The 72,089-nt window shown below is 38.8% G+C and overlaps 2 protein-coding genes and 1 non-coding gene across 7 annotated transcripts; 2 read left to right on the top strand and 1 right to left on the bottom strand.

The window, feature by feature from the left end:
- The first annotated feature begins 24,433 nt into the window (after positions 1 to 24,433).
- On the top strand, positions 24,434 to 24,931 carry LOC107627343 (uncharacterized). Its single transcript, XM_016330186.1, has one exon. It carries the CDS (start codon positions 24,434 to 24,436, stop codon positions 24,929 to 24,931), a length of 498 nt encoding a protein of 165 aa, XP_016185672.1.
- Positions 24,932 to 29,307: 4,376 nt separating this feature from the next.
- On the bottom strand, positions 29,308 to 29,415 carry LOC148574595 (small nucleolar RNA R71). The gene has a single exon (XR_015906704.1). It is a non-coding gene; the product is annotated as a small nucleolar RNA R71 (small nucleolar RNA).
- Positions 29,416 to 49,409: 19,994 nt separating this feature from the next.
- Positions 49,410 to 65,361, top strand: LOC107625421 (chromatin-remodeling ATPase INO80). Of its 5 annotated transcripts, none has more exons than XM_088503409.1 (25): positions 49,410 to 49,846; positions 50,070 to 50,160; positions 50,393 to 50,792; positions 50,893 to 51,325; positions 51,423 to 51,623; positions 51,756 to 51,866; positions 52,074 to 52,495; positions 52,670 to 52,778; positions 52,865 to 52,945; positions 53,022 to 53,194; positions 55,037 to 55,162; positions 55,393 to 55,554; positions 55,636 to 55,693; positions 56,442 to 56,672; positions 56,890 to 57,036; positions 57,737 to 58,282; positions 58,548 to 58,808; positions 58,935 to 59,042; positions 59,352 to 59,446; positions 59,545 to 59,687; positions 60,063 to 60,260; positions 60,417 to 60,575; positions 61,730 to 62,022; positions 63,206 to 63,280; positions 65,082 to 65,361. In XM_088503409.1, the coding sequence occupies exons 1-21, from the start codon at positions 49,787 to 49,789 to the stop codon at positions 60,086 to 60,088; spliced, it is 3,984 nt and encodes a 1,327-aa protein (XP_088359535.1). In that variant the 5' UTR covers positions 49,410 to 49,786; the 3' UTR covers positions 60,089 to 60,260; positions 60,417 to 60,575; positions 61,730 to 62,022; positions 63,206 to 63,280; positions 65,082 to 65,361. The 5 variants fall into 5 exon arrangements, with proteins under 5 accessions (XP_088359535.1, XP_020971574.1, XP_020971579.1 ...); XM_021115915.2 differs by having other exon boundaries at positions 59,545 to 59,701; XM_021115920.2 differs by lacking the exon at positions 63,206 to 63,280.
- The last annotated feature ends 6,728 nt before the right edge of the window (positions 65,362 to 72,089 follow it).

Here is a 72,089-nt window from a genome sequence, read left to right as displayed (position 1 = left end):
CCAAACAGGATTCTAAACCAAGATTAATCAGATGTGTGTTGCTCCTTCAGGAGTTTGATATTGAGAAAAAAGACAGAAAATGGTCAAAAAATCAAGTGGCTGACTATCTTTCCAGAATTGAGCCTGATGCAGGAGTACAACCACCCACAGCTATGACTGAAACATTTCCTGATGAGCAATTGTTCCTCATTCAGCAGGCTCCATGGTTTGCAGACATTGCAAATTACAAAGCCATGAATTTTATTCCAAAGGAGTACAGTAGGCAACAAGTAAAAAAGCTATTGACTGATGCCAAGTACTATATTCGGGAGGAACCATACCTTTTTAAAAGGTGTTCAGATGGTATAATTCGGAGATGTGTCCCGGATGAGGAAAAACAGCAGATTCTTTGGCACTATCATGGTTCTGATTATGGCGGCCACTTTGGTGGTGAAAGGACAGCTACAAAGGTCCTTCAGAGCGGGTTCTACTGGCCGACTCTCTTTAGGGACTCAAGAGCATTTGTGAAGCACTGTGACAAATGTGAAAAAGTCACGAATCTCCCTGCCAACCATGAAATGCCACAGCAGGGGATTCTTGAGGTTGAGTTGTTTGATGTGTGGGGTATTGATTTCATGGGACCTTTTCCACCCTCACATTCAAACAACTATATTCTGGTGGTGGTTGATTATGTGTCAAAGTGGGTGGAAGTTGTGGCTCTACCCACCAATGATGTCAAGGTGGTAATGAGCTTTCTTCAGAGATATATCTTTATCCAGTTTGGTGTCCCAAGGACACTCATTAGTGATGGAGGAAGTCACTTCTGTAACAGACAACTGGACTCTTTTCTGCAGAGATATGGAGTCCGTCATAAAGTGGCAACCCCCTATCACCCTCAGACAAGTGGATAGGTTAAAGTTTCCAACAGGGAACTTAAGAGGATTCTAGAGAAGACCGTCAGTGCTTCAAGAAAGGACTGGTCTAGGAAGCTTGATGATGCTCTCTAGGCATACCAGACAGCGTACAAGACTCCCATTGGCATGTCCCCTTATCAGTTGGTCTATGGCAAAGCCTGTCACTTGCCAGTTGAGCTAGAGCATAAAGCATACTGGGCAATCAGGTATCTGAATCTTGATTCAGAAGCTACAGGAATTAAGCGAATGCTTCAGTTGAATGAGCTTGATGAATTCAGATATTCAGCTTATGAGAATGCCAAGCTCTACAAAGAGAGAACCAAGTTATTGCATGACAAGAAGATTGCCATCAGAGTCTTTGAGCCAGGACAGAGAGTGCTTCTGTATAATTCAAGGCTCAAACTCTTTTCAGGGAAGCTGAAATCCCGGTGGTCAGCACCGTTTGTGGTTACCAGAGCTTCACCATATAGTTATGTGGAAATACAGGAAGAGAATTTTGACAGGAAATTTACAGTGAATGGCCAGAGGTTGAAGCACTATCTTGGAGGCGAGATTGATCGCCAGAGGTTTGCTCATCTGCTAAATTAGTAGAACTGACCATCAAGCTAGTGACGTTAAAGAAGCGCTTGTCGGGAGGCAACCCAATAATTTCGTATCCTTAGTTATTTTCCGTAGTAGTGATTTTCTTATTTATTTGATTTTTATTGAGTTTTTACTATTTTTCTTCGTTTTACGTGTGTTTTGATCATGCAGCTATTTTAGAACAGGAACCGAATACTTCGAAAAATTTTTCAAAAAAAAAAGAGAAAAAGGTATTCGACGCGCGAGCATCGCTGGCGCGTACGCGTCATGCCTGAGTACGCAACACTAAAGAAGTGAACAGATAGTTGAGCAGGAGTGGCGCTGGAACTATGTTTGGAGCACAAACAAGCCCACGCGTACGCGTACCTCACGAGTGCGCGTCGTTTGCGCTTTTAGCCATCCACGCGTATGCGTGACCCTGAATATCGGCGTCATTGCGTGTTTGGGCAGAGAATTGTGATGGCTTGGGGCTGAAACTATGCTAGAGGCACAAACTTGATCACGCGTACGCATCCCTGACGCGTGCGTGTCCTTTCCACAAATGGCCATCCACGCGTGCGCGTGCATGACGCGCATGCATCATATGAGAATTTTGGTTCCCAACCCATGCGAACAGAGAGTTGCGCATGCACGCGGCTGCCTTCGCGTGATTCGCACAAACCAAGGGCACGCGTACGCGTGCCTGACGCTCACGCGTCACTATGAAAATCGCGCGCCCCACGCGTACGCGTGCTGTACGCATACGCGTCGCATGCGACGCACCACTCCACTAAGTGTGCCGCCCAGTTTTGCTTTTCATTCTCTCTCCCTCCCAAATCCTCAGTCTCTCTTGTTCTTTTATCCTTATATTCTTCTTTCCTCATACTATTTGTTTTTTTTCAGTTCTTCTTTGCTTGAGGACAAGAAAACCTTTAAGTTTGGTGTTGACGCTTCACTTATGGCTTTTCTGTCTAATTTTATGGTACCAAAGGGAGACGAATCATCTTCGCGGAGGAACACAACCTGAAGAGTAAAACGACCGCTAGGATAATTGAGGTGGTTGAGTTCCTTTCATTCTATATTCCTTCCCGCTCTTACTATGTTATGTTCCGGTTTTCTGCTAGTTTACTTTGTTTAATGCATGATCCTTTATTAGTTAGATTTCTAGGTTCTAGTTTAGTTCTGTTATTTTCAAAATTTCTGTTAGTTGCTTTAATTCTAAAAGGTGTCTCATGTATTGTCCACTGAGCTTGAAATAAAAAAGAAAGAAGAAAAAGGGGATGTAATGCATGAGAAATTTATTTTATTTTGAGTAGTCTCTCTTAATCAAATGGGGTGGTGTTCTCTGTGATTCTGAATGCATGACACAAACCGTGCATGTTTGAATTTGAATCAAGAAATGTTGACGTATAATGAAAAGGAATTTAGAGAAGTATTATGAATTTTCTGAAAATTGTGTCAGTTAATCCTTGAAGCAAAAGAAACAGCAAAAAAAAAAGCAAGGTCCAAAGCTCTGAGCATCAATGACTAGGGAGGTCAGACATGATTAAAAGCTCAAAGAGTTGTTTCCCTAGTCATATGCTTGTGGTGTTCTTGTGTCAAGTAATCCTTGTGACAGAACATTTAGAGTCGAGATCAACTACAATTAGTAGAGTATGCCAAAGGCTTTGAGCACCACTGTCTAGGAATAGCTGAAAGAAAAATTAGAACTTTAAAAGAGTTCCCCAGTTAAGTACTTGTGGTGTTCTTGTATCAATTAACCCTTGAGATAGAACATTTAAAGTCACGGCTAGGCTCAAAGTGCAAAGCACCAGTTAATTTAAGGGATATCTGCTGTGTTCAAGGATTTAACTGAGGAATAAAGACCAGAGAACTCATAATATGATCCAGATTCTAATTCTGCGTGACATTGACATTCCTCTGATTCAAAGGAGAGTGAGATGCCAAAATTGTTTAGAATTGCAATAGATAAATCCCACTTTAAGAAGAGACACAAGCATAACTGAACTCTCATTTCTCATGCAAATTCACATCTTAATCTTGTATTAGTTTTGGTTGCTTGAGGACAAGCAGCAATTCAAGTTTGGTGTTGTGATGTGTGAGTATCTTTCCTATCTTTTTCTAGTGAATTTGCATTTAATTTGTTGAGTTTAATCAAGAATTAATCATCTTTTAGCCACTATGGATGCTACTTTGAGTTGTGTACAATTCTGTTTATTTTAGGTAGCATTCGGCTGGATTTGATAGAGTTTCTGCAGAACAAGAATTAAAGGAGATAACCAGCGAGGAGCGACGCGTACGCGTACCTGACACGTGCGCGTCATTTAGAGATTTGCACGGCAACGCGTGTGCGTACTTGACGCGTACGCGTGACACGCGAAAAAGACCATCGACGCGTACGCGTGACTGACGCGTACGCATGACATGCGCCACGTGCAGAAAATGCTGGGGGCGATTTCTGGACTATTTTTGACCCAGTTTTCGGCCCAGAAAACACAGATTAGAGTCTGCAGAATGGAGGAATCAGGGGAACACTTCTTGTTATTTCTCAAGTTAGGCATGGACCCTACGAAGCAAGTGGTCCCCATCCATCAATTGAAGACATGCTGATTGCTATAATTAATTCTGATTTAAACTTTATTTTTATCTTTTAAAATAGGAAAAGATATTATTTTAGTTTTAGAAATTAGATTTTTAAATTAATTATGATTAGATATAAAAGAGAAAAGATACTTTTCTTCTGGGGGGGATTATTCCATTCCAATGTACAGTTTACCAGAATCCTAGTTTTCCACTCTGAACCATGAGTAACTAAACCTCCACTGTTAAGGTTAGGATCTCTGTCTATTGTATGGATTGATTCTATTATTTTTCTATTTTAATTCATGTCCTGATTTACAATTCAAGAATTGTTTTCGTTCTTTATCTTATGAATTTGGGTGGAACGGAAGTATGACCCTCTTTCTAATTGAGTTCTTGTATAACATGGAAAAGCTCTTTACTTGAACAACAGCTTGAAAATAATTTCTCCTAAATTCTAATTATCTGGACTTAACGGGATACGTGACATATAATCCTCTTATATTTGGATAATTAGGATTTTTGTAGCATAATAACTAGAATTAAACTTCACCCTCTGATTGGAATTAATTGACCAAGAAATTGGCGGTTGATGAAAGTTAGAGGAGACTAGAAAGGTCTAAGGAATTAGGGTCTAGTCACATATAGTTTGCCATGAATTAAATCTTGCATAATTAAAATAAATTAATAACAAAAGTCAATCCGGAAAATAGATAACTCTGAAGGCTTAACTGCTTTCTCCATATTTTATTCCCAACTTATTTACTTGCCTGTCTTTGAACTCTGAATTTACTGTTTAATGCTTTTTGAATACCAAAATACTCTTTTCTGTTTGTCTGACTAAGCCAATCACTCAATCATTATTGCTTGATCCATCAATCCTCATGGGATCGACCCTCACTCACCTGAGGTATTACTTGGTACGACCCGGTGCACTTGCCGGTTAGTTTGTGGATTTAAATTCTGCACCAAGTTTTCAAGATCTAGGTGCAAATGGTGGCGTAGTTCTCAGTTGAGAAGGTCTAGGAGGAGAGTTTAGTGCTTACATGAGAAGTTTGAGTGCTATTCACCTAGATGGAATAATGATAATCAATTAGACGACGGGTGCAAAAATATGATTTGGGATCCTAGTATACATGAGGATCAATTTTGGGAGCTCCGAGCTTGTGGAGAACTTCACCAAGGTTTGGTGCACTTGGCTGGAAATTCGGGCAACCACTTGAAGTCCAAGTATTGGTGGAAGTTTAAGGATGAATTCAAGCACAAGCCTCCTTGATTAGAGCTCTCCAAAATGTCTAACTTAAGGACAATAAATAAAAGTGTTAGGTGGGAGACACCCCACCATGGTAAACTCTTTCCACTTTTCCTTTTGTATATAGTTGTTGAACAAATTGAGTTGCCATTCTTAGGTAATTTCTTGCTTTAATATCACTCTTGTATATAGTGCCTTGGTTGTTAGTTTGTTTGGTTAGATTTATGCCTTGAGTATTAGGTTAGTTGTTTTGAATTTAATCTTTGTTTGGATTGAAAGTTTTGTTTGAATTGCCTTTGAAATTTTTTTTCAAAAACTTAAAGATTTTATTAAATTTGAATTTTGGTTAGTTTAGAGCTGTATATAGTGTTAGGAGAGTTTTACTTTCTGTCTTTATGCTTCTCTGAAAAAAAAAAGAAGAAACCATGCGTACGCATGCTTCATGATGCGTGCGCATACCACTGAAATTTGTCCAAGCCGCGTACGCATTCCTTGTATGCGTACGCATTGAGGCCAGGCAGTGAGTAACATATGCGTCCCCATGGTTTGCGTACGCGAATGCTAGTCCCCAGCTCTCATCTATACGTACGCGATCCTTTCCTATGCGTACGCATACCATCTTGTTTTCTCTTTTTCTCTTTTTCTCCCTTCTTTTCACTTCTTTTTCTCATTTAACCACCATCCATCATCATCATTCACCATTCACCACCTATCACCATCTCTAATTGTTAGTAGTTAGTTTCATTTTCTATTTTAGGTTATCTTTTGGTGATAAGTGTTGGATTATTTATTTGATTCATTGATTGTGCTGAGATATTGCTGCTGATTACTAACATGATGCTATTTTAGCATCCTTGTTGTGAATGTTTATTATTAGATTTCTTTATTGGGGTTATAATTTATTGCTTGGTATTGAACTTTCCATGCTTAATAATTGTGCATACCAAGTACTTTTTCATTGCCTTCAAAGCATCCTATATATTTTGAATTGCATGATTTAGCTACTATGTAATTTGAACTCTTTGCTTTGACTAGGCAATCTTTGATGTTGGATGTTGTGCATTTATCTTAATGTATTGTGTTGCTTGATCATATGCATCCGTATGCTATGCTTATGCTTTAATGACATGTTAACCATTAATTGTTTAACTATGTGCTCTACACATATTTGAAACTAGTCATTTTGGCATAATGCTTCTTTTGTGAAATTGGATTAGAAGCTCACCTAGGGACAATTTTTTTTGAAATTCTCAAGTCATATGGACCATGCTTGCTATGTGATTGATTTTCACTTCTATCTCTCTTTTCCTAAGTGCATAGCTACCATGTGTCTCACTTTATGTCAATTAGGTGATGCAAGCAAAATTCAATGTGTGTCATTATTTGATGTGTGAGCTCTATATTTCATTTGGTTCATTAAGTTTTCTTGCACATTAATCAATGTCCATTCATCATCCATTTCACAATCACTTGATTCTTGCTTGAGTACTTTCATGCTACTTTACTACTTGTTGGTTTATCTTAACAAACAAGTTTTCTTTAAAGCATCTCAAGCACACTATAATGAGTGAAGTGCATACTTTTTCTTGTGTAATTGTTACATAGCTTTTCATGCTAGTGTGTGAGTTCTAAACCGCGCGCAACGAAAGATTCACACACTTGTTTTTTGATGCCAAGGCATCTTAGCCTAGTTTTACTAATCTTTTGCCTTTGTTTTTCATAGGTTTTATACACTTTCTTGAGTTACAAGTAAGTCATTTGAGTAGAAATTCATGTGTATTTAGATTCAATCAACCATGAGTAAATTGATGCATTTTCATGAGGTTTTGTGCTATAATTGCTTATATGTCAAGGATAAGAAGAAGTCTCATGATTTTAGCGTAGCTTTGATGAATTTGTTGATTGATGATAGGTGACTAAAAGGCTTGGAGGAAGGTTGAAGAAAGAGGCAACAAGAAGGCCATGAAAGGAAACAAAGGGAAGCAACGTTGGAGCCAAAGTTGGTACTCCAACGTTGCTGGGAACGTTGCTCCCCACAGCCTGAAGGGGTATACTTCCAACAAAAATAACTTGAGCTATAGAGCTCCAAATGAGGTGATTCCAAAAGTATTGGAAAGTAGGAATCGAGAGCTTTCCAAGCATATATAGCACTACATGGTGGACACAAAAATTGAGGGAGAAAACTGCCCTGAAAAGTGCATAAATGAACATGACACCAACCTGTAGTAAGGCCAGCTGACCTCTGCACCTTCGACGGAGCATAACTCGAGCTGTGGAGCTCCAAATGATGCGCTTTCAACGGCATTGGAAAGTAGACATTCAGGGCTTTCCAACAATATATAATAGTATGGGGTGGACAGCACGTTTGAGCTTCTGAAATTGGCAATGTTCCCAACATTTGCGCCCAAGTTTGCCGCAAACTTGGAGGCAAACGTTGGTGCAACAACTAGCCCTGGAGGAAACCAACGTTTGCGTCCAAGTTTGCCTCAAACTTGGAGGCAAACGTTGGCATAGCATATGAACCAGGGGAGGCCAACGTTTGTGACCAAGTTTCCTTCAAACTTGAAGGCAAACGTTGGCATAGCATATGCATCCAGGGAGGCCAACGTTTGTGACCAAGTTTGCCTCAAACATGGAGGCAAATGTTGGTAAAACGTATACAACCAGGGAAGCCAACATTTGTGACCAAGTTTGCCGCAAACTTGGAGGCAAACGTTTGTGAAAAATGTACAACCAGGGAAGCCAACGTTTGCGACCAATTTTGCCGCAAACTTGGAGGCAAACGTTGGTGAAAAATGTACACCTAGGGGAGGCCACGTTTGCGTCCAAGTTTGCCTCAAACTTGGAGGCAAACGTTGGCACATAAGCATAGGCACCAGGGAAGCCAACGTTTGTGACCAAGTTTGCCGCAAGCTTGGAGGCAAACGTTGATGAAAAGTGTACACCTAGAAGAGGCCATGTTTGCGTCCAAGTTTGCCTCAAACTTGGAGGCAAACGTTGGCGCCAAATGAGATCTTGGAAGGAGCACGTTTGAGTTCAAGTTTGACCCCAAACTTGAACTCAAACGTGAATGACAGATGAAAAACCTTTCTGCATAATTTCAAAAACCAACGTTTGAGTGAAAGTTTACCTCAAACTTCAACTCAAACTTAAAGGGTCAGAGCCCAAATTGCAAAAGGGTTTTTCTCTCAAGTCCAAGAGAGCAACCAACCAAGGCTATCTTCAATCTGATCCCATCAAGGCCAAGGCCCAAATTCAAGGCTCCAAGACCATTAGAAGAAAGTGTATAAATAGAAGTTAGTTTGATTTAAGAGGGAGATCAATTTCTACTTTTGAATTTTCACTTCTGTGAGAGTTTGGAATTGTAATTCGGAGAGCTTGTATTCGGATCCTGGAGAATTGGGAGGGGAATTGAGTTCTCCTCTCCTCTGGGTTTTCTTGTTTTCATTTCTTGCAAAGTTTACTTGAGTCTTGGGTGTTGAGAATTGAGGAAATTCTGTCTCAATCTCACCTTGAGATCTCTTTGTTTCTTTCTCTGCATAATTCAGATTTAGCAATTTAAATTCAAGTTCTTCTACTGTTAGATTTTAAATTCACTTGCAATTAATTTCTGAATTGGATCAAGAAAGGTAGTGAGATCTAGACTTAGTTTTCTAGTCTCTTGACCCCTGAGATCTGGAATTTCCTTTCTGTTCCTCTGCTAAGGCTTCTTCAAGCCAATTTATATTTTCTGTTTGAGATTTACTTCAATTCAAGTTACCTTTTACTTATCTGCTTGTTGCAATTTACTTTTCCCTGTTAAATTTCTGAAATCCCAATTCCCAATTCCTTTTACAATTCAAGCAATTTACATTTCTTGCACTTTAAGTTTCAGTCATTTACATTTCTTGCAATTTAAGTTTCTGCAATTTACATTACTTGCTCTTTAAGATTCAGCTTCTTTACTTTCTGTTCTCTTTAATTTACTGCAATTATCTTTATCCCTTTAAATTTCACGCAATTTAGCTTCTGTTGGATACAAATCACTCAAATCAACTCTTGTTCGCTTGACTAAATCAACCACTAAACCAAAATTGCTCAATCCTTCAATCCCTGTGGGATCGACCTCACTCATGTGAGTTATTATTACTTGATGTGACCCGGTACACTTGCCGGTGAGTTTTGTGTTGGATCATTTTCCACACATCAAGTTTTTGGCGCTGTTGCCGGGGATTGATCAGATTAACAATGATCAAGTGAAGTGGAGGTCTAGATCAAGCACTTTTTCTTTTCTGTTTCTTTACTTTTCAATTAACCCGCTAACTGTTTGAATTTTTGCTTAAGCTAACTAAAACCTCACTTTAGCAATAGAGTGGAGTTTTCCTGGTTTTTCTGGTTTTATGTGATTCTTATGCTTTGGTTGTATGTCAGGTACAAGGAGAGCTATACCTACCTTTTGTGAAGAAGACGAAAGGACTCTCAGAAGGATAAGAAGAGAAGCTAGAGGGAAGGCTGTTGTCAGGGAAGAAGATTCTGAGGAGGAATATCACGAAATGGAAGGGGATACCTCTAATCCCAATCACCCAGAAGGAGGAGCAGCTAACAACAACAACAATCCACCACAGAGAAGAGTTTTGGCTTTCTACACATTTGTAAATCCTAGACATTGTGGGAGTAGCATTCTCACCCCAAATGTTAATGCAAATAACTTTGAACTAAAGCCACAACTCATCACCTTGGTTCAGAACAATTGCTCCTATGGAGGAGGACCACTTGAAGACCTAAACCAACACTTATCCACTTTTCTGAGGATCTGTGACACTGTCAAAACCAATGGTGTACATCCTGATATCTACAAGCTATTGTTATTTCCATTTTCTCTCAGAGACAAAGCTACTCAATGGTTGGAATCCTTCCCAAGAGACAGCATCAACAATTGGGATGATCTAGTGAGCAAGTTCCTTGCCAAGTTTTACCCACCTCAAAGAGTTATTAGATTGAAGACTGAAGTACAAACATTCACACAAATGGATGCTGAACCTTTGTATGAGGCATGGGAACGATACAAGGCTCTAATCAGGAAATGTCCTCCTGAAATGTTCAATGAGTGGGACAGATTGCAGAATTTTTATGAAGGCTTGATGCTGAAATCTCAAGAGGCTTTGGATCATTCAGCAGGAGGCTCTGTTCAACTCATGAAAACTGCAGAGGAGGCCCAAAATCTCATTGATATGGTGTCTAACAACCAGTATTTCTTTGCTCACCAAAGGCAACGCCAACCGTCACAAAGGAAAGGAGTGATGGAGTTGGAAGGAGTGGATTCAATCTTAGCTCAAAACAAAATGATGCAGCAGCAAATTCAACAACAATTTGAGCAAATGGCCAAAAGGATTGATAGCCTCCAAGTTGCAGCAGTAAGCACCAACCAACCATTAACCACATGGGGGACAAATGAAGAAACTCAAGAGGACCAGCAGCAGGAACAAGTCCAATACATGCACAACCAAAATTCTGGATCAAATGAAGTTTATGGTGACACTTACAACCCCTGCTGGAAGAACCACCCCAACCTCAAATGAAGAGACAACCACACTCAGACTCAACAGCCATGGCAAAGGAATTCAAACCAAAACAGTTGGAAAAACACAAACTATAACAACCAACAGAATAACAACCAAAATACATACAGAAAACCCCAAAACACTTACCCCAACTCTAACCATCATCCATCCAATAATCAAACCACCAACCAAAACACTTACCATCAACCATCAACACCCCACAACCAACCAATCTCACAAGACTCTCAAAGAATCACCAATTTGGAGCTCTTAATGCAGAAAATAATGAAGCACCAAGAGATGACCACAAAGAACCAGGAAGCATCCATGAAGAATATGGAGAGGCAAATTGGACAGCTTTCCAAGCAAATTGCTATTGAGAGACCATCAAGGTCATTACCAAGCGACACCATCCCTAATCCAAAAGAGGAGTGCAAAGCTATTGAGTTGAGGAGTGGGAAGATATTGGTGGACAACAAAGAAGCAACTAAGAAGCCTATGGACAGCAACAAAGAGCCAATAGAGAAAGAGGAAGCCAGCAACAAGGACATGGCAACAAGCAAAAATGTCTCAGAGAAGCTCGAAAAAAAGGACAGCCAGCCACACAATTCAAGGGGAGAAAAGGAGGAACAAACCCAAGGACAACAGCAAGTAGAGAAGAGCTTTACACCTCCACTGCCATATCCCCAAAGGTTCAACAAAGAAGCAAAGAATCAGCACTTTCATAAGTTCCTTGAGACTTTCAAGAAGTTGGAGATAAACATTCCATTGGCGGAGGCACTAGAGCAGATGCCTCTATATGCCAAATTTCTGAAAGAGCTTATTAACAAAAAGAGGAGTTGGCATGAGAACGAAACTATAATGCTCACTGAAGAATGCAGGGCATTAATTCAAAAAGGACTTCCACCCAAACTTGAAGATCCTGGAAGTTTCTTTCTGCCTTGTACCATTGGAAGATTAAGCATCAACAAAGTAATGTGTGATTTAGGGGCAAGTATCAACCTAATGCCTTCCTCTTTGGTGAAAAAGCTTTGTATCGAGAAAGTGAAGCCAATACAAATGTCTCTAGAACTAGTGGACAAATCAGTGATATGTCCCAGGGGTGTGATTGAAAACCTTCTAGTTAAGGTGGACAAATTTATATTCCCTGCAGACTTTGTGGTCATAGACTCAGATGAGGATGAAGGTGATTCCATCATACTTGGAAGACCATTCTTGGCCACAGCTAGGGCCATTATAGATGTGGAGCAAGGAGAGCTAACCCTCAGAATGCATGATGAAAGCATCACTCTGAATGTATTTCAAGAAACACAACTCATTGATGAAAAGAAGAATTACATGAAAACTGACAAGGAAGACTTGCAATGGAAGGGAGGAAGTAACAAGACAACCAATAATCACCCTCCAAAGCAAGAAATAGACAACACAGCAAGAAGAAGAGGGAATGAGACAATACAGAGTGATGAAGGAACTCAAGAAGAAATTGAAGCGTTGACCACTAAGAAGGAGAAGCCCAAAACAAAGTCCACTGTCAATGAAGAAGGATCAACAAAAAGAAGAAAGAAAAGCAAGAAAAAGACTCAAATGGGATGGAAGGACAAGAAGATCCCAACTGAGGGATTCTCCAAGGGTGATGAAGTACAGTTGATCTATCAACAATTAGGAACAGGCTAACAAGCCAATGACTACTACACAGTTTGCAAAATACTCTCACTTGAGCATGCTAAAATTGAGCACCAAGGAACAAAAAGGAAGCTCACAGTGAGGGGGGGACAAGCTGAGACACTGCAGTCGTCAACCACCCTAAAGGGGGCCAATGTCAAGCTAGTGACAATAAAGAAGCGCTTGTTGGGAGGCAACCCAACCTGAGGTAGTTCACTTTTCATAGCTATTTCAATAAAAGGGTTAATTAGACTTATCTATATTGCAAGGAGCTAAGTTTGGTGTTGCACACCAAAATAAATTAAGGGAGAATGAAGGATTCTAAGTTTGGTGTTCCACCAAAATCTCATTTAAAAGCACATTCTCACCTTCTGCATACATGGGTGCTAGCTCCAAGCAATCAGATAAACCAATTAACCAATTGTTTACTTTTTAGTTTTTCTAGTTTTTATTGTCTTTAACAAAGATAGGAGGATTTCACATATAGTTATTTTGATGCATGAGAAAGGTGGCAAGGAACTAAGTTTGGTGTTCACACACCAAAGTAAGTTCAAAAGCCTACAAGAAAATCCTGCACACTAACCAGTTACCTAAGGGCTTGAGAGCCAAGCAACTTCCTTAAACTTTGCAGGAATTCAATCACTCTCTTGGAAGGGCTACATACCATCAGCTGAGAGTAAGAAGAAGAAGCCACCAAGAGGTTGTATTGTCACTTAATTCTATCAGCATTGAACTGTTCTAATTTGAAAATTTGAGTGTTACCATCGCAACAGTAACTGTTAGTTCAGTCATTTTGCATCTTGATTGTTCTAGTTGAAATAAGTATGCTAGCTTAAGTGTGTGCTTGTGTGTTCACTTTTACTTAATTAAATGCATGCTTTGTCCCCTGTGCCTTTTTAATTCAATAAAAGAGAAATGCTTGAACTAGGAAGTAAATATCCAATTTTGCATAAGTAAGAATGAAAGTTAGTGGTGGTATTTGTTGATTTAATGCATGGCTCATAAAATAAATGCTGCATAATGATATGTTCTTTGAAGTGTGAACTAGTTTGCTGTTATAAAGGCTTGTACCATTTAAGATCCCTTCAGAATGAAATAAAATAGAACGAAAAAGAAAGAGAAAAAGCCAAACGTGGAAAAGAAAATAAACAATAAGGCTAGGCACCAATAGCTTGGACCCTAGGACACATGCCTGTGGTGTTTTTGTGCTAGGATATGCTTGGACAAGTAAGTTCTAAGGAGTATTTCAAAACTTGACCACTTAGATCAACTAATTTGGGATGGCCAACTGAAAGTCCACAATAAAGAGCAACTTAGTTACAAAACACTTAGTTATCCAAAGAGATGCTGGACATCAATGATCCTAGGAAGAAAAGGGTGAGCCATGTGTCTGTGGTGAAGGAATGTTGAGCAAAATAAAGTCAAAGGCTGCTGCAACATTTGCCACTAAGCCTTCAAAGAACAATAAGCTCTCTGAGCAAAACAAGGAAGGAAAAGTTAGCAAGGGAACAAGCTAAAGTAAAGCCTTGTAGCAGCAAATTTAGTAAACCATTGGAGAAACATCTCTTATGTAACAGCAAGCAATAAATAAACCACCATTGTCTGCATATAAACCCCATGAACTAAATTCGACTATATGCTCAATAAGGATATGCACACTTCTCTGCTTCATGTCATTCTCTCTTATGTTTGATGCTTGCTTGGGGACAAGCAAGATTTAAGTTTGGTGTTGTGATGCCAAGGCATCTTAGCCTAGTTTTACTAATCTTTTGCCTTTGTTTTTCATAGGTTTTATACACTTTCTTGAGTTACAAGTAAGCCATTTGAGTAGAAATTCATGTGTATTTAGATTCAATCAACCATGAGTAAATTGATGCATTTTCATGAGGTTTTGTGCTATAATTACTTATATGTCAAGGATAAGAAGAAGTCTCATGATTTTAGCGTAGCTTTGATGAATTTGTTGATTGATGATAGGTGACTAAAAGGCTTGGAGGAAGGTTGAAGAAAGAGGCAACAAGAAGTCCATGAAAGGAAACAAAGGGAAGCAACGTTGGAGCCAAAGTTGGTGCTCCAATGTTGCTGGGAACGTTGCTCCCCACAGCCTGAAGGGGTATACTTCCAACAAAAATAACTTGAGCTACAGAGCTCCAAATGAGGTGATTCTAAAAGCATTAGAAATTAGGAATCGAGAGCTTTCCAAGCATATATGGCACTACATGGTGGACACAAAAATTGAGGGAGAAAACTGCCCCGAAAAGTGCATAAACGAACATGACACCAACCTGCAGTAAGGCCAGCTGACCTCTGCACCTTCGACGGAGTATAACTCGAGCTGTGGAGCTCCAAATAATGTGCTTCTAACAGCATTGGAAAGTAGACATTCAGGGCTTTCCAACAATATATAATAGTATGGGGTGGACAGCACGTTTGAGCTTCTGAAATTGGCAATGTTCCCAACGTTTGCGCCCAAGTTTACCGCAAACTTGGAGGCAAACATTGGTGCAACAACTAGCCCTGGAGGAAGCCAACGTTTGCGTCCAAGTTTGCCTCAAACTTGGAGGCAAATGTTGGCATAGCATATGTACCAGGGGAGGCCAACGTTTGTGACCAAGTTTTCCTCAAACTTGGAGGCAAACGTTGGCATAGCGTATGCATCCAGGGAGGCCAACGTTTGCGACCAAGTTTGCCTCAAACTTGGAGGCAAACGTTGGTAAAACGTATACAACCAGGGAAGCCAACGTTTGTGACCAAGTTTGCCGCAAACTTGGAGGCAAACGTTTGTGAAAAATGTACAACCAGGGAAGCCAACGTTTGCGACCAATTTTGCCGCAAACTTGGAGGCAAACGTTGGCACATAAGCATAGGCACCAGGGAAGCCAACGTTTGTGACCAATTTTGCCGCAAACTTGGAGGCAAACGTTGGCACATAAGCATAGGCACCAGGGAAGCCAACGTCTGCGACCAAGTTTGCCGCAAACTTGGAGGCAAACGTTGATGAAAAGTGTACACCTAGAAGAGGCCACGTTTGCGTCCAAGTTTGCCTCAAACTTGGAGGCAAACGTTGGCGCCAAATGAGATCCTGGAAGGAGCACGTTTGAGTTCAAGTTTGACCCCAAACTTGAATTCAAACGTGAATGACAGATGAAAAGCCTTTCTGTATAATTTTAAAAACCAACGTTTGAGTGAAAGTTTACCTCAAACTTCAACTCAAACTTAAAGGGTCAGAGCCCAAATTGCAAAAGGGTTTTTCTCTCAAGTCCAAGAGAGCAACCAACCAAGGCTATCTTCAATCTGATCCCATCAAGGCCGAGGCCCAAATTCAAGGCTCCAAGACTATTAGAAGAAAGTGTATAAATAGAAGTTAGTTTGATTTAGGAGGGAGGTCAATTTCTACTTTTGAATTTTCACTTCTGTGAGAGTTTGGAATTGTAATTTGGAGAGCTTGTATTCGGATCCTGGAGAATTGGGAGGGGAATTGAGTTCTCCTCTCCTCTAGGTTTTCTTGTTTTCATTTCTTGCAAAGTTTACTTGAGTCTTGGGTGTTGAGAATTGAGGAAATTCTGTCTCAATCTCACCTTGAGATCTCTTTATTTCTTTTTCTGCATAATTCAGATTTAGCAATTTAAATTCAAGTTCTTCTACTGTTAGATTTTAAATTCACTTGCAATTAATTTCTGAATTGGATCAAGGAAGGTAGTGAGATCTAGACTTAGTTTTCTAGTCTCTTGACCCCTGAGATCTGGAATTTCCTTTCTGTTCCTCTGCTAAGGCTTCTTCAAGCCAATTTATATTTTCTGTTTGAGATTTACTTCAATTCAAGTTACCTTTTACTTATCTGCTTGTTGCAATTTACTTTTCCCTGTTAAATTTCTGAAATCCCAATTCCCAATTCCTTTTAAAATTCAAGCAATTTACATTTCTTGCACTTTAAGTTTCAGTCATTTACATTTCTTGCAATTTAAGTTTCTGCAATTTACATTACTTGCTCTTTAAGATTCAGCTTCTTTACTTTCTGTTCTCTTTAATTTACTGCAATTATCCCTCTCCCTTTAAATTTCACGCAATTTAGCTTCTGTTGGATACAAATCACTCAAATCAACTCTTGTTCGCTTGACTAAATCAACCACTAAACCAAAATTGCTCAATCCTTCAATCCCTGTGGGATCGACCTCACTCATGTGAGTTATTATTACTTGATGCGACCCGGTACACTTATCGGTGAGTTTTGTGTTGGATCGTTTTTCACACATCATTTTTATCCATGTCACACATTGAGTCACTCACTTCATTCTAGTGATTCTTACCTCATTCCAATCATTTATGTTCCCTTGCTTTTGCATTTGCTCATCTTATCGTCTTATTTTTTATTTTTCATGAATGATTTACCATAAGCAACAAGGGAAACGGAAGTGCGAACATCCCCATGCTCCTCTTTGAATGCACCGGGGACGGTGCAAACTTTTAAATGTGAGGAGGTCGTCAGACTGATTGGCCATTTTTGGGTGACAAATCTCTAATTCCAACACTTTCACATTTTAATTTTTCTTTTATTATTAGGTCTTTTAGAATTTTAGCTGCATTTCTTTGGTTTGCACATATATATATATAAAATAAGCTTAGTCAAAATAATGAAAATTTTCAAGAAAGTTATCTATAGGACACCCCAATTGAGTTGAGTAAAAATTTTCATTGAACTTGCTTGATTTATATATTGTGGAACATGTTTTTGAACTAAGAACACATAAGCATGTGAGTTTTAAGCCTAATTATGTGGTTACATCATATAACTACTATTTTCATTCTTGTGTGTGTTATTCTCTTTCTATGATTGTAATCTTTGATTTGTCTGATTCTTTATGTCCATTATTTTGTGTATGAATGCATTTATATTTGAGGCCTTTATTTCATTTAGCTCACTTACCCAAATAGCCTACCTTTCATCAACCATTGTTAGCTAACGTTGAGCCTATTTTAAATTCTCTTTTGTTCTTAAATTTAGCACATTACTAGCCTTAAAGTGAAAAATAATAAATGCCCTTAATTTGGATCTTTGATTAGTTTAGGCTAGTAATAGTGTTTATCATCCAAGTGTGGAGAAGTTTGGGAACATTGGTTGAGGTAAAAGTGTGTTTTGTATTTTTTATAAAAATTTTGGAAATTGGGTACATACACATGCATTAAATATTTTAAACCATATGCATTGATATTCTTGTATATATTTTATTGTGAAAAAAATGATGAGAAAAATAAAAAAAATATAGAAAAAAAAAGAAAAAAAAAGAGAAAGCAATAAAAAGGGGACAAAAATGCCCCAAGAAAAAGTTCAATAATAATCAATGCGTATGGGATGTGAATTGGAAAGAATGCATGAGTGTGTGAAAAAAGTGAAGAATGGGTAGCTAGGATTGCATTAGAGTTAAATAGGTTGTAGGTTAGGTGAGAGCTTAAGTTAATCAAAGATTCAAATTTCAAACTCACTTAACCATATATATCCTTACCTTGACCCTAGCCCCACTACAACCTTTGGATAAGTCCTCATGATATATGTATACATACATTGAATAATTGTTGGTTGTTATATGAAAAACAAATCTTAGAAAGCATGATTAGAGGAGAATTGAGTGAATCAACCCTATACACTTGAGTGACTAAAGCGGATACAAATCCGGTGAGGGTTCAATTGTTCAATTACATATTTTTACCTATGATCATCTCTTATCTTACAAGTTTGTAAATTCATTTGAATAACTCAATTCAATTGTGAATTTGATTTTGTTATGATTATTTTGGCCCTTGATTGTGCATACATGCTTTCTCGAAAATTTGATTTACTTTGACTACATATATACTTATATATAAAGAGATAGTAATTAGAATAGTTATATGCATATAGATAGTTTGCATGTAGATAGTACTTACATTGAATAAATGTTGATACCCCTTTCTTGTATCTTTCTTGGTTTAGCATGAGGACATACTTGGTTTAAGTGTGGGGAGGTTTGATAAACCCTAATTTTGTGGTTTATCTTATGCCAATTTAGGGTGGTTTTATCAACTATTCACACACTTATTCCTTGAAATTGTCATGTTTTTCTGATTTCTTTGTAATTGAGCTTGAATGATAAAAGTATGCTTTTGAAGCTTAAATAGGTTGATTTTATTTCACTATTTCATGTGCGTTCAAGTATTTCAGGTCATATAGGTAAAAAATGGTATGGAAGTGAAGAGGAAGCATGCAAGAGTGAGGAATCATGAAGAGAAATGGAAGCTTGAAGTTTATGCATATATGCATACGCATACACACTGCATGCGTACGCATACTGTGAAAAACGTGCTTCATTAATGAGAACACATTACCAGCGATTTCTGAAGCCTTTTGGGCCCCATCTAACTCATTTTCTAAAGTATTTCAAGCCAAATTGAAGAAGGAACTAAAGAGGGAGCAATTAGTGTAGTATAGGAACATGCCTTAGGTTAGTTCTAGAGAGAGAAGCTCCATCTTCTCTCTAGAAATTAGGATTCTTAGATTAATTTCCTCTTAGGTTTAGATTTTTATTCTTGTTTTGATATAGTTTTCCTTGCTCTTTATTGTTCTAGCACTTTGATTCTCTTAGTTTTTCTTGTTATTCCCTTTATTTTGCCACTTTCCATGTTCTTGAACTTTTGTTACTTTTAGTTTTATTTAATGTAATTTTGATATTTTTATGTTTTTTGATATTTATTTGAGTTGTTATTATTAGTTTCTTGCTTTTTGGTAGCTTTAGATTTTATATTTCTTGCAATTTAATATGCTTTTCTTTTATGCCCACCAAGTGTTTGATAAAATGCTTGGCTTAGTTTTAGAGTAGTTTTTGAGCATTCTTGGCTTGAAAAGAAAAATTAGGCAATCTTGAGTCATTAATATCCAATTTAGATTGGTAATTTAGAGTTGTTAGTTGATCTTGTCTCCATTAACATTACTTATGGATTAGGATTAACTAGGTTTATTTGGCTTTCTCCCGATGTTGGAGATAACAAAATAGGATTAGCTATTGATAATTATAGTGTTATGATTAATGACTAGGATAGAAAACCTCAATTCTCAATCCTTGCCATGAATGCCCCTTTTTAGTATTTGTTATCTTTAGTTGTTGAATTACTTTATTGTCTACTTTAACTTTCTTGTCATTTAAATTTTTTGTCTTTTTATCAACCCACCTTTGTGAAACTCATAACCAATAATTGAGCACTCGATTGTAATTCCTAGGGAGAATGACCCGGGAGTAATACTCTCGGTTATTTTATTGGGTTGAACTTGTGACAACCAAACTAAACTTTGATTGAGGGTTGTTTGTCGGTTTGGACCATTGACGTCGGGTTTTTTGCCAATAAAGAATTTCATAAAAACAGTCGCGTTGTAGATATAGTCTCTAAACCGATAGAAATCCCTTCGTACAAACGTTTTGGTTGTCACAAGTAACAAATCCCTAAATAAATTGATAACCGAAGTATTCAAACCTCGGGTCGTCTTCTCAAGGAACTGCAGGGAAGTATGTTCTTATTATTGGTTATGGAGATTGTAAATCAGGATTTTGAGAATGAGGAGTGAATAGTTTAATTAGCAAATAAAGTAAATGAAGAACAAGCAATTTAAATGGCAAGTAAAATAAATAAATTACTGTAAATAAACTTTTGGCAAGGTATGAGAAATTAGAGGTCCTATCCTAGCTACCCTTATCAATGATGATGAGAAATGAATCTTAATTCCACTTTGTTAACCTTTACTAAGATAAAGGAAGGTCAAGGGATTAATTGGTTTGATCTTCGAATCCTATTTATTTCCTAAGAAAAGATTGGGATTATTGAAGCTCAATTCAATTAACAAAGATAACAATTATCAATCATGTTTGAGTTTGATAACTCCTGAGTTACTGATTTCTTAACCAAGACCAAAAGGAGGAAAGTAAATCTACTGGAATAAAAATATCTTCAGATGGGAATAACAATAATGTAAATAAAAGAAAGCAATATTAAACTGAAATACCTCAAATAACATTAATTCAAAAGAGTAATCTGTAACATGGAAGAATTCATAAATTAAATTGCAAAAGTAAATAAAAGGGAATATTGAACCTGATAAAGAGATAATCCTGAAAGCGAATAAAATCCTAAATCTAAATCCTAATCCTAAAGAGAGAAGAGAGAGGAGAGAACCTCTCTCTCTAAACTAAATCTAAATCATGAAAACTAACTAAAGTGGAGACTCCCATTGAATGGATGCATTCTCCCACTTCATAACCTCTGGTCTATGCCTTCTGGACTTGGATTTGGGCCAAAAAGGGCTTCAGAATTTGCTGGGGGAGTTTTCTGCAATTTCTGGTGCGTGGCCTCTGTCACGCGTCCGCGTGGGTCACGTGGTCGCATCATTTGGAGTTTTCCTTGTCACGCGGTCGTGTCAGTCATGCGGCCGCATCATATGTGTTCTGCTTAAGGCGCGCGGTCGCGTCAGTCATGCGGCCGCGTCGCTGCTTCTTCGCGCTTGGCATGCGTCCGCGTCGCCCATGCGATCGCGTGGATGCCAGTTTCTTCACAAACTCCGTTTTATGCTTTCCTTCCATTTTTGTATGATTCCTTTCCATCCTTTAAGTCCTTCCTGCCTTAGAAGATCTGAAACTACTCAACACACTAATCACGGCATCGAATGGAAATAAAGGTAATTAAAATAATTAATTTTAAAGCATAGGAAACATGTTTTTCACATACATCACATAATAAGGAAGGGAAAGTAAAACCATGCAATTAATATGAATAAGTGGGTGAAGGATTGAATAAATCACTCAGATTAAGCACAAAATATATCATAAAATATGGGTTTATCAACCATACTTGCAACGAAATTATTTTGTGAAAATTCCTAACCGACGAAAACCTTCCATCAAGTTTTTGGCAAAAACTTGAAAGAGCGAAACCGTCGGCTTAGAATTTCTTCTCGGTTAGAGGAAATAACTTCGTTTCAAGTATAGTTCCAAACCAACAAATAACGCTCAATCAAAGTTTAATTTTTTTTGTTGTCACAAGTCCAACCCAATAAAAATAACCGAGAGTATTAGTCTCGGGTCGTTCTCCCTAGGAATCATAATCGAGTGTTCAATTATTAGTTATGAGATCAAGTGGGTTGATGATAAAAAGGGCAAGAATTTAAATGGCAAGAAAAAAAAGCAAACAACTAAAGAAAGCAAATACTAAAAAGAGGCATTCATGGCAAGGATTAAAAATCTAGACTTTCTATCCTAGTCATTAATCATAGTACAATACTTAATAAGAGCTAATCCTATTAAGTCATCTCTAACATAGGAAGAAGGTATAATGTCATCTTCACATTGAGAGAAAGTCAAATAGGACTAGTTAATCTCAATCCAAAAGTCCTAATCAACTCACTAATTGAATTAGCAAGAGATTAGAATCAATGGAAACAATATTAACTAACAACTCTAGATCGCCAACATAAGTTGGGTATTAATGACTCAAGATTGCCCAATTTTTTTTTCAAGCCAAGAATGCTAAAAAACCTACTCTAACATCCAACCAAGCATTTTGTCAAATACTTGGAAGGCATAAAATAAAAGCATGGTAAATTACAAGAAATATAAAATCTAAAACTACCCAATTGCAAGGAAATAATAATAACAACTCAATTAAATAATAAAGGAACATAAAATATAAATTGCATTAAATGAAAATCCAAATCCAACAATAGTGCATGAACATAAAAGTGACATAAAAGAGAAATTAACAAGAAAAACTAAGAGAATGAAGATGTGAGAACAAGAAATTGCAAAGAAAACAAGATAAAAACAAGAAATTGAACCTAGATCTAAGAGGAATTAACCTAATTCTACCCTAATTCTAGAGAGAAGAGTGAGCTTCTCTCTCTAGAAACTACCTAAAGCATGGTCATAAACTAATCTAATTACTCCCTCCTTTGTCCTTCTTCAATTTGGTTTGAAATACTTCAGAAAATGAGTTGGATGGGACCCAAAAGGCTTTAGAAATCGCTGATCACGTGTTCTCATTAATGAAGCACGTTTTCCTCAGTATGCGTACGCATGCAGTGTGTATGCGTACGCATACACATATGATCTTCAGAATGCGTACGCATGTATGCGTACGCATATATGCATGAACTTCAAGCTTCCATTTCTCTTCATGATTCCTCACTCTAGCATGCTTCCTCTTCACTTTTCATACCATTTTTTACCTATATGACATGAAATACTTGAACGCACATGAAATAATGAAATAAAATCAACCTATTTAAGCTTCAAAAAGCATACTTTTATCATTCAAGCTCAATTACAAAGGAATCGGAAAAAATATGACAATTTCAAGGAATATGTGTGTGAATAGTTGATAAAATCACCCTAAATTGGTATAAGATAAACCACAAAATTGGGGTTTATCAGTCACTCACAACCACTCAGCCTCTAGTCTTCCTCTCTCATTCTACCAAGTTTTTATCTATGTCTGTGTCTATGATCTCTTGCACCTCTCCTTCTTTTCTCAATCTCAATAATATCATAATAACTTAACAAGCCGGTCACAGAAATCCTCTCCCTCCCACCCTTTCACTTTTTTCCATATGTTTTCGCAGGTCAAGTGGCCTAAAATAAGAGTTTATTTTTTGGTACGTTTTTTCTCTAGCATATATAAAAATGGGAAATAATTTTGTTTCGTTTTCACAGGTTTTTTTGTTCGAAAATGCAAAATTTTATTTTCACTTTTTTTATCTGCAAAAACACAATTGAATGCATAAAATTGTATATTTTTGTGTCCGTATTTAAACTAGTAAATAATAGATTTTTTATTTAAATAAAAAAACTCACTTGCTTTATTTTGTTATTACTTACCATATATATGAATACATTATTATTATTATTATTATTATTATTATTATTATTATTATTATTATTATTATTATTATTATTATTATTGGAAAATAGAAAAAATAGAGAAAGGCTAAAACTTAAGAAATTACATTAACAAATCACACCTTTTGTTACGGCCTGGCCCAAACCACTAGCGGGCCGGCCCGACCCGAGTACCACCCGACCCGGACGATCGGGAACGAGACGCTCAGTCACCGACCCGGACGCGCGTCCCTACCAGTTACGCTTCAGCTGTGGGAAGGAGGCATCAAGGAAGGTGGGCCTGTCCTTGATGGGCCCACCTCTGACATGGTATATATGGGGAAGGTTCTGCCCTTCCCCCAGGGTACGTTACATACCACACACCCTTTTTCGCCTGCACACATCACTGACTAGAGCATCGGAGTGTCTTTGCAGGTGACACCCCCTCCTCACGCGAAGTGCTCGGGACATCGCCTACCCCAACCCGGTGACGTATGACCAGGCGAGACCTCCCCCTCTTCAACCAGGATACCAACCCGAACCGTCCGGTACCCAACCTACCGAACATTGGCGCCGTCTGTGGAGACAATCACCTGAATAGACGTTGTACTGGACCCAGGAGAAACAGGCCGCAAGACCGAGCGCAGAGGGGAAGCCTCCGCGGCTTCTCCCTGGCAGCGCGCGAGGTCCCCTCCAAGACGAACCACACGATCCCCCGAAAGACGCCCTTTCGGGGGAACTGGCGACAAAAGCACCAGAATAATGCAAGAACTATGCCACAGGATGCAAGACCTGGAACGCAGGCTGGCCGATCGAGAACTTCGTCAACAAACTCCCGAGTTGAGCTACTCCCGATCTGTCTCGAGAAGCCGCTCCTGACGAACAGCTAGCCCACAATTCGAGCCCGAGAATGCCAGGGAGGGAGCACGTGCAAAGAGGCGCCATGACCCCCTCATATACGCCAGGCATGGTAGGCGCACCACAGAGCGAAACCATGAGGATGCTCGTCGGGAAAACGACGAGGGAAGAACGGCCAAAACGCGGGGACCAGTGATAATGGGCGCAACCCCATTCAATCGTTCCATCCTCGAGGTTCGGCTGCCAAAACACTTTGACAAGCGAACGGACATGAGTTACGACAGAACCCAAGACCCGCAAGAGCACCTTACGGCTTTCGAAGCCAGAATGAACCTGGAGGGAGTAGGAGACGAGGTAAGGTGCCGCGCTTTCCCGGTCGCCTTAGCGGGACCTGCAATACGGTGGTTCATTAACCTCCCGCATGGCTCGGTGACCAGGTTCTTGGACATCAGCCGCGCCTTCCTAGCCCAATTCACAACCAGAATCACGAAGGCAAAGCACCCAATCAATCTACTTGGAGTGACCCAGAGATCCGGCGAGCTGACCAGGAAATACCTAGACCGATTCAACGATGAGTGCTTGGAGATCGACATGCTGACGGACTCGGTCGCAAGCTTGTGCCTGACGAATGGACTCCTAAACGAGGACTTTAGAAAGCACCTCACCACGAAGCCGGTGTGGATGATGAGCAGATAATTTATATGCTTTTTGGCATTATTTTTACATAGTTTTCAGTATAATTTAGTTAGTTTTTAGTATATTTTTATTAGTTTTTAAATAAAAATCACATTTATGGACTTTACTATGAGTTTATGTATTTTTCTGTGATTTCAGGTATTTTCTGGCTGAAATTGAGGGACTTGAGCAAAAATCAGATTCAGAGGTTGAAGAAGGACTGCAGATGCTTTATGAACCTGAAAGCACTCAACAAACATATCAAGGCATTGAATGGAATTAAAGTGAGTTAAATTCAGCTATTTTAAGACCTAAAAAGCATGTTTTTACACTTAAGCACAAATTTAGGGAGAATTACAAAACCATGCTATTTTATTGAATAAATGTGGGAAAAGGTGATAAAATCCCCCAAATTAAGCACAAGATAAATCACAAAATCGGAATTTATCAAATCTCCCCACACTTAAACTAAGCATGTCCTCATGCTAAGAATAAAGAAGGACAAGAAAAGGGTATGAACATTTATTCAATGTAAATAAACTATATGCACCTATCTATATGAATGCAACTAAGTGCAAAAATAATTCTACTTACTTGTTTAAAAGTAAGTCAATCTCCAAGAACATATATATGTGATGAGCGGATAATTTATACGCTTTTTGGCATTGTTTTTACATAGTTTTCAGTATGATTTTGTTAGTTTTTAGTATATTTTTATTATTTTTAAATAAAAATCAAATTTCTGGACTTTACTAAGAGTTTGTGTATTTTTCTGTAATTTCAGGTATTTTCTGGCTGAAATTGAGGAACTTGAGCAAAAATCAGATTCAGAGGTTGAAGAAGGACTGCAGATGCTGTTGGATTCTGACCTCCCTGCACTCAAAGTGGATTTTCTGGAGCTACAGAACTCCAAATGGCGCGCTCTCAATTGCGTTGGAAAGTAGACATCCAGGGCTTTCCAGCAATATATAATAGTCCATACTTTGCCCGAGTTTAAATGACACAAACTGGCGTTCAACGTCAGTTCTATGTTGCATTCTAGAGTTAAACGCCAGAAACAGGTTGCAAAGTGGAGTTAAATGCCAAAAACAGGTTATAAACTGGCGTTCAACTCCAAGAGAAGCCTCTACACATGTAAAGCTCAATGCTCAGCCCAAGCACACACCAAGTGGGCCCCGGAAGTGGATTTCTGCATCATTTACTCATTTCTGTAAACCCTAGTAACTAGTTTAGCATAAATAGGACTTTTTACTATTGTATTTACATCTTTGGAACATATTTAGTTTTATCTTTAGATCACGTTTGGGGGCTGGCCTCTCGGCCATGCCTGGACCTTATCACTTATGTATTTTCAACGGTAGAGTTTCTACACTCCATAAATTAAGGTGTGGAGCTCTGCTGTTCCTCATGAATTAATACAAAGTACTACTATTTTTCTATTCAATTCAAGCTTATTCCTTCTCTAAGATATCCATTCGCACCCAAGAACATGATGAATGTGATGATTATATGACGTTCATCATCATTCTCACCTATGAACGCGTGCCTGACAAACACTTCCGTTCTACATGCAAACAAGCTAGAATGAGTATCTCTTAGATATCTAATACAGAGGACCGAGTCCGAGATATTAGAATCTTCGTGGTATAAGTTAGAACCCATGGACGGCCATTCTTGAGATCTGGAAAGTCTAAACCTTGTCAGTGGTATTCCGAGTAGGATCTAGGAAGGGATGGCTGTGACGAGCTTCAAACTCGCGAGTGCTGGGCGTAGTGACAGACGCAAAAGGATAGTAAATCCTATTCCAGTATGATCAAGAACCGACAGATGATTAGCCATGCAGTGACAGCGCATTGGACCATTTTCACAGAGAGGATGGGATGTAGCCATTGACAACGGTGATGCCCTACATAAAGCTTGCCATGGAAAGGAATAGGAATGATTGGATGAAAACAGCAGGAAAGCAGAGGTTCAGAAGGAACGAAAGCATCTCTATACGCTTATCTGAAATTCTCACCAATAAATTACATAAGTATCTCTATCCCAGTTTATATTTTATTTATGTTTTTATTATCAATTCACCATAACCATTTGAATCCGCCTGACTGAGATTTACAAGGTGACCATAGCTTGCTTCAGGCCGACAATCTCTGTGGGATCGAGCCTTACTCACGTAAGGTTTATTACTTGGACGACCCAGTGCACTTGCTGGTTAGTTGTGCGAAGTTGTCATAAAGAGTTTAGATTACAATTGTGCGTACCAAGTTGTTGGCGCCATTGATGATCGCAATTTCGTGCACCAAGTTTTTGGCGCCGTTGTCGGGGATTGTTCGAGTTTGGACAACTGACAGTTCATCTTGTTGCTCAGATTAGGTAATTTTATTTTAATTTTAAGCTTTTTATTTCTTATTTTCGAAAAATACAAAAAAAATTTCTTTTTTCGTTTTTCCCAATTAATTTTTGAAAAATACAAAAAAAATTTTACAAAATCATAAAATCAAAAATATTTTTTGTGTTTCTTGCTTGAGTCTAGAGTCAACTTTTATGTTTGGTGTCAATTGCTTCTTTTTAATTTTCTAAAAAAAAATTATTTTCGAAAATTTCATGCATTGCATTTTCATGATCCTCAAGTCGTTTTTGGCCAGTCTTCTTGTTTGATCTTCATATTTTCTTGTTTTGTGTCCTTTCTTATTTTTCATAGGCATTCTTGAAATATTAATGTCTAAAGAATAAAAATTTTTAAGTTTGGTGTCTTGCATATTTTCTTTTCTTGAAATTTTTTCAAAAATAAGTTCTTGGTGTTCATCTTGACATTCAAAGTGTTCTTGGTGTTCATCTTTGCATTCAAAGTGTTCTTGCATATTTTCTTGTTTTGATTCATAATTTTCATGTTTTGAGTCTTTTTGATGTTTTTCTCTTTCATCATTAAAAATTCAAAAATAAAAAAATATCTTTCCCTTTTTCTTCTCATCAAATTCGAAAATTTGAGTTGAATTTTTCAAAAAATTTTAAAATTTAGTTGTTTCTTATGAGTCAAATCAAATTTTCAATTTAAAAATTTTATCTTTTTCAAATTTTTTTTCAAAAATCAAATCTTTTTCAATTTTTCTTTCATATTCTCGAAAATTTTAAATTAATTTTCAAAATCTTTTTCTTATTTTTATTCCATATTTTCGAATTCAATGCTAACAATTAATGTGATTGATTCAAAAATATTAAGTTTGTTACTTGCCTAATAAGAAAGGTTCAATCTTTAAATTTTAAAATCAAATTTTTTTGTTTCTTGTTAGTCAAGTAATCAACTTTAATTTTCAAAATCAAATCTTTTTAAAATTCTTTTTCAAATCTTTTTCAAATTAAATTTCAATCACATCTTTTTCAAAATTTAATTTCAAAATCTTTTCTAACTTTTTATCTTTTCAAATTTGATTTTCAAATCTTTTTCAATTAACCACTTTACTTTTTATATGATTCTTATCTTTTTCAAAACTACCTAACTAACTCCCTCTCTAATTTTTGAAAATCCCTTCCCTCTTTCTCAAATTTCCTTTTTAATTAACTAATTGTTTTGATTTCAATTTAATTGGATTTCAATTTTAATTTTTGAATTTAACTTTAATTTTAAAATATTTTTATTTTATTTTTTTTAAATTTTCGAATTCTTCTCTTTCTCACCTCCTTCTATTTATTTATTCATCTACTAACACTTCTCCTCCACCCAAAAATTTGAACCCCATCCCCTTCTCTGTGTTCGAATTTTTCCTCTTCTCCTTCTTACATTCTCCTCTTCTTATACTTGCATAAGGAATCTCTATACTGTGACATAGAAGATTCCATATTTTCTTTTCTGTTTTCTTCTTTTTCATATGAGCAGGAACAAGGATAAGAACATTCTTGTTAAAGTTGATCCTGAACCTGAAAGAACTCTAAAGAGGAAGCTAAGGGAAGCTAAAGCACAACTCTCTAGAGAAAATCTGACTGAAAATTTCGAAAAAGAAGGAGACATGGCCGAAAATAATAACAATGTAAGGAAGATGCTTGGTGACTTTACTGCACCTAATTCCAATTTACATGGAAGAAGCATCTCAATCCCTGCCATTGGAGCAAATAATTTTGAGCTGAAACCTCAACTAGTTTCTCTGATGCAACAGAACTGCAAGTTTCATGGACTTCCATCTGAAGATCCTTTTCAGTTCTTAACTGAATTCTTGCAGATCTGTGATACTGTTAAGACCAATAGGGTTAATCCCGAGGTCTACAGGCTTATGCTTTTCCCGTTTGCTGTAAGAGACAGAACTAGAGTATGGTTGGACTCTCAACCTAAAGATAGCCTGAACTCTTGGGATAAGCTGGTCACGACTTTCTTAGCCAAGTTCTTTCCTCCTCAAAAGCTTAGTAAGCTTAGAGTGGATGTTCAAACCTTCAGACAGAAAGAAGGAGAATCCCTCTATGAAGCTTGGGAGAGATACAAGGAACTGACCAAAAAGTGTCCTTCTGACATGCTTTCAGAATGGACCATCCTGGATATATTCTATGATGGTCTGTCTGAGTTATCAAAGATGTCACTGGACCATTCTGCAGGTGGATCTATTCACCTAAAGAAAAAGCCTGCAGAAGCTCAAGAACTCATTGACATGGTTGCAAATAACCAGTTCATGTACACTTCTGAAAGGAATACTGGGAATAATGGGACGCCTATGAGGAAGGGAGTTCTTGAAATTGATACTCTGAATGCCATATTGGCTCAGAATAAATTATTGACTCAGTAAGTCAATATGATCTCTCAGAGTCTGAATGGATTGAAAGAATCATCCAACAGTACTAAAGAGGCCTCTTCTGAAGAAGAAGCTTATGATCTTGAGCACCCTGCAATAGCAGAGGTGAATTACATGGGTGAATCCTATGGAAATACCTATAATCCCTCATGGAGAAATCATCCAAATTTCTCATTGAAGGATCAACAAAAGCCTCAACAAGGCTTTAATAATGGTGAAAGAAACAGGTTTAGCAATAGCAAACCTTTTTCATCATCCACTCAGCAACAGACAGAGAATTCTGAGCAGAATCCATCTAGCTTAGCAAATATAGTCTCTGATCTATCTAAGGCTACTTTAAGTTTCATGAATGAAGCAAGGTCCTCCATGAGAAATTTGGAGGCACAAGTGGGCCAGCTGAGTAAAAGAGTCACTGAAACTCCTCCTAGTACTCTCCCAAGTAATACAAAAGAGAATCCAAAAAGAGAGTGCAAGGCCATTGATTTAACCATCATGGCCAAACCTACAAGGGAGGGAGAGGACGTGAATCCCAGTGAGGAAGACCTCCTGGGACATCCAGTGATCAACAAGGAGTTTCCCTCTCAGGAACCAAAGGAATCTGAGGCTCAATTAGAGACCATAGAGATTCCATTGAACCTCCTTCTACCCTTCATGAGCTCTGATGAGTATTCTTTGTCTGAAGAGAATGAGGATGTTACTGAAGAGCAATTTGCCAAGTATCTTGGTGCAATCATGAAGCTGAATGCCAAGTTATTTGGTAACGAGACTTGGGAAGATGAACCCCCCTTGCTTACCAATGAACTGAGTGATCTGGATCAACTGAAATTGCCTCAGAAGAAATAGGATCCTGGAAAGTTCTTAATACCTTGTACCATAGGCACCATGACTTTTGAGAAGGCTCTATGTGACCTTGGGTCAGGGATAAACCTCATGCCACTCTCTGTAATGGAGAAACTGGGAATCTTTGAGGTGCAAGCTGCCAAAATCTCATTAGAGATGGCAGATAACTCAAGAAAACAGGCTTATGGACTAGTAGAGGACGTGTTAGTAAAGGTTGAAGGCCTTTACATCCCTGCTGATTTCATAATCCTAGACACTGGGAAGGATGAAAATGAATCCATCATCCTTGGAAGACCCTTCCTAGCCACAGCAAGAGCTGTGATTGATGTGGACAGAGAAGAATTGATCCTTCAACTGAATGAGGACAACCTTGTGTTTAAAACTCAAGGATCTCCTTTTGTAACCATGGAGAGGAAGCATGAAAAGCTTCTCTCACTGCAGAGTCAACCAGAGCCCCCACAGTCAAACTCTAAGTTTGGTGTTAGGAGGCCACAACCAAACTCTAAGTTTGGTGTTGAACCCCCCACATTCAAACTCTAAGTTTGGTGTTGGGAGGTTCCAACAATGCTCTGAACATCTGTGAGGCTCCATGAGAGCTCATTGTTAAGCTATTGACATTAAAGAAGCGCTTGTTGGGAGGTAACCCAATGTTATCTAATTATATTTATTTATTTTCCATTGTTATTTTATGTTTTCTTTAGGTTGATGATCATGTAAAGTCACAAAAACTACTGAAAAATCAAAAATAGAATGAAAAATAGAATGAAAAATAGCACACCCTGGAGGAGAACAGTCTGGCATTTAAACGCCAGAAACAAGCATCTGTCTAGCGTTTAACGCCAGAAACAGGCACCAAGCTGGCATTTAATGCCAGAAACAAGCATCTACCTGGCGTTAAACGCCAGAACAGAGCATGGAAGTGGCGTTTAACGCCAGAAACAGGCAGCAGTTTGGCATTAAACGCCAGGATTGCATGTATAGGGCGTTTTACACGTCTAAAGGGTGCAGGGATGAAAAATTCTTGACACCTCAGGATCTGTGGACCCCACAGGATCCCCACTACTTCTTCTCTCCCTTTCACACCTTTTCATAACTCTCTTCCCCAAATACCCTTCACCAATCACTTCAATCACTCTTTTCCATCACCCCTTCACCACTCACATCCATCTTCTCTTCCCCATAAACCCCACCTACCTTCAAATTCAAAATATTTTCCCTCCCAAACCCAACCCTAATGGCCGAAACTTAACCCTCCCCCCTCCTATATAAACCCCTCATTCCTTCTTCATTTTCACACAACCCAACCTTAACTTCTCACCTTGGCCGAAAACACCTCACCCTCCATCTCCTCCATTTTCTTCTTCTTCTACTACTTTCTTTCTTCTTTTGCTCGGGGACGAGCAAACATTTTAAATTTAGTGTGGTAAAAGCATAGCTTTTTGTTTTTCCATAACCATTTATGGCACCTAAGGCCAGAGAAACCTCTAGAAAGAGGAAAGAAAAGGCAATTACTTCCACCTCTGAGTCATGGAAGATGGAGAGATTCATCTCAAAGGTCCATCAAGACCACTTCTATGAAGTTGTGGCCAAGAAGAAAGTGATCCCTGAGGTTCCTTTCAAGCTCAAGAAGAATGAGTATCCGGAGATCCGACTTGAAATCCAAAGAAGAGGTTGGGAAGTTCTCACCAACCCCATTCAACAAGTCGGGATCCTAATGGTTCAAGAGTTCTATGCAAACACATGGATCACTAGGAACCATGATCAAAGTGTGAACCCGAATCCAAAGCATTGGCTTACCATGGTTCGGGGGAAATACTTAGATTTCAGTCTGGAAAATATAAGGCTGGCGTTCAACTTGCCAATGATGGAAGAGAATGCATGCCCCTACACAAGAAGGGTCAACTTTGATCAAAGGTTGGACTAAGTCCTCATAGACATATGTGAGGAAGGAGCTCAATGGAAAATTGACTCAAGAGGCAAGCCGATTCAATTAAGAAGGCATGACCTCAAACCAGGGGCTAGGGGATGGCTAGAGTTCATTCAACGCTAAATCATTCCTACTAGTAACCGGTCTGAAGTTACTATAGACCGGGCCATCATGATCCATAGTATCATGATTGGAGAAGAGGTGGAAGTTCTTGAGATTATACCTCAAGAACTCTACAAGGTGGCTGACAAGTCTTCCACTTGGGCAAGGTTAGCCTTTCCTCACCTCATTTGCCACCTCTGCAATTCAGCTGAAATTGACATAGAGGGAGACATCCTCATTGAAGAGGACAAGCCCATCACTAAGAAAATGATGGAGCAAATAAGAGATCATGGACCTCAACATGAGCATGAGGAAATTCCTCACCATGAAATCCCTGAGATGCCTCAGGGGATGCACTTTCCTCCACAGAATTATTGGGAACAAATCAACACTTCCCTAGGAGAATTAAGTTCCAACATGGGACAACTAAGGGTGGAGCATCAAGAGCACTCCATCATCCTCCATGAAATTAGAAAAGATCAAAGAACTATGAGGGAGGAGCAAGAAAGACAAGAAAGAGACCTAGAGGAGCTCAAGAGCACCATTGGTTCTTCAAGAAGAGGAAGACGCCACCCTCACTAAGGTGAAATCATTCCTTAATCTCCTTGTCTATTTATTTTCTATTTTTCGATTTTTGAGCTTTGTGTTTATTTATATTTGTGTCTTATTACATGATCATTAGTGTCTAAGTGTCTATGCCTTAAAGTTATGAATATGAATCCATCACCTCTCTTGAATGAAAAATGTTTTAATTACAAAAGAACAAGAAGTACATGGTTTCGAATTCATCCTTGAAACTAGTTTAATTATTTTGATGTGGTGGCAACACTTTTTGTTTTCTGAATGAATGCTTGAACAGTGCATATGTCTTTTGAAGTTGTTGTTTATGAATGTTAAATATGTTGGCTCTTGAAAGAATGATGAAAAGGAGAAATGTTATTTGATAATCTGAAAAATCATAAAAATGATTCTTGAAACAAGAAAAAGTAGTGAATACAAAAGCTTGCAAAAAAATTGCGAAAAAAAAGGGAGAAAAAGAAAAGGAAAAAGCAAGCAGAAAAAGCCAAAAGCTCTTTAAACCAAAAGGCAAGAGCAAAAAGCCAATAGCCCTTAAAAATAAAAGGCAGGGGTAATAAAAAAGATCCAAGGCTTTGAGCATCAGTGGATAGGAGGGCCTAAAGGAATAAAATTCTGGCCTAAGCGGCTAAACCAAGCTGTCACTAACCATGTGCTTGTGGCGTGAAGGTGTCAAGTGAAAACTTGAGACTGAGCGGTTGAAGTCGAGGTCCAAAGCAAAAAAAGAGTGTGCTTAAGAACCCTGGACACCTCTAATTGGGGACTTTAGCAAAGCTGAGTCACAATCTGAAAAGGTTCACCCAGTTATGTGTCTGTGGCATTTATGTATCCGGTGGTAATACTGGAAAACAAAGTGCTTAGGGCCACGGCCAAGACTCATAAAGTAGTTGTGTTCAAGAATCAACATACTAAACTAGGAGAATCAATAACACTATCTGAACTCTGAGTTCCTATAGATGCCAATCATTCTGAACCTCAATGGATAAAGCGAGATGCCAAAACTATTCAAGAGGCAAAAAGCTACAAGTCCCGCTTATCTGATTGGAGCTAAGTTTCATTGATATTTTGGAATTTATAGTATATTCTCTTCTTTTTATCCTATTTGATTTTCAGTTGCTTGGGGAAAAGCAACAATTTAAGTTTGGTGTTGTGATGAGCGGATAATTTATACGCTTTTTGGCATTGTTTTTACATAGTTTTCAGTATAATTTAGTTAGTTTTTAGTATATTTTTATTAGTTTTTAAATAAAAATCACATTTCTGGACTTTACTATGAATTTGTGTATTTTTCTATGATTTCAGGTATTTTCTGGCTGAAATTGAGGGACTTGAGCAAAAATCAGATTCAGAGGTTGAAGAAGGACTGCAGATGTTGTTGGATTCTGACCTCCCTTCACTCAAAGTGGATTTTCTGGAGCTACAGAACTCCAAATGGTGCGCTCTCAATTGAGTTGGAAAGTAGACATCCAGGGCTTTCCAGAAATATATAATAGTCCATACTTTGCCTGAGTTTAGATGACGCAAACTGGCGTTCAACGCCAGTTCCATGCTGCATTCTGGAGTTAAACGCCAGAAACAGGTTGCAAAGTGGAGTTAAATGCCAGAAACAGGTTACAAACTGGCGTTCAACTCCAAGAGAAGTCTCTACACGTGTAAAGCTCAATGCTCAACCCAATCACACACCAAGTGGGCCCCGGAAGTGGATTTCTGCATCATTTACTCATTTCTGTAAACCCTAGTAACTAGTTTAGCATAAATAGGACTTTTTACTATTGTATTTACATCTTTGGAACATCTTTAGTTTTATCTTTAGATCACGGTTGGGGGCTGGCCTCTCGGCCATGCCTGGACCTTATCACTCATGAATTAATACAAAGTACTACTATTTTTCTATTCAATTCAAGCTTATTCCTTCTCTAAGATATCCATTCGCACCCAAGAATATGATGAATGTGATGATTATGTGATGCTCATCATCATTCTCACCTATGAACGCGTTCCTGACAAACACTTCCGTTCTACATGCAAACAAGCTAGAATGAGTATCTCTTAGATATCTAATACAGAGGACCGAGTCCGAGATATTAGAATCTTCGTGGTATAAGTTAGAACCCATGGACGGCCATTCTTGAGATTTGGAAAGTCTAAACCTTGTCTGTGGTTTGGAACTGGGAAGGGATGGCTGTGACGAGCTTCAAACTCGCGAGTGCTGGGCGTAGTGACAGACGCAAAAGGATAGTAAATCCTATCCCAGTATGATCGAGAACCGACAGATGATTAGCCATGCAGTGACAGCGCATTGGACCATTTTCACAGAGAGGATGGGATGTAGCCATTGACAACGGTGATGCCCTACATAAAGCTTGTCATGGAAAGGAGTAGGAATGATTGGATGAAGACAGCAGGAAAGCAGAGGTTCAGAAGGAACGAAAGCATCTCTATACGTTTATCTGAAATTCTCACCAATAAATTACATAAGTATCTCTATCCCAGTTTATATTTTATTTATGTTTTTATTATCAATTCACCATAACCATTTGAATCCGCCTGACTGAGATTTATAAGGTAACCACATCATGCTTCAGGCCGACAATCTCCGTGGGATCGACCCTTACTCACGTAAGGTTTATTACTTGGACGACCCAGTGCACTTGCTGGTTAGTTGTGCGAAGTTGTGATAAAGAGTTGAGATTACAATTGTGCGTACCAAGTTGTTGGCGCCATTGATGATCACAATTTCGTGCACCAGTGGACAATGCAGGAGATCCAATGTGTAGCCAGGGAGTACATTAATGACGAAGAAGTCAGTCAGGTCATGGCTACCAACAAGCGGCAACACTCTTACAATCAGGCCCGACATCACGGGAGCGGAGAAAGACAAAAAGAACACACCAGGGACGGTGGTCCGAGTAAAACTCCCGGGCCGTTCTCTCGTGTCGGGAAGTTCACTAATTACACCCCCCTCACCACACCGATTATGGAAGTCTACCAACAAATAGCCGAGAAGGGGATCTTGTCGAAGTCCCGACCTCTGAAGGAACGAACAGGAGGGAACAAAAGCCTTTACTGTGATTACCACAAGGGCCACGGGCACAAGACAGAGGATTGCTTCGACCTGAAGGACGCATTGGAGCAAGCGATCAAGGACGGAAAGTTAGCCGAGTTCTCCCACCTCATTAGGGAGCCAAGGAGACGGAACCGAGACCATGAAGGCGAAGACAAGACCGGTGCAGCAAAGCGACGCCAAGAGCCAGAGGACCACGACCACAACCTTACCATAGTGAACATGGTAACGGCGAGAAACGTGGCACCCAGGTCCAAGTCGGCACATAAGAAGGACGTCAAGGTCCTGGCGGTTTTCGCATCCTCCGCGCGAAGCCACAAGAAGCTTCCGTCCATTTCTTTTAGCCCGAACGACCAATGGTTCAACGAGGTCACGGAAAGCCCTCCCATGGTCATTACGGCCAGAGTGGGAACCGGCCTCGTCAAGCGGATCCTTGTTGATACAGGGGCAGATTCGAACATCATGTTCCGCAATATATTCGACGCCTTGGGTCTAAAAGACGCCGACTTAAAGACTCACCAACACGGTGTTGTAGGGCTCGGCGACCACTTCATCAAAACGGACGGGATAATCTCCCTGCCGACCTCAGTCGGACAAGGCCAGGAGAGAAGAACGGTAATGGCAAAGTTCGTGATCCTACGAGACTCTATGGCCTACAACATCATCCTAGGGAGGAAGACCATCAATGACCTAGGGGCGGTCATCAGCACGAGGATGCTGATAATGAAGTTCATAACTGAAGAAGGATCAGTAGGGTCCATAAGGGGAGACCTGAAAACGGCAGTCGCTTGCGACAACGCCAGTCTCTCATTAAGAAAGAAATCCAAAGAAGTATCAGGAGTGTTCCTCACCGACTTGGATGCCAGAGTCAGCGACAAGCCGAGACCCGAACCAGAAGGGAACCTATAAAAGTTTTGAGTCGGCGACACGGAGGAAAAGTTCACCTTCGTGAACAGAAACCTCCCTCACGAGCTGAAAGAACCCCTAATCGAACTGATCAGGACCAATGGCGACCTATTTGCCTGGACACCGGCCGACATGCTGGGAATAGACCCCCAACTCATGTCGCACCATTTGACCGTCAAGCCAGAAGCCAAACCAGTGGCCCAGAGGAGGAGGAAGATGTCACAAGAAAGAGCAGAAGAGGTGGCCAAGCAGACGGCCATCCTCCTTGAAGCAGGATTCATCCGGGAACTTGACTACTCGACCTGGCTGTCGAACGTAGCCTTAGTAAGAAAGCATAATGGGAAGTGGAGGATGTGCGTAGATTATTCTGATCTCAACAAAGCATGTCCCAAGGATTGTTACCCTCTACCAACATTGACGCACTCGTCGACGCGGGATACCGGTATCTGAGCTTTATGGATGCTTATTCCGGCTATAATCAGATACCGATGCACCGGCCAGACGAAGAAAAAACGGCATTCATAACGCCAGAAGAAATCTACTGCTACAAGGTAATGCCTTTCGGCCTGAAGAACGCAGGGGCCACATACCAAAGGTTGATGAACAAGATATTCAGCGACATCATTGGCAAAACGGTGGAAGTCTACGTGGATGACATCCTGGCCAAGACCACCTGACCCGAAGACCTTCTGAGTGACCTGGAAAGCGTATTCGTGGCTCTCCGACAACACGGCATGAGGCTCAACCCTCTCAAGTGCGCCTTTACCATGGAGGCCGGGAAGTTCCTAGGATTTATGATAACCTAAAGGGGGGTGGAAGCCAATCCTGAAAAATGCCAAGCAATACTCCAAATGAAGAGCCCGGGCTGCGTCAAAGACGTTCAGAGACTGGCGGGAAGACTCACCGCGCTATCTCGTTTCCTCGGGGCGTCGGCTGCAAAGGCCCTACCTTTCTTCAACCTAATGAGAAAGGGAATGTCATTTGAATGGATCCCGGCATGCAAGGAAGCGTTCAACCATTTCAAAAAGATACTTGCAACACCGCCAGTGCTCGGTAAACCTGTGGTCGGAGAACCGCTCTACCTGTACCTGGCAGTAACGGAGGAAGCGCTGGCAGCGGTCTTGGTGCGGGAAGAAGCGAAAGCCCAACAACCAATTTACTTTGTGAGCAAGGCGCTACAAGGAGCAGAACTTAGGTACAGCAAGTTGGAGAAACTGGCACTAGCGCTCCTAACCTCTTCCCGCAGGCTATGACAATACTTCCAAGATCACCAAGTGGTTGTAAGGACGGACCAGGGGATTCGTCAAGTGCTCCAGAAACCCGACCTAGCGGGAAGGATGATGACCTGGGCCATCGAGCTGTCCCAATATGACTTAAGGTACGAGCCTCGACATGCAATCAAGGCACAGGCAATGGCAGACTTTCTGGTGGAAGTAACCAGAGACCCAACCGAAGACACGAACACACGGTGGAAGCTCCATGTAGACGGAGCCTCCAACCAGACGTCCGGGGGCACCGGGATCATCTTAGAAAGCCCAACCGGGGTCATTTACGAACAATCGATTAAGTTTGATTTTCCCGTATCAAAAAACCAAGCAGAATACAAAGCTCTATTGAGAGGCTTGGTTCTGGCTCAGGAAGTCGGGGCCACTAAGCTGGAAGTGTGCAGCGACTCGCAGATCGTCACCTCACAAGTAAATGGAAGCTACCAGGCTAGAGATCCGCTATTGCAGGAGTACTTGGAGAGGGTTAAAGAATTGAGCGAACAGTTCGAGGAAGTCACGGTCTAACACGTTCCGAGGGAAAGGAACACACGGGCAGACCTCCTATCCAAGCTAGCGAGCACGAAACCTGGAACCTGCAACCGCTCCCTCATTCAAGGCATCACGAGAGAACCAGCAGTTGCCCTCCACCTGACTAAGATAAGCCCCTCCTGGATGGACTCCATCACCAACTTCTTGCAGAACGGCAAACTCCCTAAGGACGAGAAGGAAGCCAAAGCGTTAAGAAGGGAGGCTTCCAAATACACGATCATACAGGGCCAACTGTTCAAAAAGGGACTCAGCCAACCTTTACTAAAGTGCCTACACCCCGACCAAACGGACTACGTGCTCAGAAAAGTCCACGAGGGGTGCTGCGGTCACCACATCGGGGGCAAAGCCCTAGCTAGAAAGCTCATCCGAGCTGGGTATTACTGGCCGTCAATGATGAATGACTCCAAAGAATTCGTAAAAAAATGCGCCAAATGCCAAGAGAATGCCAACTTCCATAGAGCACCAGCTACCGAACTGAGCCTGATGACGTCCTCCCGACCCTTCGCACAGTGGGGAATCGACCTCTTGGGACCTTTCCCGGTCGGCCCAGGGCAAGTCAAATATCTTATAGTCGCCATTGACTATTACACCAAATGGATAGAGGCCGAGCCACTGGCCACTATCTCCTCGTCCAACTGTAGGAAGTTCATGTGGAGACAGGTGATAACTCGGTTCGGCATCCCGGAAGTTGTCATCTCAGACAACGGGATGCAATTCACCAATAAGAAGTTTGTAGAGTTTCTTGCCGGCCTGGGCATCAAGCAGAAATTCTCCTCAGTAGAGCACCCTCAGACAAATGGACAAGTCGAGTCCGTAAATAAGGTGATCTTGTTAGGACTCAAGAAGCGACTAGACAACAAGAAAGGAGCGTGGGCTGATGAGCTCGCCTCGGTCCTCTGGTCCTACCGTACAACCGAGCAGTTCGCCACAGGAGAAACCCCCTTCCATCTGACATACGGGGTAGACGTAATGATACCCGTAGAGATTGGCGAGCCGAGCCCACGGCTACTTCTCAAGGGAGTGGAAGAAGCTGTAGAGAAGGACCTAGTATACGAGACCAGGGAGAAGGCCCACCTGTCAGAAGTGGCATTAAAGCAAAGAATGGCCTTGCGCTACAACACCAAAGTGCTCAAAAGGGAATTTGAGCAAAACGACCTCGTCCTACGGTGCGATGATATCGTCTTACCGACCCCGGGAGAAGGCAAACTGGCGGCAAACTGGGAAGGCCCCTACAGGGTCAAAGAAGTGGTTGGCAAGGGCGCTTACAAACTGGAGAAGCTCGACGGTAAGGAAATCCTGAGGACATGGAATGCAGGTAACTTGAGGAGATTTTATTCGTAGCTCAAGCACACCAGCCAACCGGCCTGACGAGCTCAACGATTTACTTTTAACAAGCTCAGTGATTTACTTTTGTTAAGCGCCTGCCATGGCCATATACTTGTTTAACTGACGATTAATGTTTGCTTGTCCAAATTCTCCCATTTACTATCCCACAACATCACGTTTTTCAATGTACGATAGACGGGACAATGATACAGCAACCTGGGACTGATCACCCCGGGAGCCAAACAAATTAAAGCCATAACACGGCCGCGATAATAACAAGGCCAAGACTTGGTTCGCCCAAGTTACCAACGTAACGGCAAAACAGACACAAGCGATAAGTCCACATCGATGAAACGATAACAAAACAACTAAATAGGCGGATAAAGACGATAACAACTAGCCGAGCAAGCGGCTCTTAAAGCATAAAATAAGTTTCAAAAGTTCCACAACAAGGTCACAAATCCATACAAAAAGCATAAGGTACAAGAGTTCATTTTCGAGGCATGTCAACAATCTTGCCATCCTTGATCGTTTTAAAGATCCCGATTGCCGACGTATCAAAATCGGGAGCCAAGATCTTCACTTGGGCCTTAAGGGCCTCCTTGGTCATAAAAATCGCACTTTTTCCCTGCTCCTTGACAACCTTATGTTTCTTCTTCAGCTCCTCAAGCTCGACTTGAACAGCCTTAGCCGACGAGACGACCTCGTCACGTTCCTTCTCCAGAGCCACCACCTAACCTTGCGCGGCATTCAACTGGCTCTCCAGAGTCATCTCCCGCTCGGTCAAACGGGACATGGTCTCATCGGAGGCTTTCATTTTCTCCTCGGCAGACACGGCTTTCTCCTCGGCAGTCTTAAGTTTTTCCCCCGCTTCAGACAACTGCTCTTGAAGCGATTCAACTTGAACTTTAAATTCATTGTTGGCCGTGGCAGCAGATTCAAGCTTTCTTCGTAATGACTGCATCCCCGACAAGTCGAACTCGGCCTTCCGAGCTATTACAGCTCTGCGGAGAAGCGTACGGTACATCCACCTCGCCTGGCTCACCAGCTCGGTACCAAGGAAGTGATCCTCCGTGCCGAGGATCAGTTGGGAGTCAATGAAAGCCCCAGCATCGAAGTTTCTCTCCATCACAGTAAGAGTGCCCTAAGGGCTAGAGGATGCCCTCTGCCTTTTGAGAGTAGGGACAAGCTTTAAGTCAGGACCCTCTTGTCGGGAGGAGGATGAATGCCCGATGCCGGCCGTCTCCTCGGGAATAGGGGAAGCATGCACGTCGACAGGATTCTTGTCGGACATCTCGGTGTCACGAGGTGAAGGCACCGACTGATCTTTCTTCTCCGAAGAAAGGTCCTCCGGCTTTCTGGCAACCTTCTCGTCAGCCTTCTCCTCATCACTATCCTCCAAAAAGGTCTTATACAAATCCTCGAGCCCTGTTACCGAAGCAGACATATCCACTGCAACAGACAAACAAACACATCAATCGTAAAGTCGGCGTAATCAGGTAAAACGATAAACAATGCGAAAACACAAGACAAAGCAGCTCACAAATATAACTCCTGGCGACCTCCCGTTCACCCATAAGGAGGTGGGGGTTCACGTGGTTCTTCCCGAAAACTGCCCACAACACGTTGGCAATTTTCTTATTTATGGCAGACATTCCCTTATAGGTCACCTTAATGAAGGTGTTAGACCCCGCCCCGAAACTCCAGTACGTCGGGATGAGGCGTTCCCCCTCCAACGACAACCAGAAGGGATGGCGACCTTTGACGGGACGAACCTTGAAGTATTTATCCTTGAACCCATGATAAGAGTCCTCGAACAAGCCAAATATCCTCCGACCCTGGGTGGATCAGAAGGACAAGAACCCTTTCCTCGCTTTCCCCTCTTTGGAAGGATTTGTGAGGTTGAAGAAAAAAAGAAATACGTCAACAGACACCGGCAGCTCGAGATATTCACACACCATCTCGAAACAGCGGATAGAAGCCCAACTATTCGGATGCAGCTACGACGGTGACACGGATATCCGGTTGAGGAGCACCATCTGAAAGTCAGAAAACGGGATGCGAACGCCCACCTGGGTGAACATGGCCTTGTAAAACCAGATCCAGTCGGCAACCCAAGGGGAGTGGAAATTAATTTCATACAACCATTCGTTGGGGTAGGAACGAAGGCGTCATAATTGGCTTCCTCGTCTGTCCCTCCACACAAGTACTCGCCTTGCCGGAACTCCGTCAACTCCCCCTCGTCCATCTGATTTGGCGAATCCTTCACATCGGAAGTCACCTAGGCGTAGGGATCGTAATTCGCGGCGGAGGGAGAAGCCCGAGAAACGATGCGAGGCATACCTACAGTGAGGGTATCACTCCGTTAGTCTATGAGGTCGGTAGTCCGAAAAAAGCCCAGAAACTATATTCGTCTATCCAACAATTAAGATCAAGCATGGCTAAAAGCTAAATCCAAATAAAGCCTACCCTGGAATGGTAACCCCCCTAACGCACCTACTTGACACCAAAAAGTTATCTATCATACAAAAATCAAACAAGCAGCAAGAACAAGAAGCAAGCACAAAGGGCAAACATACAGAAAAGCCAACAGTAAAGACAAGAGAGCCTTGAAGCAGAAAAGAGAAGGGATCAATGATTACCTGAATTGGTTGCGAAAACTTGGAAGAAAGAAGAGATGCACAAGGATGCTAGAACGAGGCTTTGGGGTATTTGGGAGTGAAGAAGAAGAAAATGGGAAAAGCAAGAGTGGGAAAGGAAAACAAATACAAAACTGTTTAAAACTGTCACTCAGAAAGCACGAAAGGCCTAGGGACAAAATGGTCTTTGCGTACAGGGTTTTTCAACCCATTATGAGCATTTAATACTCCGCGCGAGGAACGAGGCGACAAACAGTCACCTCAGCAAGAGGCACGTCCCCTCCACGGGCGGCCGACCTGGCGACAACACACGGAATAAGAGATAACGCGCCACCAACCACCTTCACAATCATTGCTGACGCGTTGGGAGCACTATTACGGCCTGGACCAAACCACTAGCGGGCCGGCCCGACCCGGACGGTCGGGAGCGAGACGCTCAGTCGCCGACTCGGACGCGCGTCCCTGCCAGCTACGCTTCAGCTGTGGGAAGGAGGCATCAAGGAAGGTGGGCCTGTCCTTGATGGGCCCACCTCTGACATGGTATATATGGGGAAGGTCCTGCCCTTCCCCCAAGGTACGTTACATACCACACACCCTTTTTCGCCTGCATACATCACTGACTAGAGCGTCGGAGTGTCTTTGCAGGTGACACCCCCTCTTCACGCGAAGTGCTCGGGACATCGCCTACCCCAATCCGGTGACGTACGACCAGGCGAGACCTTCCCCTCTTCAACCAGGAAACCAACCCGAACCGTCTGGTACCCGACCTACCGAACACCTTTTTTCTATATACAAATTACAACTACGTTAACAATTCCTAAAATACTTTATCTGTTGTCTTGCTTGTAATTCAACAAGAAAGAAAATAAAAGGAAAAAAAAAGTCACATCCACAGTTTCTTTAAAAACAATGTTGGTCTAGTATTCTCTTCTATTTTCTTCATTCTTTCCTAATACGAGCAACACAATTTCTCTTCTCTATTACTTTTATTACTCGTTTTCTATTTTTCTACCTTTTTTCTTTTAGGGTAGCTCAAAATTCAAACTTTTATATTTTGTCTATTTATTTCACTATGATTTTGAAAAATGGGAACCATGAAAAACAAAAAAAGAGAGAGAGAGAGAGAGAGAGAGAGAGAGAGAAGTTGAGGCTTAATAAAGATAGATTTTAAAGAGAGTAATTAGATGTGGTTTAATGTATCATTACTCTTTCACTTTCTCTCCCTACGTTTTCGTAAGTCAAGCAATTGAAGATGGGATTTATTTTTTGTTACATTTTTCGCAGTTATCATATAAATAGAAAATAATTTTGTTTTGTTTTTGTAGGCTTCTTGTGCGAAGATGCAACATTTCAATTATTTTTTAGCAACGATACGTATTAAGCAAGTTTAAAAACTCAATCCAACCTGCTTATTTTTTAGCGTGCACGTGGCCTTGTATCCACCAAATCCTCATTTCTTCATGAATCCTTCATTTTGCATGCTTTTCTTTTCACTTTTTCACCCAATCCTTGCCTTTATAATCCTGAAACCACTTAACAAACATATCAAGGTATCGAATGGAATTAAAGTGAATTAAAATGAGCAATTTAAAGGCCTAAAAAGTATGTTTTCTGTAACACCCTGATTACCCTAAGCCTTACCTCATGCCGTAAAGCAAAGGTTAATCAAAGGTTACGACAATTCTAAGGCTTATATATATATATATATATATATATATATATATATAGAAGGAATAATAATTTTAAAAGCTCGATGAAAAAAATAAGCTCAAATACAGAATTACAAAGCGCGAGCGTTCACACGAAGCCACAAGCGTAAAAGGCAAGATCCACTATGTAAGATAACAAGATATATGTAGTTATATACGAGTATAATAATCATGAGATACTAGCCACAGCCCGCGGAGTTTAGGCCGACTAGTTAAATACTGACATACAGAGTTTTGAAGGTAAAACAACTTATACAAAATATCTCTCATAAAGTAAAACTCAAGTCAAATAAAATACAAAAGTGAGAGTACTAATAAATTAAAAGACTCCAAAATAGGGTAAAGGTCCTCCGCTCTGTCACCATCAAGCAACTCACCGAGGTGGGTTGCGACCTGCATCTGAAAAACAACAACACAATATGGAGTGAGAACTGGAGGTTCTCAGTATGGTAATAGTACCCAATAATGTAAGATGTAAGACCCCGGGATGCCAGAGGCAATCCTAGAGCTTCATACCAAACAGATATTCAAGCTTAGAAACAATAATAAATAACTTAAACTATAACAGTAAACAAGGGTATCTAAACCTAGGGAGTGTCTACCTAAAACTAGTCACCGCTGTCCCACAGTCTTCACCAGCCTAACCTCCATGCGATCCTATTGCCACCGCCTACCTAACCTCCTCAGCACCAAACAAACACAGATAATGCAAGTAAGGAAAACACAGGTAGTATTCATGTATATACAAGTAATTCAAGAAGCAAGTAGGCATATTATACAATTAGGCAAACTCAAGTAATCAAAGCAAGCAAACATATAGAAGATGCACATGATGAATGTCTGTCCTATTGGTTGTGATATTACATGTCGATTATAGTACCAAACCTGACAGAAAATTCGGTCGGCAGCTCCCGGATTAGTCTCTCTGTTGTGCATACTCAGGAGGAATAATTCTGAGGGATAAGTGCCCTACCATCTTCTCCTTTCAGAGGAAAACGTTCCGAGGGAGAGTGCCTTACCACCTTCCTCTGGATGCCGCATGATTCCGTGGGTTAGTACCCTACCACCTTGCAACCAGAGAGAAACCCATGCTCAGGAGGAAAATTCCGAGGAATGAGTGACCTACCACCTTCTCCTTTCAGAGGAAAAACATTCCGAGGGAGAGTGCCCTACCACCTTCCTCTTGAGTGATAAACATGAGTGAGAAGCCCATCTTCAAGCCTCACATTCGAACGTAGGTGGGAGACTGCCACAGCCCCATACGACGGATAACAATGCATATCATAATCACGTATTCAATCTTAAATGCCATTTCTCATAACACACTTCCACTCATACTCATTCCATCAACCATAATCATTCATTTCCAAGTTTTCACTCATCACAACCATCATCAGTTCATAACTTTTCATTCCGAACTCAATAGTCCGTCAATTTCTCAATTCATATACCATTCTTCTTTCGCACTCCACCAAACCCATCCTTAGTACACCAAAAACCTAGGCTTCCGTTCTCTAACTTTTCAAAATAACACCAAATCAAACCTCCTAGGATATTTCCCATGTTTTAATGCCTGAAAGTAAGCCCAAGAGTCTTAATTAGGTGTCACAGAAGTATACAAGCTTGTTGGAAAGGCGAAATAGTTTAAAAACAAAGTTTTAGTTGAAAAACAGGGCATGTGCGTATGCACAGGGGTGTGCGTGCGCACAGGGGTGTGCATGCGCACGCCCAAAGAGATTTTTAAAAAGTGTGCGTACGCATAGAGGTGTGCGTACACACAAGTACCAAATTTTACAATTCTGTTCGCTCGCACAAGGTGTGCTAGCGCCCTCAACATACTGCCCTTCCCAACGTGTGCTTGCGCACAAGTTGTAAAACTTTATTGGATGTGTGCATGCACAAGTCGTTCTAACACTCTTAACAGCGAGCCTTCCCCTGAGTGTACGTACGCACAAGGCTGTGCGTGCCCACATACCAGAAATCACAAAATTCTGCAAGTTTGTAGAATTTCAGATTTCGACACCAAACTTTGAATGATCATAACTTCCTCTATAAAAATCCAAATTTTATAAACTTTATATCAATTTAAATATTTTTCAATGAACTTTAATTATAAATAATTTTCATTAATTTTTGACAACTGAGGCACAAGTTATGACCCGTCAAAGTTCACTAAAAACCAGATTTTACCAAAACCTTGAAAGTTCAATTTTTTAACCAACTCCCATTCCAAAACCAACTCAATAACATTTCAACCCTACCAAAACAGCCCAAAATTCCTACCAAAAACTCCTTCAACCATTTTATCAATCACACAACCTTCTAATCATTAAACCATTTAATACTCACCTCATTCCAACTCTAAATTCAATAATCAACAATATTACCCATCCAAAATTCATCATACATCATATAACCAACAACATTATTTAACAACACTAACAACATCAATAATTTCTTCATACATAAATACTTCACTTACCACCTATCATTATCATAAAAGTCACCAAACTCCAACCCCACACACCATCAATAACCCACTAACCTTAACACAACATCAACCACAAGATCCAAATTCCAAGATTTTCATCAACATATATCGTCAAACATTACAATCCTTATTCAACATCATCCAAAAATCATCACAAGGACTCACAATTCTACTCATTCACCAATAACATTTTCACAACTCATCATCAATCATCAACAATACCACTAACTCTCAACAACTATAATAATTCTCAACATTCATCATCAACCACAATAACTAACAGTCAATATCATCATCAACATCCATAAACACAACTCATCAATAATTATCATCTAACAATATGTATATCATCACATTCAAACCCATTCATCCTACATCCAAACCAACATCAAGCATACATTTATATACAATTAATCATACAACCACATCTTTCAACCTATCTTAAGGTCAACTAGCCTAAGTGTCCATTGATGTTACATATTACATAAAGGAGACCGAAACCATACCTTGACAGCTCCCCAAAAAGCACACCGCACCAAGATTGGAGTCCAACAAGCTTTCAATCTCACCAACAAGCCACCAAAGCTCAAACTAACATCATATATATACCAAAATCAAAACCTAAGATACACAAAATAACTAAACACAAGGGTTTAGTGAAACCTTACATTAACCAACGAGATTAGGAGTAAAATCTAACAATTATCCGGTACTAGAGATCATCTAAACAAGCAAAATCACAAAATCTACTCAAAACCATAACCCCAACAATGTAGAATTCTAGGGCTGGAAACTGGGGATGAGACGCAATTTCTTACCAGGTTTGCTTAGATAAAATCAAAGAGCTTGACGAGAGCTTCGCGTGGCCGCAAACGGCTCGTCAATCGGAGCTCCGTAGCTCAAGTTATGGCTCCCGGAAGGTGGATGTGAATAGTAACACCACCCCTTCTCCTCTCTTCTCTCAAACCGCGCCCCTCTCTCTCTCTTTTTGCATCAAATGAGCTGAAATGATCATTAATGGGTTTATATGAGTTGGGGCTTAGGTCCGGTCCAACCCGTTAGTGTTTTTGGTCCGTTTAGTCGACTTTGAGCCAAAACCTTTAAAATTAGCGTCCAGTTTTTTATTCTAAATTATTTTTGTCCTTTCAAAATAATAAATCAACTTTCAAAATCTTATTTTCCAAAATACGCGGTACTGGACAAACTAGAGCCAATACTGCTAGCTTAAGTGACAGTACGCATTTTTACAAAAAACTTTTCGGAAAAGATACATTTTCCAACTCAGAAAAATTCATTGAAACCAAATTTCACCTTTATATTTTCAAATTAAAACTTCTGAATTTTGAATCTATTCCGGGCACTAAAATTATTTTATTAAAACGGTTTTACGTGAAAACTCCGGTTCTTACATTTTCACTCTTAAACACAAATTAGGAGAAATTCACAAAACCATGCTATTTCATTGAATAAATGTGGGATAAGTTGATAAAATCCCCTGAGACTCCATTGTAACTCTTGGAAGTGGAGGATGAAGGGGGAGACGGAGCATAACGGCGTTGACGACGACTCGAAAAGAGAAGAGAAAAAATAGAAGAGAGATACTGAAAATGAACGACAGGAAGAAAGAGGCTAATAGCAACGCCAGGAGATGGGCTGAGATTGGCAGCGAGCGCCAGATTGGACGGCGACGGTGATGGCAGAGACCAGAGAAAAGTGGAGTAGATGGTGGTGGCTTTGTAGATAGATTAGAGTTTTATTAGATAAATTTTAAAAATATTTGTGGTAAATATAAAAAAAATTATAATTATTATTAAACCCCAATATAAAGTATATTTATAAATTATTGTTTATGCATATTAGAAAAGTTCAAAAGATTTAAGTTTATTAAAGACAGATCCAAACTAAGATATTTATGTATATTATTAAAAATTTTCGATATATTTATATTGATAAAAAGAAGAAGAAGAACAACAATAATAGTAAAAAAAACAATGAAAAGGATGAAATATGCAAAAAAAAAAATGCGAAGAACAATGAAAAAAATATATAAAAAAAAAAAAGGAAGAGAAGGAAAAATACCAAATACAAACGTTAAAAAAAAAACAACATAATTTTATACACACGTTATACAAATAGATTTTATTTGATTAAAATTAACTTATACCAACTTATTTGTCAAAAAAATTTGTAAGTGTAGCGGGACTATGGGCAGTCATGGACATTTAGACACTTCTATCTAAAGAAATTTATAAAAAACATTGCATATTTGCATCCTTTCCCACTTTCTCCCTAGCAGCTCATTTATGCGCCATCTCCAAATCTCAAAAGATACGGCAAATTCCTCTTAGTTGTGAATTTGTGATCCTATGTTTCAAGTTTCAACTGAGAAACTAAAAAAAAAAAAAAAGGGGCGAACGGAATACTCGGGTAGCGCACGTTAACAAAAGAATGGCACCTACACAGCGCACTTTAGCACACTCCCGTGCTCCACACACCCTCTGTGTCCACCATCTTTCTCTTTCCCCTCGCAGTCCACCTTATCCTACGCACCCTTTCCCTTCCATTCCCTTCATCCCTTTCTCTTCACTCCTCTTAGGTCTAACGCTTCTTCTTCTCTCTCCAAAAACTCTTCTTTCCCCGTACTTTTTGAAAAAATTAGGGTTTCTGCACTTGTCGCTACCCTCGCATTGTGGTCGCGTTATATCACATGGATCACAGAAACAATCCCAAGGACTCGCTCTCCTATTCCAATCTCTTCAATCTCGAGGTTCTCCGCATTGGTTCTTCCCCGTTTTCCAGTTTTTGTGATTACTGTATTTCCCGCCATTGTTTTATGTATGAATAGGGATTCTGCACGTTGTCTTTTAGTTTTAACGTGTTCGTCAATTCCTTTATTTTTGTTGTTTCATTGGTTATATTTTGCTTTGGAAGCCTCCAAAAGAAAAAAAATCGACGAATTTAGTGTTATTCTGATCGCGTTGTTTTTGTAGCCTTTGATGAACTTTCAACTTCCACAACGGGATAATGATTTTGGTTATTACGGGAATAGTAGTCAGGACGATGAGAGCAGAGATAGCCGAGGTAGGCATTACGCTTTTTGTGTGTTTTTGTTATGGTTCATGTTTTATTATGGATTGATGAGTTATTGTCTATTTGGATTTTATGCTTGTGAAGTTTATGGTTCTTTTGTAATTTTGTGAAGATTAAAGATAGTATGGTTACTAATTTGTTCTTGGGTCAAGAGGTTTAACTTGTATAATAGAATAAACAATGACAATAATGACGTGTATCTTTGGGTGGGTTCCATGATCAGGTGGTGGGGCAATGGCAAGTCACAGTAATGGGAATGTGAATGCGAATGGAAGGGAGGTAAATTTGTTGAAGAGAGCATGGTCTCAAAACAGTGACGAGGAGGAAAGGAGTCGGTTTTATGGAACGTGTATCACAGAGGAGCGATATAGATCGATGCTTGGAGAGCATGTCCAAAAATACAAGAGGAGGTTCAAGGACACCTCATCTACTCATGCCCAAAATCAGGTTGCTGTTCCACCTGTTCAAAGTAGCAGTGCCTCAAAAGCTCGAAAGTCTGGGAATGATCACTATGGAGGACTGCATGCTGCAGAGATTGCATCTGAATGGCTATATGATTCCAATTCTCAGAAACCAGGAAACTACCATGATGCTAATTTCCTGCAGCGATATGCCTCTGATAGGTTTGCCTTACTATTTTATTGCTTTTATTCTGCCATGGCTTTTGGATGGTAAATCATTATTCTATTGAAAGTCAGCTCAGCTTTTGTTGACTTGTTGCAGGACTATGTATGAACCTGCTTCTTTGGACATTACTGATGGTATCTCTTATAAGATCCCTCCAAAATATGATAAGCTAGCTTCAATGCTGAACCTGCCAAACTTCTCAGATATCCATGTAGATGAATTTTACTTAAAGGGTACCTTGGATTTGGGGTCCTTGGCTGCAATGATGGCTACTGATAAAAGGTTCATGACTACAAACCGAGGAGGCATGGGGGAGCCTATGTCCCAATATGACTCACTTCAGGCACGCTTGAAGGCCATGTCCGCTTCTAATTCACCTCATAAGTTCAGTCTGAAAGTGTCCAATGTCGGTTTAAATTCCTTCATCCCAGAGGGGGCAGCTGGAAACATAAAGCGATCTATTTTGTCTGAGGGTGGTGTATTGCAGGTTTATTATGTTAAGGTTTTGGAAAAAGGTGATACTTATGAGGTATGTATCAGTTGGGCCTATAATTTTTTCCTCTCCTTTTTTTTCTTTATTTTCTTCCCCTTTCCTTTACTTTAGTTTTGACATTTAACTGCTTTAGATCATTGAGCGAAGCCTACCTAAGAAGCAAAAGGTGAAAAAAGATCCTGCTTTGATTGAGAAGGAGGAAAGGGATAGAATTGGTAAGATTTGGGTAAACATTGTCAGAAGAGACGTTCCAAAACATCATAGGAATTTCACAATTTTTCATCGAAAGCAACTGATGGATGCCAAGAGGTTCTCAGAGAATTGTCAAAGAGAGGCATGTACTTTACACATTTGTGCTCTCTTTGTATTGTTCTACATTGATATTTGTTGTCTGTAGTTCTAATACAAAGCTTGTGATTTCATTTTTCTGCAAAATGACTGAAATTGATTCTTTTTTTTTTTTCAGGTTAGAATGAAAGTTAGTAGATCACTTAGATGGACTCGGGGTGCCAGCATTCGCACCCGCAAACTAGCTAGAGACATGTTGTTTTTCTGGAAACGAGCTGATAAGGAGATGGTAATTTTTATTTTGTATTTGAAATTTTAAATTTACTGACTTGATTCTGTATGCATTTATTCTTGATTTTTATAGTATTCAAGTGGTGTCAAATAGGTTCATCCATTGTGGGCTTTGATTTTCTTTGGATAGTGAAAATTATCTTGCTTGCATAAATTCTTATACATTACACTAGTGTGATATGATTTTTAATGCCATTCCTTGTAGATTGAATTGAGAAAAAGAGAGGAAAAAGAAGCTGCTGAAGCATTGAGGCGTGAACAGGAGCTTCGAGAAGCTAAGAGGCAACAGCAAAGGCTTAATTTTCTCATACAACAAACTGAGCTCTACAGTCACTTCATGCAGAACAAATCAAGCTTATTATCTTCAGAGGCTTTACCAATGGAAGATGAAAAAGCAGATGATCAAGATGCACTTTTTGACTCTTCAGATGCTGGCCCAATTGAGGATGATCCTGAAGAGGCTGAATTGAAGAAGGAAGCTTTGAAGGCTGCTCAAGAAGCAGTCTCCAAACAAAGAAAGTTGACAAGTGCTTTCGACAGTGAGTGCCTGAGGCTGCGCCAGGCTGGTGAAGCTGATCCACTTTCACAGGAGGTAGCAGGAGCGAGTGACATTGATTTGCAAACTCCGTGAGTTCTCCCTCTTTCCTTAGCTTTTGTCACATGTATGTATAAATGTACATCATGAGGATATGTATAAATATATATTTGCATATTACTGGGTTAACTTTTGTCTATATGGTATTATGGGGGTGTTAGACTATTGTTTATTTTTGTTAAATAGTTTTTCTCGTTGTATTGCAGCTCAACTATGCCTGTGGCATCTACAGTTCAGACACCAGAATTATTTAAAGGTTGTCTAAAAGAATATCAGCTAAAAGGTCTTCAGTGGCTTGTTAATTGTTATGAGCAGGTATTTTAGCAATCCCAGAGAACTTACATGAATATATTTGCTCTCTCTTGGTTGCAATCTGAACAATTTTGGTTTGTGTCTTTCAGGGTTTAAATGGCATACTTGCTGATGAGATGGGACTTGGAAAGACAATTCAGGCTATGGTATTTTTGGCCCATTTAGCTGAGGTATCTATTGAAGTATTGAACGTGGTCTGTTTGCTCATGTTTTAGACTTTATTTTAACATGCTTTAACTCTTGCAGGAGAAAAATATATGGGGGCCTTTTCTGGTTGTTGCACCTGCATCTGTTTTAAACAATTGGAATGAGGAACTTGAGCGCTTTTGCCCTGAACTCAAGAGACTTCCTTATTGGGGAGGTGTTGCCGAGCGATCAGTGCTTAGGAAAAGTATTAACCCAAAGGATCTATATCGTAGGTAATTTCGATTTCTCGTGCATTCTATTTTCCTTAAAAGAGTTGATGGTAGTGAAAACATATATTAAAGAAGTCATTTTGTAGCCTGGTAGGAAAGAAAAGGGTTTGTTCTCATAGTTGATTCTGCTATCTTTTTATGCTAATATCTACTTTAATTGTTTTTTATTGCTGGATACATGAGTCATATTTGTTAAAATTCAGATAAGAGAAGCCCTTTTGGAGTCACTTTGTTGTGTGGTTTGGGTAAATACAGCACTGAAATTTGGGTAGTCACAAAGATTTTAAGCCAAAGCTTTAGAATCTGTGTTGTTGACATTACCACATTAGTAACTGGTTTTGGTGTTTCTATACCGTATTGAAAGTTTGAAATTTCTTCCGATCCAGACCGATGTTCATAATGGATATGGGATTGGGTGGATTCCCATTCTGTATTCCCAAAGGGATACAAGGTCTCCACTTACCCACCAAAACTACTCTCCCATTTCAGACGCAGCTTAATTCTCCTCATCTCTTCCTAATTTCAACCTACTACTCCACCGACCTTTACTAAATTCTAAATAAAACTAAGGTGAAATTGTAAAACTTATAAATTTGAATTAATCTTTAATTTGTAATAAAATATAAAAACATGGATTGGCAAGTGCCTATTAATCCATTAGCTATTATAGTGGCTTTGTGTTCTAATGCCTGGTTGTGAAAAAAAGCAAATCGATCATTACATGGCGGGTCAAGAAAGATTCTAGATGCTTCTTAAAGAGGAACAAAATCAGAAGTGTTATTGTTGTGTTTCCTTTGAAGTATAAGATGTGCCTGCTATTTGGGTATTACTATTGACAAGTCTCCTTAGGCTTGAAGTGGTCTTCTGCATTATACACACTAGAAGTCTGATAGGAAATGTTATGGCTATCAAACTGCCTTTTCAATTTTTGTAATTTTAATATATAAGTTTTGAAATTTTATGTAATTTCATTTAATTACTTCCTTATATTATATTATATACTCTAGTATGCCTATGCTTATGATGGCTATGGTGGTTATGCAAGTGTTATTAAAGCTAAAGTCACATTTTCTTTTACATTTTGATAACACTTTTTTAGCAATACTTCTTAAAAAGCATTGTTAAATAATAAAGTGTTACTTTAATTTTGCAACACTTTCACCATAGCTACCGTAGCATAGGCATACTAGAATGCACCTATATATATGAGGTAGAATACTCTTACACTGATGCAAGAGTTAGTAAACTTACCCCTTGAATAACTTTCTTATGTAAATTTTATCAATCCAACCGATGAATTGGAGCTACATATCATACAAGATCATGTAAAAAATAGACAACATTAATGAATGTGATCAAATAATTCATTTTACATACATTTAAGAAGTATGTATTACGTTGATTTAAATGGTGTTAGATTAATGTGAAATTTTAGTTATGATCTATAACATGAACTTTCAATACAATGGTCAGTTTTACAAAAACTTTCTTCAGGAACGAGTATCGTTGAATAAAAACTTACAATCAAATGTGAAATTTTATCCTGTATATGGTTTCCTTGTAGCTGAATTTTAGTAGTTTGATTCTTGGTCCTTTTCCTTGTTACAAAGTAAAATAACATCCAATGTAAGGCAAAGTTGATGTTCTTATAAATGTTTGGTGGGGATGGTATTGTTCATCTTCACAAAGTCATGCTCTAATGTTTGGAGTTTTGTTCCATTGGTCAAAAACATAATAAATGTTTTAGCCCTTGCCTGTCTTAATTTTATTTGTAGTTCATTCCGTCTTTTTGCATTCTCTCATCCTTGTGATAGCTATCATCAGTACTTCTTTCTTGTTTACCAGGGACGCTAAATTCCACATTGTCATCACTAGCTATCAGCTGTTAGTACAAGACGAGAAGTTTTTTCGCCGTGTGAAATGGCAGTACATGGTTTTAGATGAGGCTCAAGCAATAAAAAATTCAACCAGGTATTATGTAATCTTTGTTTATGAGGTGCATAATATCATAAGTGAATGGAATATGTCTAGTCCTTACAGTTTGTGATCATGTGGTTTCTTATAAGAAAACTATGAGTAACTGTTTATATAGCTCATTTTTTCTTACAATGGAACTGTGTATACTTTTTAAATGTAGAAATTGTATAGTTGAACTTGTATCATTATACATTTGACTGCTAAAATTCTCTTCAATCTAACAGCATAAGATGGAAGACACTCCTTAGCTTTAATTGTCGGAATCGCCTTCTTCTTACTGGCACACCTATTCAGAATAATATGGCAGAGCTGTGGGCTCTTCTGCACTTCATTATGCCAACTTTATTTGATAGCCATGAGCAGTTTAATGAGTGGTTTTCGAAAGGGTAAGTTTTCTTCATTGTATTTCCATTGATTTTTTAGCCGTATAATTAGGGTCTAACATACTATGACCAATCACATGCCAGCATTGAGAACCATGCAGAACATGGTGGCACCTTGAATGAGCATCAACTGAACAGATTGGTATGTTCATCTTTCTGTCTTTCCAAATAGAATGGGCTGAGTTCAGACATGAATCATGATAGAGCATAGTTGTGTCGTTCGAACCATGTAGCTGATCCCACATAGTGGGACAAGGCATTGTTGTTGTTGTACTATATCATTTTGGATTTTCAATTTAAGAATAGTATATGGGATTTGTTTATCAGGAGATTTTTTGGTTTGTAGTATTAGACTTCTGTTGTGTAATATTTATTGTGAAATGAAGAGAAGAATTCATCCAACTTTGCTTTTGGATAATGTGCTGGTAGGCTGGTAGCATTTGTCTTTTGAGAGTACTAAACACTTGTTTAACATGTTTGTGGGCATTTTTTATTTATTGCGTGGTTGTTTTAAGCTAAGCTGGTGTGCTTTGGGTTTTATCTTTTTGCAGTATAAATATGTGCACTTGCACATGCATTGGCTAGGGTTTTCAGAAAAGCTCTTGTTAACTACTCTTAATTCTTTATATTCATGTATGCATATCCCAATATAAACTAAATACATGTTTCAGGAATGTGTGATAACTGGAGTTGCGATTTCATGCATTATATTGTGCTCCATTATTCTTTTTTACTACAACAACAACAACAACAACAAAGCTTTATCCCACTAGGTGGGGTCGCCTATTTTTTTACTACCTCTAATTATTTTTGCTGGTTTTGTATTAAACTATTGCAATTTTGCATCTTTTTGAACTACTTGACTTAATTTCTGCCCACGTGTATAACAGCACTCAATTCTGAAGCCTTTCATGTTGCGGCGCGTTAAAAAGGATGTAGTTTCTGAGCTGACTAAGAAAACTGAGGTTATGGTGCATTGCAAGCTGAGTTCTCGGCAGCAGGCTTTCTATCAAGCAATTAAGAACAAGATATCTCTTGCTGAACTTTTCGATAGTAATCGTGGGCAACTCAACGAGAAGAAAATCCTGAATCTAATGAATATTGTTATTCAACTAAGGAAGGTAGTGTCCATTTCCATGCTGCTTTTGGCAGACTAAAGTTGTTTTTGTTGATTCATTTTGTGCTGCCGTTTGCTTCATTGAAAATGAATCCCCGCCGCCCCCCCCCCTCTTCCCCCCTTTCCCCCCCCCCCCCCCCCAAAAAAAAAAAACCCAAAAAAAGGGAAGAAAACAGAGAGAAAGATCGGCCATGGTAATAACTGCTGTTGAATTATGATAGGTTTGCAACCATCCAGAGTTGTTTGAAAGGAGTGAGGGTAGCACATACTTCTATTTTGCAGAGATTCCAAATTCCCTTCCACCTCCCCCATTTGGGGAGTTGGAGGACATATACTATCCTGGAGGTCACAACCCCATATCATATGAGGTAATTTCTCAAACCTTGTCTACTGTATCAAGATTATAATCTGGTGTTTGGTCAGGATAAAACCAAAATTCATAAATAATGGCATCTGGATCCCCTTGCTTGTTGCTGTTGGAAAGACTTTGACCAAGGTCAAATATCTGGCTATATCAGTACCATGGTGCTACTGTGTAGTGGAAATTTCGGAAAACACAATGAGTCGTGATCTGTTATTGATGACCTTGACTCCAACTACTATTGGAGTTAGAGTATAATTGGAAAAATTGTGTGCATGTGTCCTATCTCTGCTGTTTCCACTTGTTGGGTACAGAAACTGTTTTCTTGGGACAATTTTTCTGTCTCTAAACCTGGCTCTCTAGCTAAACACTACCAAAGTGTTGAATTTCATTATTTTCTCTTTCTCCTTCCCTCATTCTTGTTCTGTCTTAATTAATCTCTTATTATGAAAGCCAAAGTAAACCACTGGCTTCATGTCTCCATGAACAAAGGATTTTGGATAATCTGACAATTCAAACTTAAACTGCATCAGCTCAATTCTTCTTTGGTCTTGTCATCCCAATTAAAAGTTAATTCAATCAAGGAATATTTGGCTAGTGTACAATCTCAGGTTCCCAACTATCTTTTAAGTTGAGGAAAGTCCATTCATGATCAATGTTTGTTTTTTTTTTTTATTAATTTTCTTTTTAATTTTAAAATTTTTCAGATGCCAAAACTTGTCTACCAAGAGATTATGCAAAGATCTGAGACTTTCAGTGCGACTGTTGGTCATGGTGTCTGCAGAGAATCTTTTCAGAAACATTTCAACATTTTTACACCGGAAAATATTTATCGCTCTATGATCTCAGAAGGTGTGGTTGTTAATAGCGGAAACTTTGGTTTTACTCGTTTGGTGGATTTGTCTCCACAAGAGGTGACATTTCTGGCCAGTAGTTCTTTCTTGGAGAGACTATTGTTTTCTATGATGAGATGGGAACGTAAATTCCTTGATGAATTTATAGACTTTCTTATGGAGACCACAGTAAGTGATCCTGAATGTAGTTACCTGGAAAAAGGAACAGTGAGAGCTGTTACTAGAATGTTATTATTGCCATCAAGATCTGAGGCTCAGTTTCTTGAACGAAGGTTTGCAACTGGGCCCACCTGTGATCCTTTTGAGGCTTTGGTCATCTCCCATCAGCATAGACTTTTATCCAATGCAAGGCTTCTTCACGCAGCTTACACATATATCCCACCGACTAGAGCTCCACCAGTATGTTGTTCTTTCTCTGTTGTTGCTTTCATGTTTGTTTGAAATAGTGTTGACTACCTAGAGTAGGAGCAATTAGCTCTGTAGAGAACTACCAGTGATAGAAAAGGTCACTCATTCAATTAGAATGTACTTTGTATATGTGTCTTGTCCTACTACTAACATGAATATATGCAGTTTCTCATTCTCACTTGGATATTTTTCTAAGTATTCTCAAGTATTTTTTCCTGATAATTGTCTATCATTCTGCCACTGTTATTCTTTACAGATTGCTGCTTATTGCCCAGATCGTAACTTCTCCTATAAAATGATTGAAGAATTGCATGATCCTTGGGTTAAGAGGTTGTTTGTAGGATTTGCGCGTACATCTGAATCTACTGGTCCTAGAAAGCCTGTTTGTTCTCCTCATCATTTAATTGAAGAGATTGATTCTGAACTACCTATTTCACACCCTGCACTTAAGTTCACACATGAAGTTTTTGGCTGTTCACCTCCGATGCATAATTTTGACCCAGCAAAGTTGCTCACTGTAAGGATTATTTTTCTGTTTGTGTGGGGTTTATTGAATGTGAATCCTCCCCATAAAATTAAAAGGAAAAAATGGGACCAATTTTTTATTATTATATTGAAAATTTCTTATGCTTATTATAATTAGGACTCTGGGAAGCTTCAAACACTTGATATACTATTGAAACGCTTGCGAGCAGGAAATCATCGTGTTCTTTTGTTTGCTCAGATGACTAAGATGCTGAATATTTTGGAGGTACCATTGAACTTGGCTCAATGTTAAATATATTGATAATGGTTATCTTTTGAAATAATTCTATAGGTTACGGTTCAGTTATTAAAAGGTGTTCATTTACCTCCAAAGTAATGGTCACATCAAATTGGATTCATTGAATACCTGGTCTGACCTGGATGTTGCATACTTTCCCGCTAAAGCAACTAAATGAGTTAAATGCATTTTTGATTTGAGAAACTTTGCTATTTAATTAAAGTTGAAGTAGCATGCTGAACATCTACTTTCTCCACATTGTTCTACAGTTGACTGATGGTTTTATCTTTCCTGCAGGATTATATGAACTATAGAAAATATAAGTATTTTCGACTTGACGGGTCATCTACTATTCAGGATCGCAGAGACATGGTCAAAGACTTCCAGGACAGGTGATTTCTTTTATTGTTATAACTATCATACTGTTCTTTTGTCTGACTCCATTAAAAAACATCTAGAATTTTTATGTTCGTTTTTGATTTTATTACAGGAGTGACGTATTTGTGTTCTTACTGAGTACAAGAGCTGGTGGATTAGGTATCAACTTGACAGCTGCTGACACAGTCATATTTTATGAAAGTGACTGGAATCCAACGTTGGATCTGCAGGCAATGGATAGAGCTCATCGTTTGGGTCAGACAAAAGATGTTTGTTCTCACCCTCTTCCTCTCCCCCTCCTTGTCCTATTTCTCCATTAAAAGAAAAAGCGTCTTCACACATGTTATTCTGTTAATAATCCTATGGATGCCATGTTGCCCAAATAGTTATGACCTCAAGCATATGGTATCTTTGGATCTTCATTCCTTGTATAGTTGGATTACTTGGATATAGAAATTTCTTTCTTCCTGATCTCCTTTCACTATCAATCTCCAACATCTTGTCTCTCACCAACACAAAAGTTACTTGTTTTGAGTTTCTAAGTACTTAGGTTTCTTTTGCTTTAGGGATAAAAAAATTGGATCACTATTGTTGTTCAAAGCTGATTTTATGTTAATTTGAAACTTGTAGGTTACTGTTTACCGACTTATATGTAAAGAGACAGTTGAAGAGAAGATACTTCTTAGAGCAAGTCAGAAAAGTACTGTGCAGAACCTTGTCATGACTGGTGGTTCTGTTGGAGGTGATCTTTTAGCTCCGGAGGATGTCGTATCTTTGCTTTTGGATGATGTCCAACTTGAACAGAAATTAAAGGAAATCCCTATTCAGGTTTGTGGTATTCTCGTCACATTAAATTTATTGTTACAATATTATAAATATTCCTTGCACTGACAGTGGGAAAGAATAAGGAATATATAGGATCCATGATCCTGAAACAATATGCGGATTTTTTAGTTTATATTTTGACCTCACCTGTCCTTCTAGGTAAAGGATAAGGAAAAGAAAAAGAAACCAACTAAGGGTATACGTGTAAATGAAGATGGTGATGCATCTCTGGAGGATCTAACAAACTCTACAGCCCAGGGTACTGCAGATTTTGATCTTCCGATGGACCCAGAGGGATCAAACGCCAGTAATAAAAAGGTATTATCTTACTTCCTTAAGCCATGCTGGCTTCTTTTTCCTTGAATCTCATTTGAACTGTTTACACCATAATAAATATTTTTTATGTATGAAGTTTCATAATGCTTTTCCCAAGGGAATTGTTTTGTGGTTAGAATAACTTCTACGTGCTTTTGATTCATTTCTGCTAGAGAAATTTGAGTAAAAGGAATAACTACCTTAACTGCATTAGTCAGATGTCTATCTATTTACGCTGAAGAATAAAGTACATTACAAGAGCAGTGCAAGTCTTAGCTCTATTGGCAGGGTTTATTTCTATAGAGTCCATGGCTGGTAGGAGATTTTGAATTCCTAATGGAGGAATATCTTGACAGTCTGTTACATTTCTTGTGTGAAATTCTCAATCTTGAATTTTGTTTTGAGGAATATCTTATAGCATTGCCGCATTTTTCTCTTTTGGTTCATGAAAGTTCCATTCAAGAGAAAAAGCTATAGTGAGAGAAGGTTTGTATAATCATGACCCAAAAGTTATGGCATTATCGGAGGAGATATTCCATCATCCTCCATGGAGCAAAAGTTTCTCACTCCATAGAGTGATTGGCTATTTGTTTTGAATAAATAGAGTGAGAAGAAAAATGAGAGAGAAAAAAAAGGGGATTTTTGTGCAGTCCAATGCGAGATGTGAGCTATTGCACTTTTATTTTGTACGCTGCTGTTGTTTCAAACATTTTTCTGCTCTTGATTTGGGTCGAGGGTTATCAAATTTTCGAAAAGAAAGGGAGAGAACGAGTTGGATGTATATAAAAGATTTCCTCCATGAAGCATATAAGAATTTTCCTTAAAAGAAGACATATAACCTAAACACATCACAGTGAACCAATGATAAATTTTTAAAGTACATCATGAATTCATGATAAATCATATTTGTCATAATACACCTAAATGTAATTATTTGATAGTTTCAAATTTTATCTATTACTCTGGATCAATGGTACATCTGCTACCTTATGAAATTCATGGATCCCTGTTTGCAAACTTAATAATCTAGGGGCTTGTACTATTTTGTTGGTTTGATCTTATAAAATTTCAGGTCTACTAATATTCAAGGAAGTAAATTTCCAAGTTTATTTGTGATGTTATCTATGGATTGGATTAACTTTGACTCTTATTTGCAGAGAAAAGCTGCTTCCAGACCAAGGAATTCTCAAAAGCCAAGTGAATCTGGCATTATGGCTATAGATTATGAATTGGATGATAACCACCTAACTACTGAACCAGTGGGCCACAAACCAAAGAGACCCAAAAGGATGAAGAATGTAAATGAAAAGTTTGAAGAGTCTTTTACTTCATCGGCTACCATATTCCCAGAGAAGACTTAACTTCCACCAGCATAAGATTTCTGTTCTTGAGGTTCTAAAGCAGAAGCAGGCTAAGACGCTTGCCAACCACGTAGTAAATCCTCACAGTTGTACGCTCCTTTACTTGAACTAAGTTTACGCTCCATGAATTATTATTATGTTACTAGATATACAATCATAGGTTATGAATTGACCTACTATTCTATCCTAAACAAAGAGAGACATAGATATTTCAATTTAAGAGTTAATTTTTTCTAATCCAACTTGCAATCTGAGGAAATTAATTGTTGTAGGGGAAATTAATCTGAGTATTGTGATGATGATAGTTTGAGGTAGAGGACGGTGTGTCATTGCATGTATTGCAGGCACTTGGAAATGAAGACACTGCATTTAATATGATTACTGTGGAAATCATGCTTTGCTTTGCTTGCTTGCCAATTTTATATTTAAGCTCCCATCTGAAGGATGAAGCAGAGCTATATTGGAAAGTAAAGGGATCCGAGTGATAGGAATTAGGAACCAGTCCAGAGAGGATGGAAGCAGCAACTTCCATTATCATCAATACCATCTAATGCTAATTGGCCCTTTCTTCTCTCTAACTTTTTATGCATGTCACTATTGTCTTCTTCCTTGTCTTTCTAGGTCCTCTCTTTTCTCTGTATACACCACTTTGAAATGCAAATGACCTTAAACACACGCCTAAAGCCAAATGGGGCCTTCATTTCCTACATCATTATCTTTGCATTGTCAACACAAACTTATACTACTCTATCCCCTTTGTTTCTGTTTGCTTTCTTAGGTAGCATAGTTCTCCATCTTTATTATTCTCTTTGGCCTTCATATAATGCATTATTACATTTATTATTTTCAGAACCTTGTACACATTTCATATACTCTACATTATTTTTTAAGACCAAACCTGACGATTGAACTATAAGTCTGTATTGAAAACAAAAAAGAAAATAAACATTATCCAGATATGTTTGGCTAGGAATTTAAAGAAAAATGAGAACTTTGATAAATGAGTTTTCTGTACATTTGTGTAAAAAGGGGGGATTGGGGGAACTGAAAGTATCAAATCTGAAATAAATTCTCGCCAAAAATAGGGGAAAAAATATCTAAAGGAGAAACAAGGGTTGTGACGTGTGTCTGTGAAGGCTTCTTGTTTCCAGCACTGAAATTTGGGGTGGTTAATTTGTGGTCAATCATCGCTGTCTTGGACCACCTTCCTCTCACAGTTCGTTTACCACTCTGTTCTGTGTTCTTTAATTCCATCTATGCTTGACGTCGTAGGTTGCTGCCCCCTAGTCGTTCTGCCGACCTGCCACCACACCTTCGACACTGTCACTGTCGCCTTGAATCCTGGAGGTATGTTTGTTCATTGCCTTTGTGTGGTCTGAAACTCTGAAAAGTTTGCCTGTTGCCTCTGGTTGGGTTGAATCTGTTTTGGACTGTTTCACTGTGATACTTCATTGTTCTTATTCTTTATTTTTTTAGCAAAAAAATCACTACAGTTGAATATAATTTAAATCTAGTAGGATAGATGATGGCCTAAGTCAGATATATCATGTTCTTTTTTTGGTGCACTTTCTGTGTATATGCTTAAAAAAAAAAAAAAGAAATTGATATCATCATTGATAAAGTACAAGCATAAGTTGCTGGTAAAAATGTAAAATGCAAGTGATAGCACAATTATATTTTTGATCATGATTTTCTTTTAAAGCATCAAGTAATTAATCCATTTGATTGGCCAAGCAGTTGGTTCAATGTTACGTGCCTAATATATTTTTGGAACGTAGAACTTTATTTGGTCATAATTAATAGAACTAAGATTTTTGGGTTCTGTCTGCAGCAGTATCACCATAGGAAGGTTAATAACTTGATCAGGGATGTGAAGGGAATTACTACTTTAGAAGCTCATGTTAAGAAATTATTTATGGTTAACAATATGTCTATGAATGAAGTTTGGTTGCTTTCATTATCATTGATCGTAGCTTATATGTTGGTTTTGCATTTTTTGTGGTTCATTTTGGTCAATGCCTGAATATCTGAAATTAAGGTCAAACGTTGATATTAGTATGGTGTTATTTACCTTATATGTTGATGTTAGCTCATATTCTAGAGGTTGGTTGTTATTTAGGTTGCTTACTACTAGTATTATGGTTATTCCTGAGTTTGTTCTTGTATGTATGTTTCAGTGAAAATCATCTCTTTGAGAAATTAATAGTATGTTGCAAGGATAAGGTGTGTACATATCTTCAATCACTTAGTGTCGTATGGTTCATTGAGGTGTATATGAAATAAGAAGGGCATTCGAGATTGATGATGACTATGGGTACAGGATTAACCCGATTAATATTTTCTGGCGCAATTCTATTTAAAGTTATTTCAATATTGTCGTAAAAATAAAAAGAAAGAAAGGTCCATTTTGTCTTTATTTTGCTGTTCTTTACCTTAAGAAGATGCCATTAGATAATTCTATATTTGTCTTTTAGGTTTTTTCCATAAAGGTGTTCGTTTTGTTAGATAATTATTATGAGACTCATCTTAATGGTAAAAGAATGAAGCACTAAATGTTCGGTTAAACAATTATCATTTTCTTGATATGCAGTGTGTCATAAACTTATAAATGAGAATTACATGTTTGGTTGGCTTCCTTATTTACTGTCATTGATAAGGTGTTCGCTTTAGGCTATAGTTAATTTAAAATGCTCGTGTTACAGGCAATGGTAATTAGAGGCTGGAACTATAATTCGTGTTGTTTGTTATACTGTTTCATACATCGAACCTGAAAAATAAGAGAAACACTATTAGGCTGCGTGTGCTTAGAAATTTTATTAAAAAGAAATGATTAGAGAGATAAATGAGTCTTCTTTTTATTTTATTTCCTTTTTACATGTAAATTTACAAATTTATCAGAAGAATTTATCTTTAATATTGCCCTCCCGTAAGTTGCAGCAATCGCTGCCCCTGACCCACATGATAATATTGGGGATTAGGTTTGATCATGGTACAATTTATGAGACAGGATAATATTGGAAGTTTAAAATTATTTGATTGTCAATGCTGTCGAATCAACAATTTTGTACCTAGATTGGTTACTTAATTTTGTAAATTAAATAGTATCAGATAGTTTATATATTAAAATCATTATATCTAATATGTCCAGGGTGAACAATTGCTATTTGGAAGCAATAACAGATGAAGTTTGAAGATTATTGGAGTGAGGGTGAGTGCAGCAGTTTTTTAACAGCTGTAGTTGCACTGTAGCAGCGACGATGCAGGGAGTGATGAATATGATCTGGGAATGTAGGGATATAATCTTTTTCTGATTTGGAGACTAGTCTACGGAGCGCACAATTGGTAATGGCAATATCTGCTATAAATAGCAACCCTTGATCGAATGTAAAAGATTATTCCGTATTGAATGCAATTGAGGAAATTCAGTATTTGCTTCCCTTTCTTCTATCATAAATTCATAATCATCTTCAATTACCTAGACATGACATCTTCAAGTGAAGGCAATTTTGGACATCTTACTGTAGCATGCACTTATGTTTTAAAGTAGTAGTATTTAATTTGTATATCCAATTAAGCGTCTGTTTGAGGCAGAGAGTTAAATTCAAAGATAGAGAAACCAGAATAAGTAGAAGTGATCATAGTCTAATAATCTAATGAATCATTGTAAACTAATTGTGTAGAAATGCGAGTAAAAGGCATTATAATGTTTTAACCCCTCCTTCAATAATTTCAATGTCCACTTAAAAAACAAAAAGTTAGCAGAGACGATAGTTTTTTTTTCGTACGCAGCAGAGACAATAGTTGTGAATTGTGAGTGTCAACAATAATATCCATGGCTTCAGGTAGCTACCAACCAAAAAAGCGTTCTCCTCCGCCAACATTGATTCGTTTCTTTACCATTATTCTCAAAGCCTTCAACATGGAAATCTTGTAAGCTGCTTCTTTCATTCACCTTCTCTTCTCAATGTGTCTTAAGTCTTAGTGCATACAAAATCTGCAAATGATGTAACTGAACCATAAACATTCATGCATTCTTTTTTTCCCACCATAATAACACAAACTTACATATTGGATTTCATTAAGCTTTATCTACAAGTTGATCAAAAGATATACTAATTCTTTACACAGCCAATACGGTTTGCGTTGCATGGTCAGACTAATTACTTTTGTAACCATGTGATTAGCCAATTTTAACGTTATACCAACCAATTGTTTATACATTTTACCAAAATATTCTTGTTCCGGGCCTGGTGTCTAGAGCCCCAAATGGCCCAACGATGACCCAGCCCAAGATGTCTATACGGCCCGAACTAACCAGAAACCAGAAGCCAGTAACTAACATTCAAACTCAAATACCCCTTAATCTTAGCCAACAACATAAGATAAGATAACAAACACAAACTATATAAGGGGAGCCAGGGGCCTCCCTCAAGTACGTTACATACTCATAACCCCCATCTATACTTCTTAGATCTATTCTGACTTGAGCGTCAGAGTGTCCTTGTAGGTACTACCCCCTGCCGCTTTAGAAGTCCAATCACGTCATCATCGAGACCGGCGAGTCCCCAATCCATCCTTCAACATGTACCAGCAAAGTCTTGTACATTGACGCCGTCTGTGGAGACTTGCCAAGCCTTGGCAGAATGACGGATGAACACGAGGAGCGATTCTCAAACCATCACCACGAACCAGACCTACCAAATTCCCCCTGCACACGAACAACGAAACAACGGTTATCCCCCCCACCCACAGGAGGATAACCAGCGTCGTCCAAGCGCAACCAACCTGCAATCAACAACCATAAATGGACGAGTGCCGATCTGGCAAACCCAGGGCAATCGATGGCCTGAGAGAACAAGCGAACCGGATTATTCAAGAACTAACCGGCGAGTCAAATAGGCAAACCCAAGTACTTGGGTTTGCCTATTTGACAGATGTGAACTACTTGGGTTTGCCTATTTGTCTATTTCGACGCACATAACTTTTTCGATAAAAATCATTTTCTGTCTGTTCTTCGAATAACATAAACTTTACAGACCCAATTTTTATTTGAAACAAGTTTGAGAAGATTTGAGGGTCTGAAAGCCGAGTTATGACCGGCCGAAGTTTGGTAAAAAATTAGCTTTTTACCAAAATCACCAAACCTCTATTTTTACCAAAAACCTCACTCAACCCAAAGTTTTACATTTCAAAACAACATCAATTATGACCAAAACAATCCCATATCCATTCTATCACTTCCACAACGTACCAATACTCCATTATATCAATTTCATTTCAAGCATTCCACATTTCAAACAAAGTAACACATATATGTATGTATCAACATCACAACTCAAAATCATCATCCTCATCAATCATTATCACTCATAACAAACTCAAGATTTCAACAAAACTACTAACAATAGCAAGTTCACAATATCCAACCTATCTTATGGTCAACAAGCCTAAGTTTTCACGTTACATTATATGTTATCTACGAGAAACCATAACCATACCTTGGCCAATTCCTCCCTAATGCCTGGAACAACTCAAAATATCTACCGTCCCTCAAGCCCCAAAGTTTCAACTCCTCTCCAAGCGAAAGAACAAACCTCCAAGGTTCAATTTCAAGCTTCTAATATGATCAATGGACTTCAACTCAATATAATTCAATCTATTTCCATAACATATCACTATGATGGTAATCAGTGGCTAAGAGAAGGGGGGGGTTGAATCTTAGCCCCTTTTTGCTGAGTGTTACTTTCTGCCCTTTGAAATAGCTTCAGGAGATTTTTCTTCTTTTTGTCTCGTAACTAGTCAAGAGACATTTTCTTTTTGTCTCATAACCAGTCAGGAGATATTTTTCAATTTTGTCTCCTACGTAATAGAATCGAAAATAGAGTAGAAGAGAGAGAGAGAATCACACCAAGAAATATCCTGGTTCAGTTGCTAAGTACAATGCAGCCTACATCCAGTCTCCATCACAACAATGATGGAATTTCACTATAATCATCTTGATTACAAACACCAATTCTCCCTAGGAACTACCTTTCCTATCCGGGACAAGTCCAGAATCTATCCCTAACCGTGAACTTGACTTGGTCACCTGCCAAGCTTTCAACCGCTAAGTGCTAACCCAACTTGCAAGGGAATTCCCACAGAATCTTGATACACAACACATAGATGTACAAAGGACCTCTAAGACACCTATGGCTTTTTCTATAATTTTGTACACTTTGCCTTTTTCCACTCACTGACTTTTTCTTACAAACCTCACATTGTTTGCCTTTTTCACCATGAGACTCAGACAGACAAAACTAAAGAAAATACAAAATGAAACACATTGAAGGAGAAGAACTTCTGTTAGCTTGGGTAGCTATGAGAACTCTGTGCTTACTCTCCTTGTCTCAAGCCTTGGCTGTTCTCCCTTATTATAGAAGGGAAAGCCTCCAAGGTTGAAACGGTTCAATCGAGCCAACTTCTTCTTCTTCAAACATCAAAACCGGTTCGGACAGAGAGAAGAGAGAGGGAACTGAAAGCTAAAACCAACATGCAATTACCTCTCTCTCATCCCTTCTCATCGAGCTTCATCAATCTGAGCCTTCCATCTTGACTCGGTCCCTAAGAAGGATTTCTGACCCTTGATGAACCCTTGATCCTTGACAGCTCCATCTGCTCTATTTTTAGTTCTTCCTCCACGTAGCTATAGTAGCTACCTTCTGTGATGGATGAACAAAAAGTAGAGACGATCCATACCACAGGGATCTTCTTCTCTGACAGAATTAGATTGCTTCTACTTTAGGCATGGAGATCTTGAAACTTCTTCACCACATCTTGCCTTTAGTGGTAAAGATCTTAGCCACGCAATGCCTTGGATCTTCTTTTTGCTAAGGCCATCATCACCTTAGCCTCTTGCTTGTTCATAGCTTCTCTGTAATTTTCTCTGATAGCTTGCTTCAATCCTCTTTTTCTGCAAGACATGACCGAATGTGAGGAGAGAGGAGAGAGAACAGAGAGAAAGAGTGAAAAGCTTTCAATGGAATTGATGAATAAAATTAAAATGAGTTAATTTTCCACTCCCTATGCATAGTAACGTTTAACTCATTAAAAGCAATCAAATCAATTTCAACTTTTTCTTTCATGTTACCAATGCAATTAAATCCATTTAATTAGCTTTGAATTCCATTCCAAAGAGGGAGTAGGTAACCGAACTCATCATGCTCTATTTTCTTTCTTTTCCTTTTCAATTTCGGACCAACACAATGTTGGGTCAAATAGAAGCATTATTTTTGGGCTGTATAAAAATTTCCCAGCCCAATTATCTTGCTAACCAATTAAATATTTCAGCCACATATCAAATAGAATTTTTTTGCACAAGGCTGGATATTGTCATCACATTGGGCTTATCTTTCTGTTCAGTCCAATAACAAAATCTGCACAATAGCAAAATTATTAATCGATACAATGAAATTAACAACTTAATAATTTTGTAATTTAATTATTTTTAACAATGTTTGATCATCATCATTCTTTAAAGTTTTTCAAACTCAACAATCTCCCTCTTGATGACAAACATTATTAAAAATTAAATTGAAAAAAAGGTAAGAATTAAGAGTACTCCCTTGAAGATTTTTGGATCCTCCCCCTTTCTATTTGTCACATAGCTCCCTCTTGATATGTGCCTTTTTTATAAGTGGAAGCATTACTTGTAATAAGCTTTATATATTCCAAAATGTATTCAACATATGGTACACAAGAATGTTGAACCTTTTGATTTTTGAGCATATGTATTAAGATAAACAAAACCTGATTTGTTATCTTCTAACCAATTTTTCTGCTTAACAAATAAACATAAAGTATGCCTGAGTACAGAGTACATTGCAACCAAGACTCAGCATACTTTAACTCAACATGTTCAAAACAAATAATTCCTATTAAAATGCTGTCAAAACATTCAATCAAACAAAAATTATCCAGCAACATAAAGTTCATCCAACATATCAGAGCACCAAAAAATTCAGAACATGATATCAGAGCATAAACCATTGAATAATTATCAGAAATAAAAATAAAAAATTTAGAGCACAAGAATAATCATTCTGATTTCAGACCCTGTCCAGTTATCAACAGATTCAGCCCTGTTTCTTTTCTCATTTTAATTCCTCACCCTTTTGTCATTAATAGGGTCTTGCAAAACAAATGAAAAACAACATGCCAAAATGCAGAGTATTTGTTTAAACCAAAACAAAAGGGTCCAAAATATCCAAGTACAGTCAACCAACAACACAAAAAAAGTACTTAATCCAAAGGAGCAGTTAACTAGAAATTGTTCAAAAAAAAATGGGCAGCAGTAACCCTAACAATTAGGCATCAGACAGATTCACATTAGAGTTAGAAAATTCATTGTCTTTGTCGGAGGAAGCCAGATTCTTTTCAAAGCTTTGGAGAAGCAGATTGATCCTTTCATTACACTTGTTCCAAGCTTTTTCATTTTGGTAAGCCTGCTTACGAGCTTCTTTGTAGGAACATGCCATCAGTTTGGACATATGTGAAAGCTCATTTACAACATCCTTGAGTGACTTAGCAAGCTTAGATGGCTCAGAAGGATGACTTTCAAGATCACTGTCAAATGACGTGGCTGGCATCGAGCTTTTTCCTTTGTTTCCTTTCCTGATTCTAGAAACCCCGCCTCCTTTGATGGTAGACACCCTGTTTTCTATAGGGGTGTTCAAATCCAAACCGATCCAAATTAAACCGCTCATCCAATCCTATCCAAATCGAAAACTGATTAAAACCGCATTAATTCGGATTTGATTAGATTCTATTTTTGCAAACCGCTGTATTAGATCGGATTTCGGATCTATTTTTTATAACCGATCCAATCCAATTCAAACTGCACAATCTGCTATAATATTATTATTTTATTATTATATTTACAATTATACTTATAACATGTTCAATTTGTTATACATTTTTCTATTATTCATGTATTATTATTATTTAGTAAATATTTTATGTTCAAAATATTATTTATTTATTTATTTTAACTAACCTATAATTTTATTTCTATTATTATGTTATCGTTGGCTTTTTAAGATATTGTTAAGATTTGTTATATCATTGTTGGTTATTTAAAATTTGATGTTGAGACTTGTTATATGTATTTAATATTTTTATTTAAAAAACCGCAAATCCAAACCGATCCAAACTGCTTGTAATCGGATCGGATTGGATTTCCAAAAAAATTTCATCCAATCCAAACCGCACTGCACATAAATTAAATGTTCGGATCGGATGACTTTTTCCCTTGAAATTGAACCAAACCGCACCGCGAACACCCCTGGTTTTCTACAGGCTCATTTATTAAATCAACATGAAAATGTTCAAAGATACATGTGAGAACAATACCATAAGACAGATTTGCCTTCTTATCACTACGTACACAGTCCCACATGTGACGCACCATTAAATAAGCAAATGAAATTGATGAAGAAGTAAGAATAGCAAAGAGAACTAGGGTATCACAAACTATTACTCTCTGATATGAACCGTTGTGTGGCATTATAATGTGGTTGATAATGCGGTGAAGCAGAGCTTTCATAGGCCCGAGAGCTTTGTGAGTCAGAACAGTCCCATCCAGTGCAGAGAAATTTTCACAGACTTGAGTCAGAGCAATTTGATAAGAGATCCTAACTTGAGAGTTCCACTTTCTGGACATATATGCTGTGGCTCCTTCATTAGTATACCCTTAGGCAGTGCTGATAGTCTCTCTGTTTAAAGTCAAATGGACCTTCTTGACATAAGAATGAATCGCTCCATCATGGTACATCATGTTCGCGTAGAACTCGCGAACTAGATTTGGATAAACCGGCTTTTGAATCTTGAACAGTAGAGTCCACTTGAGATTGTCAAACAGAGTGGAGAAGTCAATTCCTTTTGTACTCAGAGTCTCCAGATTCACTATGTTAGAGGCACATAGTTGACGGTTGACCAGAACTTGTCCATGGAACTCGTAGGCAGCGCAAGAGTTGAACTGTGCCGGATCAAAGTGAGAGTGATTCTTGTTGAACTTATTCTTAAAGTCTAGAGAATCCAAGTTTGGTGGTTCTCTAGTGTTGCAAAGAACGTAGCCTTTTGGACGCTGAGAGCTTCGGCCAGATGGATGAGGGGTTGA

Source organism: Arachis ipaensis, chromosome B2 (genome assembly GCF_059453495.1).
Source record: "Arachis ipaensis isolate K30076 ecotype BB chromosome B2, ASM5945349v1, whole genome shotgun sequence".
NCBI classification, from domain to species: domain Eukaryota; kingdom Viridiplantae; phylum Streptophyta; class Magnoliopsida; order Fabales; family Fabaceae; genus Arachis; species Arachis ipaensis.
This window is presented reverse-complemented; position numbering and strand designations above follow the sequence as displayed.

What these genes read in the sequence shown, in the direction of transcription:
- LOC107625421 (XM_021115919.2), top strand. Translation starts at nt 49,787, where the DNA reads ATGGATCACAGAAACAATCCCAAGGACTCGCTCTCCTATTCCAATCTC. An exon ending in TGAGAGCAGAGATAGCCGAG is followed by an intron (nt 50,161 to 50,392) that starts GTAGGCATTACG and finishes TTCCATGATCAG; the next exon opens with GTGGTGGGGCAATGGCAAGT. An exon ending in ACAACCCCATATCATATGAG is followed by an intron (nt 57,037 to 57,736) that starts GTAATTTCTCAA and finishes AAAATTTTTCAG; the next exon opens with ATGCCAAAACTTGTCTACCA.
- LOC107627343 (XM_016330186.1), top strand. Translation starts at nt 24,434, where the DNA reads ATGGGCGCAACCCCATTCAATCGTTCCATCCTCGAGGTTCGGCTGCCA.